The 72,089-nt window shown below is 31.2% G+C and overlaps 2 protein-coding genes across 2 annotated transcripts; one reads left to right on the forward strand and one right to left on the reverse strand.

Moving 5' to 3' along the window:
• Window positions 1-440: 440 nt before the first annotated feature.
• LOC134725055 (syntaxin-8-like) lies at window positions 441-10,368 on the reverse strand. The gene is made up of 9 exons (XM_063588554.1): window positions 10,296-10,368; window positions 6,703-6,802; window positions 6,170-6,264; window positions 5,524-5,625; window positions 4,971-5,095; window positions 3,252-3,344; window positions 2,367-2,468; window positions 1,535-1,614; window positions 441-594 (listed from the first exon to the last, which is right to left on the reverse strand). The coding sequence occupies exons 1-8, from the start codon at window positions 10,310-10,312 to the stop codon at window positions 1,541-1,543; spliced, it is 708 nt and encodes a 235-aa protein (XP_063444624.1). The 5' UTR covers window positions 10,313-10,368; the 3' UTR covers window positions 441-594; window positions 1,535-1,540.
• A 3,737-nt stretch (window positions 10,369-14,105) lies between these two features.
• On the forward strand, window positions 14,106-36,230 carry LOC134725056 (beta-1,3-N-acetylglucosaminyltransferase radical fringe-like). The gene is made up of 10 exons (XM_063588555.1): window positions 14,106-14,687; window positions 20,353-20,401; window positions 22,587-22,629; window positions 25,859-25,918; window positions 27,957-28,104; window positions 28,442-28,527; window positions 29,156-29,226; window positions 34,470-34,564; window positions 35,147-35,217; window positions 36,080-36,230. The coding sequence occupies exons 1-10, from the start codon at window positions 14,211-14,213 to the stop codon at window positions 36,144-36,146; spliced, it is 1,167 nt and encodes a 388-aa protein (XP_063444625.1). The 5' UTR covers window positions 14,106-14,210; the 3' UTR covers window positions 36,147-36,230.
• Window positions 36,231-72,089: the final 35,859 nt, after the last annotated feature.

Genomic DNA, 72,089 nt, shown 5'->3' on the forward strand with positions numbered 1-72,089 from the left:
GGTAAATAGTATGGTCTAATTATGGAAAGGATTGATTTTTCTTGCTGTGTAACCTTTTGCTTTTAGAATCTAAGAATCAGACTTGACCATGAAAACTTTACCATGAATTAAGATTAAGATCAGGTGTACCCTGTCTGATGAACATGAAGACCTTCCGAAAATATCCCTATATACCAGATATAGTTATTCTACTAATAATAGCGGAAAGAGGTCTCAGAAGCAAAGTGGTCTAAGAAGTCAAACTACTACATCAATAGCCTGCCTATACTGAGGTTGTGAGTTCAAATCAAGCACATGGCAGGTGCATATGACTCCAATTTATATTGGCTAAGATTGTCAGTTTTCCTACCAAAGACCAGTGATTTTCTCTGGGCACTCTGACTTCCTCAACTGATAAAGACTGACTGATTTGTTTCAATAAAATGAAATAATGAACCGAATTAAAATAATAAATTATATTACACATATGAATTATAAAACAATAATTATCACATTCATAATTTGGTCCTTTATATTGTAGTTTGTTTTTAATTGCACTATTATGGATAAAGCTCTGCATAGGTCTGTGATATTCCATCTAAATCTTTATGCAACCTAAAAAAAATTAATAAAAGGTTTAACAATATGGTACAAATTACATAGAGCTGTTGAGAATAAGGTGTGATATAAACTTAAACTTGTGTATATTTGAATGTATTTTTTCCTAGTTTTTTTAACAACATCTGCCTTCTTTTTTTTTATATATTCTAGCATCTGGTGTATCATTTGAAGTCTTTGTTTAATAATTAAGGTTGTTGTATTATTTATCTTACTCTCAAATTCCTTAATATTCATGCATCACAAAACAGAATATCTGAGATGTTTTAGAACCTATACAAATCAGAATATTTGTTTTGGTTAAAAAAATCTCTGTGCTTTGTATTTGAGTGCTGTAAAATGAGGTAAAATCTTTTTTTCGTGGATAATTTCCGCAAGTTTCTCACAATACCAACAAGAATTCAAAACTTTGAAGTCTGAAACATATTGCTTAACTTCTACAGTTAATATGTTCTACTGTGCAACATGGAAATAATTAAAAATATTTAAAACCGACATAATGTATCAAGTTTTGCTTTTGTTTAGTTTTCAGAGTCTCAAGAGGTTTTTGGTATTGTTTATTCCAAGGGCAAGTCTGCATTCATTTTAGTCTAATTTATTTTGAGCTGTTATATCATTTTTATATAATTACATTGTATGAATGTTTCATTACAATATGTTATTTTGATTGACTAACAGCAATCCGGGTAAATTAAAGAAATTGATAGAAATCGTGTTTTTATGAACCTAGCTAAAAAATATAATTAAAAGTATTGGATGCTTCTCTTTGTAATTTCATAGGGTTCTGAAAACTTAAACTGTGAACACATTTTTTGAATGAAGCACTTCCAAACTTTATAAAAAATATACTTTTGTCAATGCTTTTACACTGCAATGAAATTACATAAATAAGCATTCAATTCTTACATCAATATCTCCCTTTCCAGAATTTACTTACCACTCATCATTTATTACTGTATGGCACAGCAACAATTACTATTATAGCTATGAACAACAACACTATGGCCACCCAGTATCCTACAAAATATAATGAGGTGAATCAAAAGCCACTTCATATAAGTTTTAATACAAATGGGATTGTGTGACAATGTTAAAGTACAGACTGGAAACAGCCTATACTTTCATGAAGAAGTAGGTTCAGTAAGACCCCTTTTTGGCCCCAAAATATAGCAATTTTACAAAATTATTAAAATGTATACTTTTAGTTATTTGTTGGACAGTAGAATGCTTCTGCTACATAAATACAGGCTGTTCTTGCTAATACGATGTACATTTTTTGAGTACTAGCACCATTAAGTCATTCTAAATTACTGCAATCTTCACAATTCTAGCATTTTTATTGCCAAAGTGGCTGCATTCGTGTTCATCCAAACTATTTAAATGTAAGTTGTATTTGATGATAATACATAACATATATATAAAGGTTGAGGAAAGTGGCATTTTTCAGCATATTTGGTAGATTTTTAATGACTAAATTAGTTAAAATCTTTCACATTAATTAATTGAATCAAATTTAATAGACACTTTAAGTGTTTAAAAAGTAGTCAACATCTTTCTTCAGATGAACCTGAAATGTGAGGCCAAAATCGGTCCTTACCGGACCAACTCCTTTTGTTCGGCACTATGTAATGTTACAAATATCTTTCATAGCCAGAAAGTATAATCATCACTTCTGATTACAATTTACCTGAATTCATTAAAAACATGTTTCAACAAACTGATATCATAATCTAGGATTTGCGATGGAAATCATTCTTTTAACAACCTACCGCATGTATTTGACTTTCTATCTACAATTTTTATATGTCTTGTTTCTTTTATTAATCTTTCACCAGTTCTATCCATATGCTCTCCTATGTCATCAATTAATACTGAAAACAGAAAAAAACACTCAATTATTTCAACAAAGATAATAAAGAGTCATAATTTTTCTTTTAACAGTGACATGAATTTGGGCTTAATTTTCCTAAATGTCATATTATAAGACATTCACTGTCTAACTCCCTTTAAGTATGGTTCATACTATTAAAACAAAGTTTTTTTTGTAAATTGTGTAAAAGGCTTAAAAAATTTGGGACTTTCCTTTTTGAATTTTCTTGGAGTTAAGTATTTTTGTGATTTTACTTTTTTCTATCGAATATCTGCTATTAATTTTATATTCAAATATACATTTTGTACAACATGTACAAGCAATCTTTATTGTTCATGACATTAAGTACAAAGAGTACAAACTTGAATATGATCACCTATTACAAATTATAAATTTACTATTTATGCAACTAAATCTTTTCATTTTATCTATTAGTTTGTACCTCTATAACAAATGCACTTATCTCAGATTTTTTTTTTTTTATATACATGTACCTTAATCATTGTTAATATAACACAGTGTAATTAACTTGCATTTCAGAAAAATGTCAGGTGATTACAAAATTCCGTTATATGCCTCTTTTTAGGCTGTCAACCTCACTAAAACTTGTTATATTGTAAATATAAATTGATTTATCTCTACAATGGTGTATAACATGCCTACATATTTGTTGTCAGAATCATCTGTAGCAATCCTACCCAAGTATGTCAATCGTTATAATTTTGCTCTATAGCTATGATCTTCATTTTAACTATAAATAAGAGAAGATTAATATTATACTTACCGTTCTGACTATCTACTTCATCACCTATATCTATGGCCATTTGTTTCTGCCTAGTAATGACATGAGAAAGGGATTCTAGACCTTTGTCTTGTTCTGAAAATATCAAATAAAACTTTGTTACAACGCAATAGCAATAAGCAAAAATAGAGACAACTTTTGACATGCAAAGCATGTTAATTTCAAATGTCAACTTTAATTTCATAAAGCACTCTGTCGCTTTGATTTTAGCAAATCAGGATAAATCTGTGTACTGTGCCTTAAATTCTGTAAACCAAATTAGAGTCGTGGTGTAGTGGTTAGTGCATCGGACTATTTATACAAAGGTTCCTGGTTCGATTCCCGTTCGGGATGAAAATTTCAGGAACTCAATTTTCGGCTCTCCCTTGACACCATTTGCTAGTATGGTCTTAAGGAAACGATGATAGTCTGTCGGAAGGGGACGATAAATGGCTGACCCGTGTTAAGAGAGAGCCATATCTCTTGCACGTTAAAGACACCCTTGTAGATTTCGAAAAAGAGTAGGCTAATGCTGCAACAAGGCAGCACTCGCACCCGCAAAGTGGAAAGGGATTAATATAAGTTGCAAAACTTGTTTCCCAATCCACTATAAATAAATATGTTTAAACTAACTAAATTATTTTCTTTTTTATCAACCTTATTTCAAGTTTCACTCTTTCTAATCAACCTTGAGTTGATTTAATTAAACAATTTTAAAACTAACTTGATAAAGATAAATAAGAAAATATCCAAGGGCAAGTGTATGCCCACTGATTTATATGATTCTTATTTTTAACTCGTGAAAGTTGCAAAATTAGTTGGTCTTCAGTATACAATCTTCTTTTGTCAAATGTTTGTTGCATGTTACACTCAGGTTTGATAGTTCTCCCCTCAAAATGTTTAATTTTAGAATTTTCACTCAACATCCAAGCTTTAGCACGATATTTAATTTGCTTTTTCGGAAGGTAACAGTTTGCAGAAATGACATGTTACCTTAGGTAAAATATTTACAGAATCTGGGCAGGTAAGTCTTTGCCCTTTAAACCTAGGATCTTCTTCACTTGAGAGGAGCATGCTGCCATGAGGCTATTGAGACTGTTTGAAGAAAGATTATAGAATCAATCTATTGGAGCTATTCACCAGAATAACTGATGGATCTTTGAGACTGTCTGAAGATAGATTATAAAATCAATTTATTGGAGCTATTCACCAGAATAACTGATGGATCTTTGAGACTGTTTGAAGAAAGATAATAAAATCAATCTATTGGAGCTATTCACCAGAATAACTGATGGATCTTTGAGACTGTCTGAAGAAAGATTATAAAATCAATCGATTGGAGTTATTCACCAGAATTACTGATGGATCTTTGAGACTGTCTGAAGAAAGATTATAGAATCAATCTATTGGAGCTATTCACCAGAATAACTGATGGATCTTTGAGACTGTCTGAAGAAAGATTATAAAATCAATCGATTGGAGTTATTCACCAGAATTACTGATGGATCTTTGAGACTGTCTGAAGAAAGATTATAAAATCAATCGATTGGAGCTATTCACCAGAATAACTGATGGATCTTTGAGACTGTCTGAAGAAAGATTATAGAATCAATCTATTGGAGCTATTCACCAGAATTACTGATGGATCTTTGAGACTGTCTGAAGAAAGATTATAAAATCAATCGATTGGAGCTATTCACCAGAATTACTGATGGATCTTACGTTGAATAATTTGCTGCTGTTGTGTTCTGACTTCAGTATTGGATCTTCCCTGGAAGTCTTCAGGTTCATCTCTAACACCCCAAGGATCATTATTACCAAAGGTTTCTGTACCCATCAATGTATTTCTGTAATAAAAAAAATGCACTTAAAGGATAGAGTGACTCTGAAAAATGGATTCAGAGTACCATCAATCTTCATGATCTTAGGCATAAGTTTTTTTAGTGAAACTGACTCCAGGGCCTTGACAAAGTCTTCAAACTGATGTGAACTGGTATTAAATATTTTTGTAACTTTATACAAAATATCATTGGTCTAGAACAAAAAGTTTCTATCAAACTAACTTATGCAGAAATCTTAACATCTGAAATTGCTTATTATTGAATGTTGCAGGACCCACAGAAAACTGTCCCATTGTTGACTCATCCTCCCCTGGCCACGCCAAAAAAACACAACTTAGTTTAACTTTCTGCGACTTTCATCACAGACAGGACAAAATGTAGATAACTGTAAACAAACAATTTGATCTATATTGAGATGAAGTTAAGTTACTCACCTAGAATTACTACCTTCATTTTTAAAAGCTTCATTTATCTGTTTTTCTTTAGTTATTAAATTATCAATCAGCATCTGTCTACGTTCAACTTCTCTCTGTGTTCTAATAGGTAGTTAAGGCTTCTAATTTTACTGATAAATTGTAGATTATGCATCTGTAAGGAACAGATATACATAGGGGAGCGACATATTAAAGATGCTCTTTTTTTTTACCCCAACAACTAATTATTATATAAAATTATTTGTGATACTTATAAATTCTTACAAAATTTTAAGGTTAATGCAAATTTCACTTTCAGAGTGTGGCTTACCTACATGTTGTACCAGAATTTTTCTTTACAGTAAAACATCATAATTCTGTATGCAGGGTCTATTTTAACATATACATTTTAGTATAATTTTGAGATTTTTTTTTAATTCAAACAATAACAAAGTAACATTTCTAATTTTTCTGTCCAGTTCATGCATTTTTCTGTCCAGTTCATGCATTTGAAACTTCCCAATGAGCAGTGAAATAAAATAGTGTATTCTAAAAGAGTTTAAAATTGACAAACCATCTGAATTAATGAAAACACAAGAAACACTCACTCTGAACTTACTATAACTCGTAGACTGAAACACACTCACTAATATAAACCAAAGGATACATATGATATGATGATGATGCTCGTATCAAATTCTGTCTCAGCTTGTTGACTTCATTTGAGAATGTTTTTAATTTAACTCTAATTTGCGCTGATAGCTAAAAATAGAATAAAACTTGAACAAGCTGAAGCGTCAATTGTAGCTTCAAAATAATATCCATACAAATAATTACTACAAAATAACGTTTTTTCCAATGAAATTCCTGAGAAATTAATTAAATATTCATCTATTATGTTTATACATAAGCTCCATGACAGGTGCAAAATGTGGAGTGAGAACTGCCTTCTCTTCTTGAACACCTGAGTTCACCTCCAGTTTTTTAGTAGGATTAGTGTTACTCAATCTTAAGTTAACAATTTTGTGTTTTGTTGATTTGTCAGTCTTTTTGTTATTTTCTTTAACCATGGTCAATGTGATGGTGTTTCAATTTTTTTCTTTTAATTATGAGTTTTAATTGTCCCCTAGATTTCTTTCATCTTTTTTAAAACGCATTTATACTAAAGTAAACCTTAGCTTCATTACACTCATTGTTTACCTTTGTGTATGTAGAACTTGTGCGACCATTTTTATTTCTATCATTGATCAAAACCATTAGTTCCTGACCAACACTAGCACAGGCTTCATAGTCTTTTAACCTGAAACATCAATTACATCAGAAATATTCAAACATTATTTTTGATCATAATAAGAAAAAAAATATAGTATTAATAATTAATTTAATTTTGGATGTAACACGTCTTCTGATTGGCTGACAGTATTTTGTTATCAGCCCATAGACATAATTTAGTCATGTGACTGTGACGTCATCAATGTTTTCACATAGTTTTCTACGGTTTAAAACAGAATTTAGAATCAAATTATAAGAAATGACTGCAGGCAGCCCTGGGGAAACCAAAGTTTTTGGGTTCCGGGAAGTATGGTTGCAAAGCTGAAACTTAAAGGAATTGTAATATTTTTCTGTCTATTCGAAATAACATAAAAAATGTGGTGCACACTGTTAAATAACCCGCTACACGCGTTATCCAGTGTGCACCAATTTTTTATGTTATAAAGTATTTTCATGTGTAATTTATAAATGTAAACAAGAATGTTTCCATTGTGCACGGATGTCCCATCCCCACTATCATTTTCTGTGTTCAGTGGACTGTGAAAATAAGGTAAAATCTCTAATTTGGCATTAAATTAGAGAAATCCTATCATAAGGAACATTAGTCCAAATGATTATGACATCTTGAAAAGCTATTATGTTTTTTTCTTTGACGTCTTATAACACAGCAAAAATTTAAAATAGCCTTCCAATACAATTATTTGGACTAAAGGAACATGTGTACTATAGTACATTTGAAAGTTTCATGTATATCGTCTCCTATTGTGTTTTCGACCGTCTGACGTTTTCGACCTAATTCTACTTTCACTTCCCATATGCTGCGCATGCCCGCATGACGTCATATTCCGCTGCTATACTTAGTAACAATAGCAAATGATACCACGTGGGATGAACATTTTTCAAATAAAGTTATTATATTAAGGCCACACCAATTTAAATTCTTGTTCTACGGATTTTTGGACTCCAAAAATTGGGGCGAGCGAGCGATTTGAAAATTTTAATAAAAAAATATTTAATTTGTAAATTTTTGAGGCGAAGCTTAAAAAGTAAAGGCGAGCGATTATAATTTTTTTTTGTAAACATAAAATAGTAGGTTTTGACTATATTAAAACTTGATTTATCACTTGTACCTTGACATCTCTTTAATTTATGAAGTATTTTTTCCCTGTAATAATTGAATAATTAAATCTGGTCTAAGTATGTGTGACTGACAATGAGACAATTCTCCATCCAAGTCATAATCAGGTTCAGAACAACCCCTTAATGTTATGAATATCCCTTTTATGAGGGGTCAAAATAAGTTATAATATATATTTTTTGTAAAAACACTTTAAGTACAAAAGGGTTTATATTTTCCCAAAGAACTATAATATTTGGTATTAAATGGTCAAAACATGTCCAAGAATTTTGTAATATTCCTGGACTTTAACCATGTTAACACATTTACTTTAACAGTTTAATATTATTCAAAATAATTGGACCCATCCCTCTTTTAGAAAAATTGTTTAAAATATAATGCATTTCTCCTCTTTTTGAGTAAAAAATTCTAAGTTGTCAAAGGTTTTGTATAGTAGCACTGTTCAAATCCTTAGTATTTCCATTTTCTATTCTACAACAGTAAACATGGTAAAATGACCCCTTCAATGCCCTTGTCTGAGGGAGGGTTGGTCCCAACATGATAATAACAAACATAGGTCAAAGTACGGCCTTTTACACAGAGCTTTGATCAAGACCAACCAGCAAGCTATTATAAGGGACCACAACTTAGTATTGTACACAATTCAAACAGGATAACCAACGATCTTAATTATATTTCCAATCGGGGAAATACCAATGAACCACATCAACAAACTATAACTGTTGAACGACAGGTCCCTGAATCAACCAGGACAGGTGCACAAACCTGCAGCGGGTATGACCGTCACCATACATTATAATTGCTGTTGAAAGCAAATCCTTTTGAAGTTCTTTGTACTTTATTTTAACAACGAACATTTTCTTTATAGGGAATATAAGTTAGGGGGAAAGAAACCAACATTTTGTTCTCTACTGGTATTTCTATTTATATCGGAGCACTCCCGCTTGGAATAAATTGGTTTAATGCTGACACAAATATTCTTGCAGATATTTACAGTGTTGTGGGGTGCTGATAGGGTTTAAATCGTTATATAAAGGCTACAGTAGACTGTGATTTAAAAAAAACAAATGTTGAGATCTTTATATAATATTTACCAAAAAACGGTGCGGGAAATGGACATGATTTCATTTCCGGATGCGGGAAGCGGGAATATAAAAAAAATAAAAAAAATCTGTTTTGAAAAAAATAGGTGCGGGCGGGTCCGTCGAACAAGGAATCAAATTGGTGTGGGCTAAGTATTTACGTTTTTTTATTTGATATCACATTTTTGTACCCTTTTCATTAATACTAGTTTTACCTTCCAAAAGAATCAGTCTAAAATATATGAATTTTCTTAACTTATGGCTAAGGTCTTTTTGCATACAATGTTAACTTCAAGGTCATTAAGTCACATGACTGTCAGGTGGTTAGTTGTAATACTAAAAGTTAATTTGAATACGGAAATATGCATGCTCCTTACAGCTTTTTACCGAAAAAATAAAATATCAGTTAAATTTTATTTACAGAAAAAACAATGTCTGTGGAAATTTCAGACAAAAACCTCACTTCACAATGGATTAACCAAAGTATTTAACAAACAAAAAATAAATGTATACAAGACCATACAAGTCTTCCAAAGTGCCTAATTCTAAAATGTGTACAACTTGTCCAAAAAAGACATCGAAATAATATTTTATATCTTATAGTTGTATATTTAACCATTTAATTATTAAAGTCATAAGTTTGATCGCCTCTAACACTTTGATATAAACTTTGGTATCAAATTTAAAACCAATTCCGGATATGTATGACATGTCGTTTCCAACTTTTGACCCGTTTTTTAGATAGGTCGAAAACACAAGACGCTTGTTTTTGTCAGCAAAGGTGCCATCTATCGAATGAACTCAAATGAAAAAAAATTTAAAAAGATCGAAATATATTTCCGATACAATTATTTTATGCACAAGTATACTAGCGACTCTCAAAATATTAGGTATGTCTATGTTCAAACATATAACAGGGAATTTCGGAAAAATATGTTAGTAGGTCGAAAAATTATACAATACATGAGGATACTACATTACATTTGAAAGTTTCAAGTTGATTGAACTTCAACTTCATCAAAAACTTCTTCGACCAGAAACTTTAACATGAAGCGTGACAGACCAACAGACGAACGGACGCACAGACCAGAAAACATAATGCCCATAAAATGGAGCATAAAAAATTAAGTTGCAGGAGCTTTGTGACCCTCTCCCCCTTTTTTGTTCTAAAACACTGGTAATTTCTGACATGAAAGCAACTGAATGTGTATCTCGACAAATCATTTTATAATTGACGAGGGGAAAGGGTGTCATGACTTTAAATATAGCTTTTATATGCTATAATATCAAACATTACTAACCAAGTATCGCTTGCCATCTTGTGATCGGAAGTTTACAAAATTGACATAAGTTGAATAAAGGTCAGATTTTATCTACGTCACTGTTAGGAACATGTTAGTGGAAACTCAACCCTAAACACATAAAGACCAATACATGGTTAATTTGGTCACAGAACATATTTACAATAAATCGTATTATATAAATCCTTGAATAAATCAAAACAGTTTTTTTCTTTTTATTTGTAATATAAGTGTGGACACAAATCAGTGTGGATAGTATGTTTGGATGTTTGATATTGTTTTCATATAAAGAGGTCTAAAGTTTTCTCCTAAAGGGTTTTATGTTGAACTGTGGTGCACAGTGACAGCAAAAATGTACAAAATACTTAATGGCATTGCCTTTTATTCAATATTAAACTGAGCCTGTCATGGATACACTAATTTAAACTAGTGCGACCCATTAATATATTGTTATCTAGTAAGACAGTGCTTTTAAGTTTTAATATAAAATCTACATATTGACCAACATGCTTTGAGTGCTTCATGAATATAAATATGAACGTTCCTGTAATTTAATTTTGTGCATGTGCAACGTTTTACTGGGGGAAACCCGGTTTTCCTTTCAACATTTCAAAGTTACTTTGGAATAAAAAAAAATTGAAAATATTTATACTCGGATTTAGAAATGATCCGTTGATAAAACACAACTAGCTGAGTGTGTTCAAATCCTGGGGAGATTTACTTAAAGAAGATTGAAAATATTTCCGAATGATTCCGATAAAATATGTACCACAATTTTTATTTTGGATAGCAGCCAAATTTTAACTCAAATTACAGGAGAATTTCGAAAGGATGGTTTCAACTTTACTACCTTAAAATTGTAAGCGGTAATATAACAGTCAATATAATCAATGCAATCTTGACAGCTAGGAATTGCAAACCCTGGAATATTGAAACGTATGTACTGGCAGATATATACTATATGCAGGCACTGCTGATATGTTGATGCATAGAAATGTAAAGTTTACATGATATGGAAACAAAGCATTAAGGGATATAGGGGGGAATTGAGACAAATGCCTGTGTATGGAAACTAAAATCATCTCGTTTGTCTAAAATCTAAACCGACCCTCTGTCACTCTAAATTTCTTAATGTAAGCCAAGGATTCTAAACTAGGCACACTTTTTTTTATATTTGGTATTCTTTATGTTTGGTACGATGGTTGAGTTTTCAACACAGTCACCAAATTTTGAATTAAATTTGAGTGAGAAAAAAATCACACATATAAGCGGAAACGTCAACGTGAAATGTTAGTTTCAACTTTTTTTTAAATCTTCGTGAGAAACATCTGTATAAAGATATAGTCTGTACGTCTCGTATTAATATAGAAACAAGTCGGCATACAGAGGAGCTGGGTTGGTTCCAATGGGAATGCATATTGTTGGTTGAAAACCAAGTCCTCCAAACGTAATAAAATATGTTGTCAATCCAAGCTAATTGAAATATAGATCTGATTTCAGTGTCCTCTTATGACTGCGACGGAGCAACCGAGTTCCGCTGAATCTGAATTTTAATCAGATTGTCATACTATGTGGTCAGCTACGTTTACTGTACAAATTGGAGTAGGACATACATGTATTGTGTGAACACTAGGCCTGTATTTGTCTTGTTAATCTTGAATACGTCAAGATGTATTTTGGATATTTTTGACGTTTGTGTTGCAGTTTCATTGACGTATACCCACACCTCTTTTCAGTGCATGATATCCATTCACTGTCATGTAAATGAATGAACTAACGGAGGACGTATCGGCCAAGCTGTCGTACTAGCATGGTGATGTATAGTCATTTCGGCCAAACTGCTGTACCGGTCGTAGCAATTTCAGCCAAACTAACGTACCGTGAGTCCAAACTGCCGTACCGTGAGGCCAAAATGCCGTATCGGCCATAGTCGTTTCGCCCTAAATGCCGTACCGGCCAGTCGTTTCGGCCAAACTGTCGTACCAGCCATATAGTCATTTCGGCCAAACTGTCGTACCGTCCATAGTCGTTTCGACCAAACTGCCGTACCGACCATAGTCTTCAACTGTCAATTCGACCATACTTTGTTTCATCCATGGTTTGTATTATATCTATAATTGTTTTAGAATCAGAATTAATAATAAAAAAAATAAAATTGTATTAATTGATAGATTACGCATACTCTACAAATCCTTGTAAAAACGCTCAATTCATCAGACAATTTTTTATATTTTCACTCAGACATGAGGACAAATTACAAATTAAATGGAGTGGGGTGCTCATTTTCTCCATATCTTTCCATGTTTTCTACAATTTATGTTCCGGTCTACATGTTTTTGAAGTATACTGATATTTCTATATGAAGATAACTTCAAATGCAAAACATTCCTCAGCTTGAAAAGATGTTTGTTTGAAAATAATCATCTGTAAAGTAAGATTAAAGGGTGTTTGAAATTTCCTGATGTTTTGTCAATGGGGGATACATATTCGCCGTTTTTACATATCTATTTATGAAAACAAAATAACTGCAGCTTTATATAATATTTATCAAATAAATTTCATTATAGATGAACAGCAGACATTTCAAAGGTGTAAATCAAAGAAATTTAGGCCAATCAGTCAAACAATTACTAAAAAAAAATCTTTGAAAATCCTGTTTTTCATGTAGGAAATTGACCGAAAATCGTAGTACGTTTTTCGGCACTTTGCAGTAAGTGCCGTAATTTTGTTTAAGTTTAAAAAATAATCATATTTGTTATAAAATTATAATTTATCGGCATATTTCTTCCATTTCAGCCATCCTTTGAAGTTTTTATACCTCAAAATCATAAAATGGCGAAATCAGTTAAGGCCCTGTACCGAAGCACTGACTACAGAACTGATAATAATGTTATTTGTTCTATATAATATCACTATCCCAACCCGGAACTATATAGAATAATCAGGGGTGGGTCTAGAAATTTTCATAAGTGCATGTGGCCCATTGATTGGCTGCCTAAGAGGGAGCCACTCCCGCCACGCTTCAGTGACTCCCTATTTAATCAATCAAATTTTTATCTCAAAAATCCGCTTCTGATAATACTGCAAAATACACCCAGTCAAAAAAATTAACTGAATGTTGGTACTCCCTATAGATCTGCCGATTAAACCGCATTTTAAATGCATCAGATATTTTGTAAAATCTATGAATATAATAATCCTGATACATATGTTTCTTTTTTGTTAAAACAAATAAGATACTTAAAGTTGTTTTACATATCAAATATATGAAAAGGTGGGATACTGGATGTCTAAGCTTCACATCTATACCACATTATAAGGATTAAAATTTCAGTTTAGGACAGAGATTTTAGGTAAAAAAGTTACAATCTATTATACCTAGGATACTCAAATCCTTGATTATAACAGAGACATATAATACATATAATTGTATTATATGTCTCTGATTATACAAGGATCAATTGATTTTGAAAGTTATGTAAACTCAGATAAATCTACCTCTAGATGTTGACCAGTCAAATCTATGATCCATTTTTTTCATTCTAAGCTGAGACTTATAGATAAATGTAATCTTCCTCTGTTCAAGTCAGAGTCAAAGTCAGTTTGACCTCAACACACGAAACACATATTTTTCATCGAAATTCATTTTTTTAACAAAATTCAAATTTGAAGCTATTGATTAATATTAAAAAGGTATCACATCTTTTATCATTTATCATTTTTCATTTTCATTTTAAATTCTTTCCTTTTTTCATCTCTCTGACCTTGACACTTTAGTTCTACTGGATTTTCGAAATATTGTTTACCTTTTTACACATCGCTCATACGTTGACCTACTTTTTCATAGATCCAGGTAAAACAAAGTTTACAACCGTGGGAAAGTTTACTGAGCATGCGATTGTACAGGTTGCTTGCATGAATTGTAATGTGTCGGAATGCAGAAAGACACACGTAAACATCTGTGGAAAAGTAATGCGAATTTCTTTGCGAAGAATTTGCAAATTATTCCTTGTGATTGTCACATTTATTCTTGCACTTCTGTTAATTTCTATCACAAATACAGAACACATACAAACAAAGCAAATTGTGTTTACAAAGTTTGTTAAGAGAAGTTATAGAAGACAGTTATCGCTGCAGAAAGAACAACAGGTGGTTGACCATATAAAATTTCAAAGAAAAACAAATGGAGTTAATTCTGCTGCAGATGATGAAAACTTGGGAAAAGATGAAATTGTAAACAAAAATGGTAAAATAAGACAGAACCGTGTTAAAAATGTGATGAGGAAAACAGTTCAGTCTGACATATTTATTTCTGTTAAAACTACTAAATCAAACAGAAATTCGAGACTTGATTTGCTGATGGAAACATGGATTCCTTTAGCTAAGGATGAGGTGAGCATCTTGGTTTTCTGATGTATATACATTTTAGGTACTGGCTACGGTTACATGGAAATGTAACAATAATAAAACATCTTATTGTTACATTGGAGACTAAATGCCGGAATGCATGGTTGGGTAAGGACCTGTTTAATTACGAATGTAACAATAATTATTGAGGCTACGGTTACATTGCGTTATTGTTACATGAAAAACAGCAATGTACGATCGGACTATATATATAGTATATGTACTAAATAGTAAAAGTTTAAGACATTTATTTCATATGGACCATAATTTGGTATTCGGCCTTTGGTTTCTTTTAGTATCCTTTTTTATAAGTTCTAAAACTTTAACTTTATTCTGTGGGTTGTGTTGGTGTTAGAATAGTATTAATGGAACAATTGAGTTTTTCAAGAAAAAATTAATACATTTTGATTCACCGTTTACGTGACAGGAAACCAAACAGGAAACCAATCTTTATTTTGCACAATATATTTCAAAAGACATAAATGAACACCATTACTAGTGTTACTTGCTTCATGTTAATATTTAAAATCTATTTTCAATGTTAAATTAAAGTTTTTTTTAAACGCGACAGGAAACCATAAGAAACCGAAAGCACTTTTTTAAGTTTTATTTTATTGCAAAATCTGCTTAAAATAATCTGAACAGTATGCTTCTTCTTGAAATCCATCTTTAATGTAACAGTATTATTAAACTCCTAAATATGTGCTTGTTTTGAAAACAATTAGTACAATTTATTCAGAAATTTCCATTTTTTCTTCATTGATACAGGATACATGTACCATAATCGTTGTATCTTGATGTTTAAGCCAAAAAAATGTATTTATATTTGGTTTTGAAATTCCAGTTATATACAATTCATTCCAAATCATTGGCAATGTAAAATTCTTTAAATCCAGTAAAGAAAAAAACTTTTAACTTGGAATTAAAATCTTTAAAATAGGCACCATGTGATATTTGTGACCTGTACACCATCTACATGGTTTCCACATTTTAACCTACTTTAGTGGGCTAAAATCAATAAAGTACTTCCTTTCAAGTCATGCATGATAAAAGTTTACTTCTCCTTTGACAAGTTTATTGTGTTTCTGATAAGTGTTTGCAGAACATGAATAAAAAAATCATTAAAAATTGTGACAAAGATGCCAACTTTGTACATTCCAAGTGTAACGGTCATGACGGTATATTAACATGTATTTTTTATTAAATTATATTTAATCACCTAAAATATTCAGTAATATTTACTGCTGAAGTAAAATCAATCTAAAGAGCATTGGTACATTGATAAGAGACGTAATTTCGATTGAATTTTCCAAGGACTCTTTACATCGTTATCGGGAAACGAAGTGTGTTCTAACGTCTGTCAAATCTGAAATCGATTTTGTCAAGTTATTGGGCATTTATTTTCACACAGGATCGTATGTAACATTATGCACATAGGAAAAATAATAGACCCCTGGCGCAATCTCTTTGAAAATTGTATTTTCCTCTTTTAAACAAGACGAAACAAGTCTACAGATTATGTTTGCTAACATCCTGTTGGAAACAAAAACAATGTTTAGACCTAGAATTTCGTATATCGGGCCGTAATGGCGTGATCACATGTTAGTCACATGTTTCACATATGACCGGAAATAAATAGACAAACAATTTTTATTAAAAAAAAGGAAATAACTGGACTTCTGTTTCGTGTGAAATGTAACGCATAATGATAACGTCATTTTCTAACTTAATTATTACGAAGAACAGAACTAGAATGTAAATCCTCTCTGATTTACCTGTTTGAACATCTCGCGAGAGTTCATATTTGCATATTGTTATGAAGAATTCTATTACAACAAAGCAGATTACATCATCTAAAATTTGCGTTTCGAAATCCGACTCCAAAGTGACGCCACTGTTCTTACACCTGCTACAGAAATACTTATAATTTGCGGCATTTTCTTCTGACTATTCTTATTGGTCGATGTTCTTTATTATTTGAAAGCAAAAGTTACGAATTTGCCGGTAACGATTATCTATAAATCAGTCAGCGTTATGCACTTCGGAGGCGAAAAGTAACGCGAGAAACGACACAAAAATACCTGAATACGGTCGTATAATCTTTGAAATTTGTTAATTTCAATTTTTTTTCTAGGGAAGAGTAGCATACACTTGTATGTTGATAAAAATAAAGGCTTCTTTAGACGTAGTTACGACTTTTCTTACAGTAATACACATTTTTATCACTTTTCTATAGTTATAGGAAACGAGCCCAATAGCAAATTATGGTCCATATATAATACATGCATTTATTAAATACAATTTATTTACTGTATTTTTTTTATTTACAATGACATTTTCTACACATCCAGTAAGTGGTTTGTAAAGTTAAAACGTAACTCATGTTTTATTTTTTTCACCTTAAACAAAATTGGTTCGAATTGGTATAATGACAGTAAGAAGAGTTGTGCAGTTAAATACTTAAAAAAAGGAAACCATTGAACTATATTTTTCGCCTTTGACACTCATAAGCTTGAGTAGTATCTTTAAGAATATCAAAACCATTAAGTAAGTAAGTAAGTAAATTTTATTTAGAGTCGGCATATATACATTATAACAGAGAAAACATGAGCTCTGGTGAGCTCTTTAACTGACTATCACATAAAAAAATCATGCAGCATCATGCAAACACTACCAAATAAAACATGCAATATAATGAAAGCAAACTTCTATTTGATTTGTGAGCCTCCAGGGTCAAAGCTCATGTGGCAAGCGCCTCTATGTGCATTGAAACGGAGGAATCAGCAAATCACTTGAAGATCATAAAATATAACAGACTAAAAGCATACAAACAATAAATAAATAAAAATAAGCACTAGCATTTAATGGCAGATATATTAAAAAAAAATGCATAAAAAGCAGAGCAAACGGCCATTATAAAAAGAAAGAAAGAAATTTCAGCTTTCAGCATTAATACGTAAAACTATTCAAGTTATCCACCATTTGTTGAATAACAATATTTATTATTTATCAGTATTACAAGTCTTGTTTAGTACATATGAAAGAATTAAGCAATACAACTATAGAAGATTTAAGTTTAATGAATCTAGCATACATTGATGTTTTCATGTAACAATAACGTAATGTAACCGTAGCCTCAGCAATTATTGTTACATTCGTAATTAATCGGTTCCTCGCCTAACTTTTGTGTCCGGCAATTATTCTCCAATGTAACAATAATATTTTTATACCCCCGCTTTAAAAAAGGGGGGGTATACTGTTTTACCTCTGTCTGTCCGTCCGTCCGTCCATCCGTCCGTCCATCAGTCAGTCCGTCCCACAAAACTTTCGTCACATTTTTCTCAGGAACTACACATCCACCCTTTCTGTAATTTGGTATCAACATTTAAATATGTCAGCCATACCGTGTGATGTGTTTTCAGATTCATCACTTGACAACTTCCTGTTTACCGAACACTTGTATGAATTTACACATGATAGCCAAGTTGAAAATTTTCGTCACATTTTTCTCAGGAACTACAATACAAAGATTTCTGAAATTTGGTTTCAGGATTTATATAAGTCAGCTATACCGTATGATGTGTTTTCAGATTCATCACTCGACAACTTCCTGTTTACCGAACACTTGCATATTTTTACACTATTTATTTTGTCGCATTTTTCTCAGGAACTACAATACAAGGATTTCTGAAATTTGGTTTCAGGATTTATATAAGTCAGCTATACTGTGTGATGCGTTTTCAGATTCATAACTCGACAACTTCCTGTTTACCGAACACTTGCATATTTTGACACTATTTATATTATCCACTTGCGGCGGGGGTATTATCAGTGAGCAGTAGCTCGCAGTTTCACTTGTAATTATTGTTACATTTCCATGTAACCGTAGCCAGTGCCTACATTTCATGAATGCCAATTTTTTTTTGGGCCCGTTTTTTTACCATGACTGTACAAGTAAACCTTTGTAGTATTTTTGATATCCAGTAATTGTTTGTGCAAGGATCTGGAATTATTAGACAATGATTTCTATCAATTTGGGACAGAATTGATAGTCATGATAGTGGTGTCTTTTTTTCAGACGTTCAAATCAGAGTTCATGATCACAACCAAGGATCTAGAAATGTTGCACACATTGTAGTGTTTTTAGAATAAAAGTTTGGATCTTTTTTTTTTACACTAAATCCAACTTGCAATTTAGTCATGTAAATGATTTGTCTGTTGTAGATAAATAGTGAAATTTTAAAATCCTTGTTCATGGTTAGTAGTCACAACATTTAGGAAATGGTATTGTCAGATGGTTCACAGCATTTACATTGTAGTTCATGAAATTTCTTGCTGTTTTTATAAATGATGGACACAATGTTCATGTATACAGAATTTAAACATGCCATTTGATTTCTGATTTTGGGTCCAATTTTCAAGTTGATCCAAATTAGTGTAAAAAAAAACTGTTTGATGGGAATAACAAAAATTTAATTGAATAAGGGATTCTTAGGTATGCTGAATCTTATTATTCATTTAGATTTGAATTTTGGGCCCTTTTGTAAAGTATAAGTCTACATTCAGGTCAACATGGTCAAAGGGTTCAAAAGTAAACTTTGTTAGTGTTTGTTTTCATATGTATAAAACAAATAAACTCTTTCAATAGTTTTTTGTTACAATCTAACCATGATACATGATAAACTACAAATGTAGATGTTTCAAGTGAGGCCATAAAAAAGAATAGGTTTGTTTGCCCAAACCCTACCTACACATGTACAATATACCCAGAAAAATGCTGCTTACTGAAATTCTTTTATTGTCCTGATTTGAAGAATTTTTTTTTTAACCAGAGGGGCATTCAGAGTAATAAACACCTGATACATGTACATGTACTTCAATTTCTTTTTTTGAAGAAAAAATATGCCTACCTACAAAAAATGTACCTACATGTACCCATGGCCACTGTCTCAACATTTGGGTATACGTAGGGTTTGGGCAAACCAAAATATTTTTAATTGTGGCCTGTTACATGAATTAAAAAAACATGGTTATCAGAAGAAAAAAATGAAAAAAGATTTGATTTTTTTCTAAAAATGAAAACTATCCCAATGCCGTACATGTTGTATATATATCTGACATATTGTAAGTTTCTTACACTTAAACATGTTAAAGGTGTTAGTAGTCATGATATTTTCTCAAATTCTGTCAGTTGATAATTACATGTGCAAGATTTTATAAGTTAGTTTGATCATGATAATACATGTACCAATGACAACTCCAGCTTGATACACAATTTCGTAAAACAGAAATTCTGAATGACCTGATTGATGTAATTGCCTGGTACATTTTTTGTAATGTTCAAAATTTATCACAATGAATCAGAAAATGAAAGAAACAAAAATTCATGTACATGTATAACATGTATAAACAGAAAATAAAAAAAAATATAAATTTATACAGGAAATGGATAATGAAGTTCTTTCTTTATAAACATGATAAATGTAGTATAGGAAAGTTAAGAAATTTGTTAGCTCTAATTTTGAATTACATGTATAATTAATATATATTTGCTAGATGCCATGCAAAAATACATCGAGCTTTTATGACATGAAAGATTGTATTGTTTCAGTCTAGCACTTATAACAGTTCTGTGTATTTTCCTTTTCAGACCTATATATTTACAGATAACGATTCACACATTCCAGAAAACTTTCATGGTAAGTTTTTCCTTTCACAATGTATTTTCCTGCCTTATCTGACACCTAAGTATTGGAACATCCTGCTTTTTGTGACACAGTTTCATGGTCCCAAAATACATGCAATGACATGCAGGTAGGCCTATCCATGCAGAAAAAACCTACCGGTAAGTATTCCGACACCCTGCTTAATCCAACAATTTTATCGTCCTTCCCTACCCCTATATCACCCTGCTCTGTCGCTCAGTAATTCTCATATCAAGACTTCAAAACGAGACCAGGCATTATCAGCAACGTCACAATGTGTGAGGAGAAGTTATCAGCGACGTCACAACGAGAGAGGAAACGTTATCAAGCTTGCTTTCGTCAAGCGTAAACCTGTCTTAGGGAGAGGAAAAAAGACCATTAATAGAATGATAAACAGATAATCAGGTTTTCTACATATAGATATCTTGAAATATCACCCGCTCAACGCATGTGAAACTTTTTAGCTCGTTCGCTAAGCTCACTCGCCAAAAAGGTTCATATTGTGGCTCCCTGCTGATATTTTACAATATCAATGTGTAGAAAACCCGATAATCTCTACTTATCTGGTCCACCAGTGTGTCAGATAACACAGGTTACACTGTATGCATGTGTATATGTACATGTAGTTTGAGTTTAAAAAATACAACTGTGTTATATGTTTTTATTTACAAATTATTTTGTGATACAATTAAGCATGCTGATAAAGATGATAAACAGTTACATACCAAATGTAAGATTATCTTAGGCAAAAGGCTTTTTTCACTTAAATTTATCATGTTTGTAAAAACTTAGAAGTGTAAGGTTTATCAACTTCAAAGACTTTTAATTTATATTCTAATTGAAGGACATCTTAGAATTTGCTTTGCTTACAGTTTTAATTTTAAGAGAGATTTCCCACTGTAGAAGTCTTTTGGGGTCAATACGTTAGAGGTTTGATGTATCAACACTGTAAATGTCTGATATGATATGTCAGCACGTTCATGACGTTAGAGGTTTAATGATGATCATGAAAGAAGTTTAAATTCAATACATTTTTCCAGTCAGACAAGAATGCTGTCTCATCACTTTCATGCCTGTAATAGACCATACTAACTTTCTTTAAAGTACATCTTTGTCCTAAGGGGAGATAACCTCTTGTCTGATCATTTTGTTCCTCATCATTCAAATTGGATTAATGCCAGCTTCCCTTTAAATTTATGTCTGATTGTTATATAAACATGATAAAGCTAAAGGTACATGTGGATGTTTAAATCTACATACATGTACATGTACATGTACATGTACAAATGTACGTATACCATGTTATATGTATATTCCAGACTCCTAATCATAGTGATATATATCAATGAATCAATGATATTTCACTTCATGCACATGTATGTAAGCCCCCCTTGTATTGAGGGTAGTCCTACTTTTGTACAACAACCTAATAAAACCTATATATGCATGTGTTTAAATGTATGCTGAATTATAAACAGGTACATGTACATCCTTTTATTGAGTGTTGTATTTGAATAATCTTTCAGATACTAGTACCCCTTGTTTTCAATAATTTTAAATTGACCGTTCTTAAATTGTTAAGTCTTGATAGTACAACACATTTGACAGATCTGTCAGTCCAATATTGCACTTAAAAAAAGCTGTTTTAAAAAAAATTTCAAAACACTGATTGATGTAAATACAAGTATGTCTGTTATTATGCTTGTAGATGAATAAACAGATTCTTTTATCTATAAAGATAATGAAATTTTTTCTTTTATCATAAATGCAGTCATACAGTCATGATAGTAACTTAAATTCCAAATTATTCAAAATAAACCTGCTAAAGATCTGAGAATTTTGTTACACAACTGTTGATTGAGGAAAATTGTATTTTTGTGAGTACCGGTATTTGAATTGGGTGTTTTGTCAAAGTCTGCACACAAACCTATAGAAAATGTGTACCTTGTTTAACATTTTAATTTATGGTTCCCTTTTACCCATGAATGATATATCCACGGAATTTTGTATCCCTTGAATTATCATGATTATAATCATTTCAATGAATCCACAGTATACATTTTGTACTTCCATTGTCAATGAATGTACATGTATACATGGTATTTCAGTCCTTGAATTTAAAATAAAAATCATAAAAAAAAGATTAAATTGCATAAACTTTTTCTTTTCTTTTTTTAAGCTGATCATTTCATCAACACTTTTTGTGCAGATTCACATTACAGGTATGTACTTAGATTTAAATGTAAATAAATATGATCAGAGAAATGTAAACTACATTTATATATCAACATTATTTATGAAATTTGAGAACCCAATTTCATTGTATTGTCATTTCTTTTCTTACTTGGAAAGTAGTTGATATTATTATAGTAACAGTTGTCAAGTTGGTATACTATCAGAACAAAAGTCTGTAAATTTTGATCTGAATTTTAAAATTGTTCAATTAAAAATATGATGAATTAGATTTTTATCTGCATATTAGCTTTATCTTTCCTCAAGAGTTTATAAACATAGTAATGATTATGGGGTTATATGATGGATTACATGGTTCAAGTTGTGATTTTATACCATATAGAAGAAAAAAAGGTGTACTTCCTTTATATCATAATGTTTTTTCTCTCAATTTTACTTGTTTCCTTCAAAACTATATTTGTTCATTAAAAAAACATTAATTTTAATAACAAAAAAGGCGATTAGCAAGACCAAATGTTTTCATAAAGTCTTCATGACCAATATGAGTTATTGCCCTTAAATGATGATGATTTTTTACCCTTTTATTATTTTTTGTCAGACTTTTAGCCATGAATTTATCATGAAATTTCTTCATTTTAGTCTATCATGATGGATAGTGGCCATTTTTGCTAGGACACTTTTTCTGCTGTTCTAAAAAAAACTTAAAACATCATCGATATCAAAAGTTCTGCATGCTGTTTCATATAATGGAAAAAATAAGTGTCATCAAAATAGTTAGTATTTGTAGATGGAAACATGTTGTACTATTGTTGTAAGATCAGTCACACCTATTTGTCTGTGATTTACATCTTAATCCTTTATAATTTGTTTTTGGTATGATTCAATTTTAAGTTTTTCCTTTGAGCTATCATGATTTGGATATAATTGAAATAAAATGACTATTTCAAAAAGATTTATAAAGAGATTGAAAAATAATTCATGTAATTACAGGCTTTAAGCTACATTTTGGTAAATTATTTGATAGTGATAAATATTTGTCTTCAAACTGAAACAATAAACCAGTGATACAAAACTGCTTGTATATGCATTTTATTTATGTGTCATTGAATCCCAGCTGACCCACATATAACTCGTGCAATACGCATAGGATGATTCAGTAAAATTCACCCCTTTGGGTGTAGAGTAAATCACAATGACACAGATGGTTACTCATTTCTTGGTGATTTGAGATAACAACACTATGATATATAATTACCCATTCAATATATAGAGAGATATTTCAGTCCCTAGACCTGCTTTAGGAAAGTACATATAATTGCAACAAAGGTGTTCCTTTATTATGGAAGGCTATATAGATTTACCTGTAATCCTTTGGAATAAAGATAGATTTACATGTAATCCTGTGGCATAAAGATATATACCCATTAGTCACAACAATCAACCACCCAACCAGTGGCATTTAAATAAAAAATACGATAATATATTATAAGTTATACTGTAATGTGTAGAATTACTAGTATTTTTACTCTCAAGATTTTTGTGAAAAGAGCCACAGATTCCTTAAGTATTTTGTTAGATATATGGGATTTCTGTGAAGGTGATTATTTCAGCATCATTAAACAGGTTGGCTGATAAAATCATGGGGCAATGGTGGCCAAGCAGTCTGACTAGTCAAACTAATATACCACTAGCCTGTCAACTCTAAGTTTGTTAGGTCAAATCCTACATGTGGCAGGTACACTCCACTTCAATCTTGTCAGTGTTCCTTCCAAAAGTTAGTGGTCTTCCCTAGAACACCAACTTCCTTAAACAAAAAAAAATGACCTCAGTCACTTTAGGTGGTACCCAACACTTTTACTAAAATCAATTTGGCTCGTTTAATGTTCATAAATTTTTGGCCAAAAAAATATCTTAACCCTTTGACAAAAATATATAAAACTTTCAAAAAAACTGAACCAACTGTTTTATCAGAAAAATTATACTGATTATATAGCAGTTTGACAAACACTTATTTCTATCATCGAGAAGCTTAATATTCCCTAAACAACACAACGTAATTAAAACGTTTAGCTGATTTTTCAGAGTTATCTTTCTGTAGTGTTAGGTACCACCTTAATAGGATAACAGTGCCAAAAGTGGTGTTAAACACCTATGAATCAACTAATCGGATAAAATTATGTAACATTGATATTTTTCTTTGTAAATTGTATCTGCCTAGTATTTCTGAAGTCAAATGATGCGGAAGGAAGGAATATAACACATTTGCACTTACATTACCCTTAATTTTCACCTTCTAACATTTCTGAAATCTTGGGGTCATGTGAATTTTCGTTTACCTACAAATTTGCTGATATTTCATGCAAATGATGTATAGTTCCTTACTTTCTGATTATATCGTGTGACTAATTTGTGTAAAACGAGAAAGGACCCTGAGAAACTTACTATCACTGAACTTTGCATATCGCCTGTTATATATAATTAGAAACTTATCTTTTGTGGTTATCAAGTTACCTCCCTGTAAGAGGGTGTTTACAGAATAATGTAAAAATGTTTTCAGATGTTGTGCATTGTTTAATTTTATAGGAAATTCATATGTCATAAATATTGGGTTAAGCACAAAAACATATGAAAATAACCATCTACTTCTTAGTTTATTGTGAAAAAAGAGTATGAATTTTTTCACTTGTAAATCATTTTAATACAATAACATTTTCAAATAATGATAAAAACATTGATCTACAATGTACTTATTACATAGAAGGTTCACATGAATTGTTATAAAAACCGTCTTTTAAACATTATTGGTTTTTGTAAGCTAACTTTAACTACTTGATGTATCAGCAGGTGTCAAATAAAAGGCAGCCATGTATAATATTGTTAATAAGGGTGGGAAAAGGTAACCCACATGAAGATTGGTATTAAAATGTTTGTAAAATTACAGTAAAATACAATAATAAAGTTTCTTGTTAATTCTATAGAAGTCTTATAACTGGACTTAGGTTGTGACAAATAATGAAAAAATATCACCATGATCACTGTCTTTCGACTATTTCCATAATGAAAAGAGTGTTCAATGCTTGACACTAAAGAATTTTCCTGTCCTCATTAAAGTATTCTTAAGAAATAGGCCTTTTATTATATTTCAATAAAACTTGAGGTACATTTAACAATTGGACATGCTAAAGGTCTATGACTTATATAAATTTATTCATTGCGTATCTGTCCAATAACTCATGAATGTCTTTTTTCTTTTTTTAGACAAGGATTATGCTGTAAGATGGCTAGAGAATATGACCTCTTCATTGAAAGTAAAAAGAGGTATAATTAAAAAAGGAATAAATACAATGTTGGACATACAGTTGGTAAAATTAGTATGAATATCAGTGATAACTAGATTAACTTTGTCTTCGAATACAAATTAAAATTTATTTGTTTCCTCTCCATTGAATTAACCAGTAAGAACTGTAAATCATTTAATACAAGTTTGACTTTGCAGTGACAGTCCAAAGAAGTAAGTTCAATAAGGTCCTTAAATGGCCCCCTTTTTAGCGTAAATGTCAAATTCGGATTTGTTAACCAATATCACGATTTATTAAAGCTAATACATTGACTAGATAGGATATAAGCCATTTTGTTGAAAATTTTATGTTTCTGCGTTTCATTATGACGTCAGAAGTTGCACTCATATTGATTTTTTAAGAAAAAATCAATGCAAATGTGTAAATTTCCAAAGATTATTTGACAGGAAACATAGAGCGCATACGTCGACACCAAACAAAAATCTTTTAAAATAATGTTTGTGAAGACATTTAACATGTCTTATTTGAATATTAAGCTTGTCGACGCCTGCCCTCTATGTTTCCTGGTCCTTTATTTGGTTAAAATCAAGCTGATTTTGTCAAATTTCACCAAAATCCCTTATCTTGACCTTTTTGGGATGTAAAAACCAACGTGTTAGAATTACATTTTGACAAAAACAGCTCTGTTTAACGTTCTCATGTGTCTTTAAGGCAACTTAAAACTATTATTGTCTTGTAACCATGAACTTTATAATTGGGGCCAAATATGGCACTTACCGGACTAACTCCTTTCCCTCAACTTTATCTGGATAGTCTCTTTAATGTATGTATGAATTATCAATTTGCTCTCATCCTGATTATGCATGAAATATTTGCCACTTTACTAAAGAACCAAAAATAAAACAATCATATGCCCTTTGGTGCAAAAATGAAATTTTTTGTTATTAAAATTGAAATAACTTTTTTAACTCATCAGTGACCTGTATTCTTTATTATAATTTTCGAATCAGCTGTACTGAAACTAAACTATTGTAAAATTTGAGCAATTTCTGTAATTAAGTTCTTTTTTTATTTCGATATTACCTCTATTTCTCCTACTAATTCAATAGAAAAAAGGTATCGACTTTACAAAAGTGTATGCTTGTTAGCCTAAATGAACGGTGATTCCATTAAAAAAAAAAAAATCTTTTAAGTTTAACATTTATAAAAAAATATAGCGAAATCCTATTTTAAATAAAAAAAATGATTTAGACGCGCAAACCCCCTTATCCTGCTAAATATGCATAAAAAGGAAACCCCCTGAGGGATAACCAAAATGCACAGACAACTAACTCCTCTGAAGAAAAATTAAGATACTGATGTAATGTATGACTACCTTCTTCAACAAGTGACACATTTGAATGTTTTGTAACTGTATTTTTAGTAAAACCACTTTACGATATTGGTGCCATGACCAGGATCAATATTGTAAAGTGGTTTTACTAAAACTGCATATGTAATAAGAAAGACGCCAACTGTATGAATTTGTATTGATGACTAAAGTACAAGATAACGTCATAAGTACACGACGTTGGATATACAATAATGCCGCTTTATGTTGACGTTAAGGTTCACTTCTGTGCATGATTTCCAACAGTATTCTTCAACACAGAGCACATTGTGTAAAATGTGAAAAATTGTGTATTATATTTTATACACTGACACTTTGTGTAACTTTTATCAACAACACATGACACATTGTGTAACTTTTATCTACAACACATAACACATTGTGTAACTTTTATCTACAACACATGACACATTGTGTAACATTTATCTACAACACATGACACATTGTGTAATTTTTATCTACAGCAGGACACCTTGTGTGAAAAAGAATTAACAAAATTACTGAGCTTCATGGCAAATTCTAATAGGTGGGAGTCCATAAAAAATGACAAAATCAAAGTATGAATTAATGGAACAAGTGGAAAGATTTTCTACAACACAACAAATTTTGTAACTTTTATAAAAAAAAAACCATTGATATATTGACTTAGTTTACATATACTTTGCAGGTGGTTTTGTCATGTAGATGATGATAACTATGTGAATGTACCAGCTTTAGTTGGGTTCCTACAGCAGTATAACCACAGTGATAACTGGTATTTAGGCAGACCAAGTATTAGTCATCCAATGGAAGTGCTAGACAGAGCTAACCCAGGAGTAATTATACTGCCACTATTATATTCTTTTGGATTGCTTGGATTTAAAATTGAAATTTGAACTTGTATTGACCCAGGATGAATGTTGGTTGACTATAACCAAGAATGATATTGAAAATCACACATATTTTTAGACCTGAAAACTAGCCTTATGTTTAAGTAAATTGGATGTGAATAATTGAATCCGTGAAATCTAATAAAAATAAAATCAATATTTTGTTTATTAAATTGAAAAAGCTTTAAGCAATCAAACATTAAAAACAGACATATATGGAAGATTTATCATCATGTATAGTCTATATGTGTGGTAGATTATTTCTGTAACTTTTATATTACAGCAAAAGTTGGCATTTTGGTTTGCCACTGGAGGTGCTGGTTTCTGTATTAGCAGAGGTCTAGCTGATAACATGGTACCACATGCTGGGTAAGATATATATACCAGTGAGGATAATTTATATCCCTCACATTTTAGGACAATAAAGATAAAACAAAACTTTTCAGTGGGGAGGGATGAGATTCGTTATTTCATGAATCCTAGTCTTAGATAATTAGTAAGAATTATATGAAGTGCGAAAGACGTTTGGAAATCATTGTGACAGTAACCCAAACTTCTATTTATTGAAAACAAGCCTGGAGTACATTTGTCAATACAACCCTATAGCTACTTCAAAGGCAGGGAATACATTTTCCTTTTCAGAAGAACTGCAGGTTATAGCTTCCATGTATGTAGCACTAAGCTTCATATAGTTAAGTTAACAATTAAAACACATATATGACGAAGGTTTGCTCACATTTTATCGACAAAATCGAGTGTGGATAAAGTTAGTAAGCAATATTTCATTATTTGTAAAAAAAAAAAATTGAGCTGAAAAACTGTTTTATAACTCGTTTTTTTAATCATAAAAAATATTTACAAGTGCACTGATTCTATAATTTTATGTTGTAGCTTTTTTATCATTTGAACATTCATTATTAACATAAATCATATGACTAATTTTTCACCATAGAAATGTTTGTTCTTAGTATGTATAGTTTTAATTTTTTATTTTCAGGGGTGGAAGGATACAGACAACTGGAGATGCCATAAGGTTACCAGATGACTGTACTGTAGGATATATCATAAGTAGGTGTCTCATTAATCAGTACTTCTCATTTCTGTTCATATATCATGTATATTAAAAGTACGAAACAAAATAATAAAAAAAATGCCCTTACAGATATAAAATACAATGAAAAGGATGTGGGCCTGTTAAGCATATGAATGCACCATCAGTTGAATCTCCCCTTTTAACAAATTTTGTTTCCATGCTTTCCATGGCAATATGCAATCTTAATTCAGTTTATCTCATCCAAATTTTCTGAAACTCTTTATTCACAGTGCTAAGAACACAGAAAGGGTTAGATTTTTTATCGTGAGTCATTTACCATTCAAGAGAAATGCCCCCTTTTTAATACGAACATTGCAAAACTTGAAAATTTGCATTCATGTCCTCAGACATATTTTTTTATTGACATCGGATATATGATAACAAATCAATATGAAAAAGTAATAGTTTTATTAGTTTTTAAAGCAATTGCTTTCATGCCGTCGCGTATGGCCATCTTTGTGACCCAGATCAGAGACTCCGCCCAGATCAAGCCATAGTATTTTGTTAAACAGGCTCCTGGTCTGTCATTCTTAAACACCAATGTATGTTTTCTAATGCAATACATAGCTTGAAACTTTTGAAAAACGTTAGTGGATTTAAGAAGTTTCAGCATATGTTCTTGTAGATGTATTTTTGTATTTAGGGGGACAACCGTTTGACTATCAACAAACATAGACGTCCGAGTGAAAAAAATGCATTTTTATACCTGCGATTCCGTTTTCCGTTCGTACGATGTTTCAACAAAATATGGAATCATTTCAGTTGTTGATTTAGTATTGAAAATTTGACTGAATTATCTTTTATAATATACGGTTTTATATGTTTAATTGGTGTTTTTTTAAGAAAGAGGTCAGGTGCTCTTGTTCATTCATAAAATTGTCGTTCATTCATAAATTTATCGTAAAATCAAAATCACTACACAGGTTATCAGGTTATACGAAGTGTCAAATGATTACCTGTAATCTAAAAATAGACAAAGTTAACTGACCTATTTTGTTGATTTGTTTGCGCAAATAATTTAGAGGAACGAAACCCTTGTTAAAAACACATAACAATAAGTTTGTTTTCCTTTTTTGTCATAACTCCGTAAGATTTATCGATCACCTTACTAATGAAATGGACCCGTCCAAACGTGATAGATGCCAATTAAGTCCAGATGAAGAGATATTTACAATTTGGAATTTTCTAGTTTCATAGATTAAAAAAAAGTACATCCTTTTTGGATATCATATTCAAAACTGGGTATGCATGACAAATGATAAAACCATTATCCTCGTCTTTCCAATGGACGAGTCTACTACGTTTGTTGACCCTCGACGGTCCACCGTGTTTGCAATTTTATTTCACATGTTTTCGAAATATTGAAGATCATTTTCACAATGTTTCCTGAAAATTGGATAAATATCAAAGCAACTAAGAGCTGTTTGTTCTTGTTCGTTTAATGACGATTTAATGTCATGTTTGTCTGTGATGGCCCCTCTTTTCGGGATTGCACGAGAATTATAGAATTAGTTATCTTGTACCGCATGAGGATGACACATATCAACTGAGCAATAATGTTTGGGACTTAGTTTTTAAGAAATGATGACAAAGTAACATTATGAAAATATTTTTAGTCAGCTGAAATATATATTTATTTTTTACATGTTTATGTCTTGTATAATATTTTGTTTCTTTTCCTGTTTTTCAACATTTGCTTCTGGAAAGTTGAAATGTTTTTACTGAAGTGTTAAATTTAAATTAATATGAAAATTAAATCAATAAAGGAAATTATTGCCCAGTTACAAACACTACTAGGGGATAATCCATTATAATTTCTCTTGGAGTTATATGTTTCAGCACATGTATATTTGACCCCAACTTTAGCCTGGTAAACGTGTTGTCTCCTTGTGAAATATAAAACATATTAAAAATGACTTTCTGCTAAAGTCTTTAATTGATATAAAGTTAAAACCTTCTTAATTCTCACTAGACAACACTCCTGTCATGTTTAATTCTTAAATATATGTGGATGAAAAAAAAGTCCCCAAAACATAAACATGGCAGCAATTGCTTTTACAGCCTTTCAGGCTTTGATTAAATAATACTTTAAAAATTGAAATGCACTTGCTATCTTCAGACAATATCTCTGACATTTCTCAATTCCATCATTCAAATGCAAAATAACAGCATTTAGATTAAATCCAAATTCTAAAACAAGAATTTGGAATGTCTAATTGTGAGCATGACGACATGCACATGTATTTAATGCTGTTCTTCAGCTTATATTTCCTAATCTACCTTTTAAATGAAGGAGAATGCACACACACATCGACACTGGAAAATCAAACTTTAAATCACAAATTCATTCACAACTGAACCACACAAACAATGTTTGTAGACCTTGTAGAAGCTATGATGATCTGTTGGCTGCTTCACTAATTTTAATGTTATGAATTGTTTAAATATGATTTTGAATATAAATGTGTTATTGACTTTATTAGAACAGGAAAAGGAATAGTAAGTTCTGCTGACAGTGAAGTTGTTTGCTGTTGTTTATTATGTGTTTTATGTCTGTAAATTTAATGTTGGCTTTATTTTCAGTTTACTGCATGTTGTTCATTTGTTGTTTATTTTTTTAATAGTTTCAACTGAAATCTTGTTTATTATTATGCAGTGTCTCATATTTTGACTATTTACATGATTAAGTTACTGTGAATTCATTATTTTAAAAGTGGTACACCAATTTTTGTGGACAGGTTAACCTAAAGTTAAAGATATATTTTTTTTTATTAGGCTTGTATGCTAAATTTAGAAAAAAACGCAAAATGAATATTACCAAAAAAGCAAAGTTTTCCTCAATCAATGAAAATTGGTACATGTACCTACAAAAATAAATAATTCCGTAGTACCTAAGTGATTTGCTTTAATTTTTTTTTTTATCATTTACATGTCATTCATCATCAGGGGTCGAATTTAATCTTTTTTGTGTACTGACCAGGCAGACCAGTGAACCGTAAATCTACTGGTCCGGCACCAAATCTACTGGTCTTAAATAATGACATTCATTGGACAAACACTAATATAAATAATAACATCCCTGTACAGTGGAATTTGTTTCACAGGTATTTTATTTTTGTTAATAAACTGAGATTATGTTGCAATCAGTGATTTTTATCAACAATTTCTACTGGTCCGTCAGACCTCCAGCTTACAAAATCTACTGGTCTCTGACCACCATACCAGTGCTAATTTCGACCCCTGTTCATCATCCTAAAATAAAATATCATTGAACAGATAAGGAAGTGATCACTAGAATTAAAAAATAGGGAAATCATCACTAAAATTGAAAACTACTGCATATTTTCATGAAATTGTTTAATAAGATATATATAATGTGTGCAACAGGAGATTTTAATACCAGAATATGATGCTAGTCTACATATCTAGACGTCTAGCTAAGGGGTATATGATTTATATTATTGAAACTTCTTTTTTACTCTACAACTTGTTTTGAGAGGGTCCTTTCTTTTTTCACCTTACCAAGGAATTGGGATGACTTCACCTTTATTTTGGATCTTTTTGTCTTTCAACTTAAGTTGGACAGCTTTATTTTTATTATGTTTGGATTGATATTTTTTGTACATGATTGCATTTTGTTAACACACTAGTTGAAATCTATGGTACAGTTGGTGGTAGGATACTTTAAATAAGGGTACCAGTAGATTCTAATGCTCAACTCATTTCTAAGAATTGACCTCCTTATTAATCAGCTAATTGAAAATCATTTACACATCTTGTCCAATTTTCCAAAAAAGGAAATCCAAGAATACAGTATATTTCGACATCATCAAATTAATCTACTTTTTAAAGAATTTTACACTTATCTATAAAATTGAGAATGGAAATGGTGAATGTGTCAAAGAGACACCACAAGAAAAATAGGCTTGTAAAATGTTGAGAAAATCGTTTCTTTTTGCTGAACTGGATTTGTAACTGTCTAATTTAATGTATGTCCACATTTCTTTTTATTTACATTCCTTGTCTTAAAGAACAGTTTGATTCAATTTTCAGGCAAAATATATTTTAAATGTTAGTGGAAAGTTTCTTTGAACTTTTGTAAGATATTTACCTGCAATACCTTAATGTATGAAAAGTTCAACAGATTTCGAGAAGGAGCCTAAGATTGAAAGTTTAGAGATCTTCATTTCTTGTAAAGATTATATCTAATGGATTTAGACATGTTAGAACAGTCTTTTAATGTTGTTTGGGTATTATTTACATTTTCTTCAGTAGTAGATGTTGTTTTGTAAATTTTAAAGTTTTATTTTGGTTAACAGTTTAAAAATTGTTAGATTTATCAGTTTAAATAGTGGGAATAATTAGTTTTATTAGGTAAAGAAGTAACAATAGTATATACAGTGAAACCTGTTTAAGCCGAAGCTCTTTGGGACTTAAGATTTTAATCGTTTTTAGCCGATGTTCATTTTAATCAGGTTCACAATGCATACAATTTGATATGACGGTGCTTTAGAAAATGTTTGGTTTTTACAGGTTTTCGGTTTATGCAGAATTCGGTTTATTCAGGTTTTACTGTAGTTGAATGAAATAGTATGATGTAAAGAAGAAATAGAAAAATGATTTTAAAGTTTTTGATACATGCTTTTTCAGTTGGGTTTATTCTGTATGATTATGTGGATAGTTTTAACATACGTGGTGTTCTTACCATTTTTAATTAATAATTTTAACTGATTATCTTGTTTTCTTTGCTAAACTTCATTTTAACATGATCTAACAGTTCTGACATTTTTAAATTCTTTTTCTTTTTGAATTTTGAATTTTAACAACCATAACTTTAAATGCATATATTGAATGCATTTTTTCTTCAACAGATTACTGAAATTATATTAAGAACTAAAAGCAGGTATGAGTACTCATAACATGAACAAATTGATGTATTTCAATCGTTAATTTTTGCATAACTTCCAGTATTAAGAATTTTAACATGAGGCTAAAATGCAATATCTATGTTTCTTGCGTTTTTTTTTACATTTTTGATAATAATTACAGAATTTAGCTAAAACTATACTGTATTAGCTGTTGTAATCAAAATTGCCTTTTATGAATAGATTTGCTTAAGAGCAAGAGAATATTGATATCTAAGTATGGAGATTTCTGAAGCATTAAACCATGCAAAATTAATAAATAAAAAATATAAAAAAATCATCTTATTTTTCAGATCATCTATTGAAAGTGCCATTAACAAAAATTAAAGAATTTCATTCCCACTTAGAGGGATTACATAGGATTCCTCAGCATCAACTCTCTGATCAGGTATGTATACAAAACATAGAATTCCTCAGCATCAACTCTCTGATCAGGTATGTATACAAAACATAGAATTCCTCAGCATCAACTCTCTGATCAGGTATGTATACGAAAGTCATTGAATGCAAGACTTAGATGTTGCTTTTCTGGCAGCAGCATCATTGTCCATGGCAATGTCAACAATTGTTTAATTTGTTGCTCAAGTTAGTTAAATAGGAACTACATGTGATAGGTCAATGAAATTTTCTATGAAGTTGCATTATTATAAGTACATATAAATAACTATCAGTACATATAAGAAATTGTGGTATGAATGTCAATGAAAAAACTTTCCATCAAAGTCAAAATGTATAAAAAGTATTATTTGTCAAAGTACAGCCTTCAACAAGAAACCTTGGCTCACACCAAACAGCAAGCTATAAAAAGGCACAAATAGTAATAATAATATTTTATTTAAAATTGAAAGATCTCGACTCAATTAAAACTTTAAGTCCCAAGATTGTGTTCTGTTTGTATTTGTAAAAAAAATATTGCCATTATACAATGACAAATTATTTATGGTCATAACAACAGTGCTTTTTCTTTCAGCTGACTTTAAGTTATTTCAACAGTAATGTGATAGATGTTAAAGGGTACAGCCATGAAAAGGATCCAACAAGGTAAAAATAAATCAATTCCTATTATGATATTCAAATATGGTGACTGTGCCTTAAGGTAGTATCATAAAGTTTTATTGTTGTATACAAGTTATATAATTATCTCCCTTTGATTTTTTTTTTAGAAATTTTCAGTTTTATGAGATATATTGATACTTTGAATTCAGAAAAAGAGGTTTTGAATAATGTGATTGGGGGAGTAAAGGATATTGGGTTTTATTTAATTTGGATTTTCCAAATTACCTCCCTTGAAAAACATGAAGTGTTTTCAAAATTTCTTACAAAAAAGATAAAAAATACTTGTACAATTGTAATAACTAACATTTTAATATTTGCTACATATGTCTGTATGCAGCTTTTCCTGAAATTGCAATAATCAATGTTGCACTTTTGTCTGTTCGTTTAAAATTGCAATGATTTAGATTAATGTTTATTTTTGTTTATTTGTTTCAAATTGCAATAAAAATTGAATTCAGATTTTAGTATGACGTCCATTATCACTGTCCTAGTATACATATTTTTAGGGGCCAGCTGAAGGACACCTACAGGTGCGGGAACTCGCATCATTGAAGACCCATTTATGGCCTTCTGCTGTTTCTGCTCTTTGGTTGGGTTGTTGTCGCTTTGACACATTCCCCATTTCCTTTCTCAATTTTATTGTCAGTTGAAAAAGTATGATAATATGTATAGGTAATGGTAAATTTAGAATAAGGAAAAGCACAAGAGGATCTGTACATCTCATTTACTTGTTAAAAACTTTAATAATAATGAACATCAATAAAAGTACTGTTTCTGTAACATTTTGTAAATTCCAGCATATCTGAAGATTGTTGTCTTACGAACATACTTCTCATTTCTTTTTCAGATTTAGAACAGTTCACTGTCACCTGTATCCCTACCTGACTCAGTGTGTAGACATGCCGAGATGGTGACCAGTTTTACATAGTGTTCACCTATACCTACAGGCTTCAGATATACCTATAGTGCTGTTGCTGAAATGCTGCTGCAATATTTTGGAATATACTATATACAAGACTTTTTGTAAATGTGTCATGCAAATGCAGCAGAACGATTTCATTTGTTTTAGTGATGATCAACAAAAGCTGTAAACTTTTCGATATGTTTGCAAATGATAAATTTTATAATCTGTGATATTGGCATGAAATGGTTATAGTAGATTATATTTTTATAATTTGAATGATTGAAAATTATTGATCTTGATATCTATGCTTCAAAAGTGTAACAAGTTTTTTTTTAATCTTTTGTAATATAATTTTTGAAAACACGTTTTTTCAAGGGAGGTAATTTGGAAAATCAAAATGAAGTAAAATTCATTTGAAAACTATGCATAAAAAATGTGCAAGAACTAAGAATTAATTATAAATAAAGATAAAATATATTGAAAAGGATGTTATAAATATTATTTAACAAACAGCATTCACAGCGCCATAATTTTTACAGAGTTCTAAAAAAGTAAACAATGCATGAAAGTATAGTTGAATTAAATGATGTCAGTTTTAAATTTTGTGACAAAAAAAGTAAGATATTTATTTGTTATTTGATATCAACAATTAATGCTGCTGCAGACTGTTTTGAAAAATTTGATTATAGTAAAAAATAAGTTTGATAATGAAAAGTGTAAATTTAATGGAAAATTAAAATTGAAATACATTATTGTTGCAATACATTCCAGTTTGCTTTAAACGAAGTTAAAGGAAACATAGTTTGGAAGAAGAAAATATGTGATGATTTTTTTCAGATTTTATTGTTGTAAAACTGAGCTCTTACTTTATGTTTTGCAAAACTGCTGATACGGCAAATTAATGAGAAATAATAACTTCAGAATAAATGTTTAGTGCTAACATTGGAAGTGAAATTGATTGATAAATTGGTTGTGTTCTGATCTCAGTTAATTTCTATGTTAAATTTCATATCACATTCATGAAGAGTTGTGACTCAAGTTTATAAAGATACAAAACATGATCTTCATTGTCCATTATTTTATTTTTCATTATAATTTCCTTGACACAAAGTAGTTTATTAATTTTCTGAACTTTTTAATAACTAATAGTATACAATGTTTTGTATAATCTACAATGATCTACATATGGTTTGTTTTATTTCAATTCTTTATTTGTCAAAATACAATTAAGAAATCAAATCGTCTTCCTTTCCCCTGATTTTGCTTATGCAATATCATGTAAAAAGAGATGACCCATATGATAACATTACAAAGAAATAACTAAATCTTTTTATACAATATTAAAATAATTTAAAGTTTGTCTAAAAGTCAATTTAGAAACAAGATTCTCGTACTGAATCTCAGCCAGATCTCACCTTAGGGCTATTACCTTAGTTTGAGAATGTTGCTGAGAGAAACCCTCTCATTTAAAAACATTAATAATCTATAATTACCATACTCATGGCAGTGGTAAAATCTGTATTTAAGTTTCACATGAGATTATTTCTTATTTGATGTGTTAACATCAGAGAGATTGACTACTGTAAATTCAGAAATTATTGCGAGTTGTTTTTTATTGTGAATAATGCGACATAGTTGTAAACGCAATAATTAAAACTCGCATTTTGTAATATTTTATCTGAATTAGGCAGGACTTTTCTCAAAATCGTAAAAATTAAAATCTCATTTAAGTTTAAAATGACAAAATTGCAATAATAAATGCACGCAATAATTTCTGAATTTACATTATCAAGGAAACAGAACCCTTCTTAAATGACTTGATGGTGTGTGAATATATTGTCCAACTTGTTAATCACTTGTTTGTATTTTGTTCATGTTTTTGGTATATTTCTAATTATAGACAAACTTATTTTAACGTTTTTCTTAGAATTTAAGGTTAGTGTCTTTTTTTGGTAATTTTAATTGCTAGAATATTATATTATTTGTACTGTAACATAGAATTTAAGATTATAAAGTAAGTATTATTGTTTTTATCTGTCTATGTGTTATATAAAAAACCTGTAGTAAATATTGTGTATAAAGGGTGATTATTTACAAATTATAATTAGGACAGAATTTTTGTACAGGTTATAGGTTACAGTATTTTGTCAATTTCTTTCTTAACTAAAATGAATATAATATGCACATTGTCTTTGATTAAGTGTATCATTGTCATATGAACATGACCGCATAAAATATTTGTCTCTGAATATAAAGCAACCAACAGTCAATCAATGACTTCATGTCTCAGTCTTATATGTAAAAAATATACAAAATGTTTATTAGGACACCAAAAGATATTTGGTTGACTTAAAACTTTGAATTACCAAACCAATATCAATAGAATCTAACCAAATCTGATTTCCTCATTTTGAGCTTTATGCAAATGGGAATTTTGAGATTACAAGTAAGAAATTAGATTGTCAAACCTCATCATTTATAATGGAACATCAACTTGTACCAACTGATGAAAGAGGATGTGTGTATAAAAAAATGACAGCTTGTATAAAAATTCTGTACATAATTATAACTGGTACATAACATGTACGGTACACAAACAATTGTAGAGTAAAGTATTGAATCAATCATGAAGTTTTGTCTCATATTTCTGTAGATTTTTATTTTTGTTTATGTTAGTATTTTACAAATGTTTAGATAAAGTCTGGCAATATAATATAGATTATCCCCTTTATTATAAGGTTTATGTAAAAAATATTCCAACAAGTGGAAAAGTAAAAACAGTATTCAGAGATAGCTTTAAATGTAATCACAGGTTTCAAATAAGGCAGTTGCTATTTGTCCGGCTAGCCGGACGAATAATACCAGAACTATTTGTCCGGCCAATACAATGCGCATGTCATTACAATATTTGTGTGTGCGTGTAATAGTATCTTCAGCAGCACCAGGGGGTAGCACATGTTTGTAATCTTTAGTGTTAGGGCCTAATCTTGTTATTGGTAATTGAAATTGTTGTTTTCTTCATACAAGTATATATATAGTCCAATGTGGATAACGAATAATTAAAAAAAAAAATCATATATATCCCATATTTTTTGTTCATGTTATATACTGAGAAGAGAAATATTTTGTAAAACAAACTTGGGTAGTGATTGACTCGTGCATTTTATGTTAACCATGTTTACGTAAAGGATTTTGCCTTGCTCGACCTCTTGACATAAAGTTATCCATATTTTTAGTGAAAGGTGAGTGACCCCACTTTTTATAATCCTATTTCTAACATCCCCTGGCTTCAAGTTTGTAGCCTCAATCACCCCCCCCCCCCCCCCCTATATACCACTTCGATGGCTACTTGCAAGATTCATTTTTTGAATATAACTGAGCTAGATTTCATTCAGTTAGACATGCAATGGTAAAGGCCTTTCTCAGCTTCTCTTGCTTTGAGCATCTTTTTCACCATTTACACAGCTGTAGCGAGTCGAATAATTTTGTAAAACAATGGTTCTCCGATCAATTATGTTTTATTTCCCATTTTCGTTGTGATTTTAATTTTTTAGAGTCCCCTTTATAAGATTATATCATTCTTGGAAGTTAATAATATCGTGTTCCATTGTCAAATTCCGAAAACTTTATCACAAATATTGATATCGCCGTCTTCTGCCATGATCTTAAAATTGAAAATCAGTGATCAGATTACACGCGCCCCTTTGGTGCAACTGAAGATAATATTACACGCACTTCCGAACGCACATTATATGACATGCGCATTACAATGGCCGGACAAATAGCCCTGACACTATTCGTCCGGCTAGCCGGACAAATAGCCACTCCGTTCAAATAAAAAGCAAACTCTAATGACCTTTTAATGATAAACATGGAAACCTGTATAAAATACCCTTCACTGCCTAAAAATAGTTACAATTATTAAGATATTAATTTTTGAAACAGGGAACCTAAGGATTTATATATCAATATAGAGAAATATAAATAGGATTATTTGTTTTTTTTTTATCAACTAAATTCTATAATTAAATGTTTATTTAATGATCATTCAAATTCCGTTTTATAATCAGTCACCATTTAGCTAGCTTATCACAAATACCCAGTATTGTACTGTCTTAACTGTCTTGCTTGTGAACTATTCAGTATTTTAGCAAAATCTTAATGCATTTTGTAGAATTGTAATTCACTCATCAATATTGATAGATTTTAAGATTTGTCAAAAGAACTGAAAATATATAGAGTCTTTGTCAATCAAGATAAATGATTCCCATTTCAGTTATAATATGTCTCGTCAAATTCTGTCTCTTTGTTTCTATCTTGCAATTTATCCCAATGTCAACCAATATGTTTCAGTATTTTTCATGTAAGAATTTTCACCTAGGAATAATCATCAATAGACGATACAGCTACACTGAATGCTGAACATGAGACAGCTTTGATTTCTCCATTTTAAAATTTATTCAAATGCATTCTGGGTAATATTTTTTTAAATTCTACCCCCTAAACGCTGTGATTGGCAAAACAGTATCCCAAACAATTGAAATTCAGCCAAACATGTGACTTTATTTTCATTTTGGGGTTCACACAATGAAATTACCCATAATTTAATTGATTCTGCAATTATAAAACTAGGCAGAAAAAAGGAAGAAAAGGGTCCCTTGTTCATTTCTGTTTTCCTTGTAGTTGCTGATGAGGTAAGAGGCAAATATTAGTTTATGTTTAACACTAGATTTGTTATAACTTGATTGTTCTTGTGGTTCTTACTGGAACATGCTTGTAGTATAAATTCACTGAATTATAATGCAATTATTTTTTCTCAGTTTTTCAGTCTACTTTTTGACACACATATTTAAGATTTTTTGTATTTTTAAATAGTATATATAACTACTGTTACAGTGATTAACATTCGGGTAATTGTATAGTGGAATGTCAGTAATTTATTGTAAGTTGAAATAATAAATGAATTTTGATTTGCAGAACTATTTTGTTAAAAACTTATCAAAATTGTTGTGCATGATGATTAGTTAGAATATAACAAATTACTGATGTTTCACGTTATTAGATTGTCATATAGATGCCATAAAGGTTGTGCACAAATATATATTAGATCTGTATATATGTATCTGTTGTTTCAGTTCAGTGCCATGGAAAAAGAAATGTTTCAAATAATTTGAAATTTTAATAATGTTTGTAGGACAAAACAGTGAAAGTGCTTTTTCATGTTGATTCCAATTTTTAGGTTTCTTGAAAGTATCATTTATAGTCTGAAGTTTTAGTTTTTGTGGTTTTTTTTTGAAAATATCTTTAGTACCTGTTTACATTAATTATGATTTAAGTAAATAGTATTTTTTTTAATGATTTTTTGAAATCAAAATGGAACAAATCAGTAGGAAATATTGTTTCATATAGTTTTAAATTAAATTGTTTTTCATTTTGAGAAAGAGATCCACAAAAAAGATTAAAAAAAAAATCTCTTTCAGACCTATATTTAGTGGGGAAAAAGGGGTACCTCCCAATCCCTAACACATATTATTCTTGAACAATCCTCTAAATTATTTACAAAATGTAAATAACAGCTTTGCATTGTAAAGGTGTACAAAAGTCGTTGAAATAGTTTGAAATTTTTAAGATATTAGATTTATATGCATCATTAGATTTTTATGTAATTGTTAAACAAGAAGTTTCAGTTGTATACAATTTTTATTTCAATAAAGGGACCAATATATATGACCACAGATATTTGTAAATGTTTGTATTTTTTGTAAAATTGTTATTTTTATCTGTTGATAAATAGATTCATTATATTTTGCTATTTAGCATCACAATAAAATATTTTATGAATTATTGACTTGTTATATTGCCTCCAGTTACGTAATCCAGTAATAACCCTCGTTGGTCAGTTGGTTGTTTTGAAAAGGTTTTGAAGGTATTTATTTAGCTTTAACAACATAAAGGAAATATATGGAAAGTCCTTTCATTAAAAGAGGGGTGAAAGATACCAGAGGGACAGCCAAACTCATAAATTGAAAATAGACTGACAATGCAATGGCTAAAAAAGAAAAAGACAGACAAACAATAGTTTACAATATACAACATGGAAGCATAAATACTAAGCAACACGAACCCTACCAAAAACTGAGGGTGATCATTGGTATTTAAGCTGCAACAGATAGAAAACAACCTAATGCAAATAAAAATCAATGCATCTGTTCAATTATTGAAGGAATGACTGTAATATATTTTCTGTCTGAAGAAATAACATAAATTATTATAAGTACTACTATAGATAAGTAGCATTATAAAGAATATTTTCTTCGTGAGTATTTCAGGAAAGTTTGAACGACTAACACAATGAAGGCCTTACACATGTACTCTTGATTTAAGAGCAATACTAGTTGTTAGACGGCGGTAAAAAAAATCAATTTGTGAGGGCTTCAATGAAAATTAGACTAGTTATAATTGTGATACCCTCTTTAAATAAAGAATTTATTATTATATATTCGGCACCGTGGAGCAAACATGTTTTAGATTGATACTTCTGTATGTAAGGAAAATTTTCGGATATGCTATTTAGGTAATGCTGAAAATATGGAATATAAAATTAAATTGATGTTTTTTTATTATTCCGACTTGGATAATCGAATCTGTCAAATTGACATGAGACAATCAAACCATTTCTTAAAGTTTTGTTATAATATGGCACGTTTTTTTTTCCATCAGCCTGGTCTTTTATAAATTATAATATCGTTGTGCCATTTTCAGGTATGGATGAAGATAACGCGATCTTTGAACGCAACTTGAGCGGGTTTATCCTTTCTGTATTGCATGCTGCTTGTAGCGAAACTGAATCAGATGCAGTGTCCGTTCAACAAACAATAGAGACTGACACAGCGAGTGAAGAGGAGAGGGTTGCTTTCTTTCGAGATTTCAGAACCAAAGAATTTGAGAGACTTAATGCAACAATGAAGTTGAAAAAGCAGAAATTCAGGATGTCCAAGCCAAACCAAAAACAGAGGAGATTATACAAAATCAGGTCGAAACAGAGACACTAGATACGGAAGAAACAGCTGATGAGGAGGACCGTGTAGCCTTCTTCCAATCGGTTAGGGATGCAGAGCGAAAAAAACTTGTTGAAGCATTTGAGAGAGAAAAAATGTGGAAAGAAGAAAGAGAGGAGAGACGAGAGAAAAAAAAGACAGGAACAGATCAGGAAAATGTTTGAAGAATTTCACAAACCAGCAGTTAGCCCATTATCGACCTCATATGAACCAGGTTCATCAAAAGAGCAGTACCATCTGGTATTTAAAAATATACTATAATTTTGCATCCTTTTAAAAAAATATAAATAGATAACGAAAACAATATATCAGTATATATTGGTACGGAGTCCTAATTTTTAATCATAATTATATAATTGTTCCACTCGTTCGCATTCAGGCGAGTCGTTGTTTGTTTTGGTAATGTTATTTTTTGGAGATTTTATAATAAATACAAAATGTATGTAAATTGTTAAAAAGTTCATTCATGACTAGGTGTATTCACTTGATTTTTAGAATGTTTGTTTCGATTTTGTAAAAAAGAAAATGACTAGTGAATTCCACAATGTACTAGTAAATGTTAATTAAATAATTGGTTTGTATATTTTCAAGTATCCAAGCAGCAGTAATACTGAGTACAATATAATGCTAAAATCCTCTGTCTCAAAACTCCATGAGAGAGTGAAAGCTTTCACCGAAGAACAAAAGAAAACTTGAACAATCACATGCCACAAAACTGAAATAGTGAGTTTTATAACAAGTTATTTGTGAAATAGTGAGTTTTAGAACAAGTTATTTGTGAAATAGTGAGTTTTATAACAAGTTATTTGTGAAATAGTGAGTTTTATATAACAAGTTATTTGTGAAATAGTGAATATTAGAACAAGTTATTTGTGAAATAGTGACTTTTATAACAAGTTATTTGTGAAATAGTGAGTTTTATAACAAGTTCTTTGTGAAATAGTGAGTTTTAGAACAAGTTATTTGTGAAATAGTGAGTTTTATAACAAGTTCTTTGTGAAATAGTGAGTTTTAGAACAAGTTATTTGTGAAATAGTGAGTTTTATAACAAGTTTTTTTGTGAAATAGTAATATTGAAAGTAAAGACGTGTACTAGGAAACAAAAAACAATAACAGAGGCTTTATCTTCTATTTTTTCATTTGGCGAAAAAATAAGTTAATCTTAATTCTTAATGCAACTGATATCGTATATATGAGTTATTTATAAAGAAAGAAACATGTTGAAAAATTAGGAGAAATATAGGAAAGCAAACTCTAAAAAACGAGCCTATTATATTGCTTTGAAATCTACCGTAATCTATCATTGTTTTTTTTTTTTTTATCTATAAATGGGAAGGAAAGGTCCTTTATGCGATAATTGAGCTTATGCCCCCACTCCTTTTAACGTACCCGTAGATAGTTAGTAAAATCAATATAAAGATGATATGGACGAAAATAAGGTATTCCGGAGATCAAAAACCCATCAGTTTTACTTACTCTATTTGGATCTACAAAGGGTCAGCAGCAAAGCATTTTAAAAACTGTTAATTATGTTTTAAACACGTGACTCAAATACAAAGGTTGAAATAATTAAACTAAATACATTTAATTCAATAGGTCATCTCAGCATAAGAACATGTAGTGATGCAGCAATACTTAAGACCGGCAGAATCAATGACGTAAAGAGAACAGGCTCCGCTAGGAGTTTTGTGAACAGGATTTTCAAGGTAAATATATGATATCAGAGAACTTGTTTGATGAAATTTACTAGCTTTAATGTTCTCTTTTTTAAAAGAAGCTTAAAACACAAATTTGACTGCGAAAAAAAATCCATGTTTAGAAAAAAAGCACCACAAAATGGTAACTTGTTTGTGAAAATTAGAAGGAGAGAGCTAGAGAAGTGAAATCTATATATTTGCAGAGGGATACTTTAAAAATATTTCTTTTAAAGAAAAGAATGGAGATATTCATTCAAACATATATATAGAGACTCTGACATGTTAATTTCTGGCACTAAATTACATGTCTCGGCACACCAAAATCCGATACTGGTTCTACCACATATAATACAGACTAGTTCACAAGATACACAGAAAAACAAACGTTTAGTAGAAGCTAACATTCTGACTTATGGTTCTGGTTATATGATATTGCTTGATAGCATTTTTATTGTCATATATCGGTATCTCATTTGATTGCCGTTTACGATGTATATCCCGTATCTCATTTTACTGCTGTATATATCCCGTGTCTCAGATAAATACAGGTACTATTAACTGTATAATACTCCTATCCCTTTTCCTTTCGTTACCTTAGCATTGACAATTTAAAATTTTCTAAAATTAAAACACAATTGATATTTTGTTTTGATGAAGAAATAGTATTCAAATTGATTTTTTTTATTTTCAGAGGAGCAAATCGACGACAGCTGATATAAGCACTTAGCCTGTAGACCCAGGAGAACTAAAGCTAGATTTGTCCTTGGTGGACGATAACAAAGACAAAGATGAAGGTAAGACAGCTGATATAAACACTAAGCCTGTAGACTCAGAGGAACTAAAGCTAGATTTGTCCTTGGTGGACGATAACAAAGACAAAGATGAAGGTAAGACAGCTGATATAAACACTAAGCCTGTAGACTCAGAGGAACTTAAGCTAGATTTGTCCTTGGTGGACGATAACAAAGACAAAGATGAAGGTAAGACAGCTGATATAAACACTAAGCCTGTAGACCCAGAAGAACTAAAGCTAGATTTGTCCTTGGTGGACGATAACAAAGACAAAGATGAAGGTAAGACAGCTGATATAAACACTAAGCCTGTAGACTCAGAGGAACTTAAGCTAGATTTGTCCTTGTTGGACGATAACAAAGAGAAAGATGAAGGTAAGACAGCTGACATAAACACTAAGCCTGTAGACCCAGAAGAACTTAAGCTAGATTTGTCCTTGTTGGACGATAACAAAGACAAAGATGAAGGTAAGACAGCTGATATGAACACTAAGCCTGTAGACTCAGAGGAACTTAAGCTAGATTTGTCCTTGTTGGACGATTACAAAGAGATAGAAGAAGGTAAGACAGATGATATAAACACTAAGCCTGTAGACCCAGAAGAACTTAAGCTAGATTTGTCCTTGTTGGACGATAACAAAGAGATAGAAGAAGGTAACAACCTAATTAATACTACACACATTTCACTTACGTAACAACTCTTCAACAATATTTATCTTCTCGTGTGTTGTTGTCGAACAATACCATGATGTATATTGGTATTTGAACAATTTGAACAAGAAACCTTTTGCACATATACAAATACTGACAAAAACATTCTATTTTTTTATTTTTAAAGATATTCTAAATTCTAAATTCACTGCTTTTTGTGTTGATTTTTTTTGTTATTTTAAAAGCGTATCTGGTGAAGTCTATTCTTCAAAAGTTTTGTGCATGCACAGCTAACGGAATGTCACTGCCTCATGGTGCTCTCCATCCAAAAGAAACTTTTAAGTTTATAAATTATGCGTTGTAATAAAATCATAGTTGCAACTCTTTTTATTAAAATAATGATGATGTCCATTTTTTTGGATTTGATTACCTGAAAATTTTCATTTTGACTGTCAAACTTTTGGTCTTAAGCGTATCATTGATCGCTCTTTCAGAACCATTTGTCATGTGGTCTAGGATTGACCAATAATTTTGTATTTCAAATACAACATAACTTAATGTTATAACTTATTCTTATCACTTTTGATTTAGACCAACCAGATACAGCAAAAACATCAAAGAGTGAATGGTACACACTCAGTGATATTGAAGAAACACCCAGACCAAGACTAAAACATTTTTTTTACTCCGCTAAAAGAAACACATAGGACAACAATATCAAAGTCCACAAGTCATGAAGTCGCTGAATCAATGAACCAATATCTACTGCATGAACCAACCAAATTAGATCCAACTGAAATACCAGTTCACACTGGTTCTACTGGTAGATTTCAGCGTTTTAGGAAATGGTTCAAACGACTTTGCTGCTGTTGCTGTAGGCCGAATACCGAAGACCGGGATACAGTTTGTTATTGATTTTTTTGTTCACTTATTTATTTGTTTAGTATTTTTTTGTTCACTTATAGTTAATTTATTATTATTTATATTATTAAAATTTTGTTTTATTTTCACCCGTTGTTGTTTTATAGTGTTTATGCATACCTATAGAAACCGTGACATATATATGTATAGAAATTCAAAATATTGGATAACTGGAAGCCAGGAGGAAGTAGGAAACAGATAAAAAAAAATGTCCTTATTTAACGAATAAAAAACAAATATTTATTTGAACTACATACACCTGCTAAAAATATGATACATTTATCATACTAGTATATATTTGCGTTAATTCGGTCAAATCTACACATTAACATGCGTTAAATGTTTCGCCTACCAGTAACGGATGCAGTCATGATTCAGTGATTCCTTCAATAAGCAACAAGGTTTTCACGGAAAAGAGGGGAACCAAGCTTTTTTTGTTGAAAAGTTAAAAGGGCCAAATAAACTACAAAGTTGAAGAGCATTGATGACCAAAAATTCCTAAAGTCTTGCCAAATAGATTTAGGGTGGTCTATTCATGAGGTACTGAGAAGCCTTAGTTTTCAAATCTTATAACTTATAATTACGATATAAAAGATAATTCATGTCAAATCAGAAGTGCTAACTACTAGGCTGGTGATACCATTGGGGAAGAAAATCTCGTACAGCAGTGGCATCGACCCAGTGCCTGGTTGTTAATAAACTCGTCCGATAGTTATCAAGATTGACATTTTGTATTTGCGCCAGACGCGCTTTCGTCTACAAAAGACACATCAGTGGCGCTCAAATAAAAAAGGTAAAAAAAAGAATTACGAAGTTGAAGAGCATTGAGAATGACATATTCCTAAAAGTTTTGTCAAATGCAGCTAAATAAGCTCACCATAGATCCCATGCAGGATTGAAATTTCATGTTTGCGTCATAAGGTGATCTTTTCCAGAGGCAGAAAAGCCTTAGTATTTCAAAAGTTCAAATTTTTGTAAACAGTTATTTTATAATTATGGCCATATCCGTGACAATTCAAGGTCAGGTGAATCCTATCTAACGGACAAATTCACAAAGGACAATTATTCTATACAAAACTGTTTCAATCACTTATTACTTATAGCATCTGAGAAACAGACTTGAACACAAAAAAGCTATAAAAAATCCCAATAACCGTGAATATTATGTTCCAATCAAATGATTTCAGCCAGACGGAAAACTTGATAATGTTTTTTACAGTAATATAATAACATGAGCGGTATCAATTTTTCTGCATCAGAAGCGTAGGTCGACAATAAATTGTTTGTTGCACGATCTTTTGATGTACCCGTAAAAACATTTAACAAGCCGGTTATCCCATCTAAATTTAACAGTGATGTTGTATATAGAGCCCATATTTTAAATACGACCAATGTAAACTCATAGATCCTTTAGATAAACTAGTTCTAAAATGTCATCAATTCAACAATGTATTTTGTTTTAATCGGTACAAATACACGGGTGTCATTCGGTTTATCGAGAGAAATGAGCGTGAAAGAATATCTAACGGCGGTCAAGTATTGAGCGACGATCGTAAAAGTTCTGGTAACGGATCGTGAAAAACATTTAATCGAGAAGACATATGAAAGGTCAATACATATTCTAATTTAATTAATTATACAGACAAATTTACGACAAAATAAAACTGTCTGTCAAAATGGTTCAACATTATGATCAGTATGTGAGAATATCCAGTTTTAAAAGTACATAGTTATTACAAAACAGCAAAAGGCAGATTGCTTCTCGACATTTCAATGACATAAAAAATGTAAACAAATATGATATATAGCGCCATGGTATTTCGTGTATGGTGTACATGTCTGTTTGCATGTTTCATATATGACCATGATGACGTCAATTGTATTTGATATATTGAATGATAGTAAGATGTCTATGTCTGGCTGTCGGTCAGGTTTCATATACTTTTGACCTTATGTTTCGAATTAATTGACCAATTATAACTTTTATATTTGTCAGTCTCTAAGGCACTGTAAGGATCGGAACACATTTATTTGGTCTACGGGATATTTGTAGAGATCTGTACGTCATGGTTCATCTGACCTTGCACTCTTTGACAATTATAATTAAAAAAAAAAGATGTGGTATGAATGCCAAAGAGACAACTATCCACAAGAGACCAAAGTGACACAGACATTATTAGGTCACCGTACGGCCTTCAACAATGAGCAACGCCCATACCGCATAGTCAGCTATAAAAGGCCCCCATAGTGACAGTGTAAACAGTTCAAACGAGAAAACTTACGGCCTTATTTGCATAAATAAAATGAGCGAAAACCAAATATGTAACACATAAACAAACAACAACCACTGAATTACAGGCTCCTGACTTTGGACAGGCACATACATTAATAATGTGGCGGGGTTAGACATGTTAGCGGGATCCCAACCCTCCCCCTAACCTGAGACAGTGGTATAACTGTACAACATGAGAACGAACTATAAAAATCAATTGAAAAGGCTTAACTCATCAGATGGACAAAAATACATTAAGCGCATTTGACACTTCTAGTAAAACCCTTGATATTATAGACGTTCCATAAAATTAACTATCATAAGTAAAGCAGACGAGACATTACAGCATTTGCTTTCTTGTATTCTATAGTCTGTAGTATACAGTTAAATCAATCCACATCTGCGTTGTATATACAGAACTTAAGAAAGTACGTACTGTTGCACAAAATGTTGGTTATCGTTCAATCTCAAATTACTCATGAAAGATGCTGTTTTGCTGTAATTTTTTGTTTGATTGATATCATTTTGGTTTAAACGTTGCATACCCATAGTATTGGATAACTAGTGTCAGTCTTCCTGAATTGCACTTGACCGATTCTCAGAGCTGAATCTTTTAAACTTATTTAGAGATGTTTTAGTTGTTTTTTTTTTTAACTTTCGAGGTAGAGTGTTGAATAAAAAAAATTAGCTTTTAATGTTCATCCTATCAAAATAGTTACAGGCTTCAAACAGTTGCAGGTTTATCAAATGTTAAAGAAATACTGATTTCTGATTACTAGTAATAAGTCTGGTCACGCATAATCTTTCACGATCAAAATAATGCGTTGCCTGATCTTTCACGATCAAGTTTGATGAATATTCAACAAATTCAAGGTTTTCATATACAAATTAATGCTTTTAAGAGAAGACCATACCTTAATTTTACTGTACTATCAGATACTCCAAAGATTTAAATTTCAAATATATCACGATGAACTGAAACATGACCATTATAGTAACAAAAAGCGTGTTATTTGTAATTAATTTCATAGACATGCATTGCGCCTTTTGTGTTTTTTTTCATAGAGTACTGCATATTTTCTATTTCTTATTTCACAGTTATGTTGAGGAAGTTAAACCATTTTGACAGACATATTTTTTTGTTCGGATTTGTTCCGCGTTTTGACAATTAGGCGATTTTTTCAAAGATTATGACCTAGAATTTTCATTAAATGTCTTTCACGATCCGTTACCAGAGCTTTCACGATCGTCGCTCAATACTTGACCGCCGTTAGATATTCTTTCACGCTCATTTCTCTCGATAAACCGAATGACACCCGTGAAATACTGATTGTGTTATCAATCAAACCAAACATAACTTATATATCAAAGCTACAAACATCAATTATCATATATATTCTGTCGATTCTTATATGTTTGCTTTGCAAAAGATCATGCATGTTGTTGTTTTTTCTCTGACTATTTATGACGAATTTACATTAAATGTTATAAAGGGGTAATATATTCAGATCCAATCATCTCATCACACATCCAGTAAGTATGTTTCGGCATATTGACCTTTTTCATTTGCAGAAGTAAGATCTTTCGAAGGCCGTACGGTGTCCTATAGTAACATACTTCCGTGTCATTTGGTCCCTGGTGGAGAGTTCAATCATTGGCAGTTATGCCATCTCTTCTTATTTTTTTTAAAATATATGAGAAGCAGCAAATAAATTTGTACATCAGATTTCTTTAACGACAATTTGTCAATGATTAAATAGGAACACTTTTGTCCATTATGGAGGTCTGCGGAGTTCAAAAAGTGGGGTTTTCCTTTCTGTTTTCTGTAGATATTTCGACTCTTAATCTTCTGATTTGTTGAATTAATAACTTGTATATTATATTTTAGTCTCATTTATAACGATAAAGTCATAATGATAAACTTTTGGGGTGTTCGGCGGTGTGCGATGGTGTTCGGTGGTGAAAAGAGCTACCGTTATATTTCATTCTTAACTGCTTGTATCGTGCACTTTTGTTTACAGATTTTAAAATCTGTATGCAACCTATATTTTGCTTTCAATGTTATTTTTCAAATGCTTTTTAAAATACACTAAACATTCGTTCAGGAACAGAGCTTTCCATTGTTGTAAGAAGCAACACCAGTATAACGTAACTATGGAAAGATAGTTTGATTTATTTTACAAAGTCTGTTACACAAAATATGTTGACATCTGATCATAGGAAGTACAATCAGATAATATATGCCACCATGCAAGATAATCGTTACTTTGGCTGGTTGATATATGCCCTATGTAAATGTTGATATTAACACTTTAAATTTAATTTACTAGAAGGAGCACCTACTACAGATTCTTTCAAGTTGACAAACTTTCGCATCGACTTCAAATTATGTCGTATCATAGGTTCACAGGCACTTGTTTTTAAGAGACATGTGCTGTTCATAGGTTGCATACATACTGATCTAAATCTAAACAGAGGGACGAAAGATACCAGAGTATTGTCCAAATGGGACTATAATGATGCAAAAGCGTTTTTGTCTACCTTATTTTGACAAAATGGAACTAAACAAAAAAATTGCAAATTGTAACTAAACAAATACTGCTTTGCAGTAGCTACTGTACTAAGAACACCACATATAGTGGCAATGTAGTATAAGTATTATATAAATAACACATTTGCTGATTTTTGTTTTGTAAATTTTTATTTGGTTGAAAATTATTGAAACATTTAAAAGCCATATATAAAGATCGTGCCATGAAAATACATGTGAATTATCATCTGGTGTATTATATTTTTACATTGTAATTACACTCATACCACCAGACATTAAAAGATGCTATAACACATTAAAACAAAGACAAACACATTATTAAAAATAAACAATGAGTGGCCTTGGAATACTGCATTTGTTCAAATCTGTCTCTGAGCACAATCATAAATATAGTTACCATCAATAGCAAATCATTACTCAATCTGATCCAACTTTAAACTACGAGCACACACGTCGCGCTGAAGGGATATTAGTAAAACGAGATTCACCAGCAGAAGGTTTCCGATAATGGTAAAAAAAGAAAAATCACAAAAAATAGTAAACTCGACCTCGAGGAGAATTCTAAATAGTTATCAAAGGTACCAGGATCATAATTTAGTACGTCAGAAGCGCTTTTCGTCTACATTAGACTCATCAGTGACGCTCATATCAAAATATTTCTAAATGTAAAGTCCCTAATTTTATGGCAAAATCAAACGCTCAAACACATCACACAAATGTATTACAACTGTCATATTCCTGATTGGTACAGGAATTTTCTAATAAAAGAAGAGTGATTGAAGAAAGTATTTCATTTCGACTGCCATCGATGGAACAAATGTCCAGTCACATTCCCGATAGGGCTATCGGACAAAAGGTAATCTAAAATAAACCTTATCATAAAACATATCAAAGGTCAAAAAGGTTCAAACCAAGAGTCAGAGGACAGAACGAACAGGCCAAAATGTCACTAGTCCAATATAAAGTCCCAAAATTTATAGCACCAACAGTAACATGACAAACAGTCACAATCAATAAGTTTACAATTGTTTGAATATTTATTAAATACGAGAAGGTTTTTTTTTTTTTTTAAAGCTTAATAAATGTTCATCGGCATTGTGTTAACAAAGATGTTTAATAAATAAGTCAAAATACATGTGAATTGTTCTTTAAACTATGGTGGTTTATTCCTGTAAGTGTTTTCCAGAAAAATCATACTCAAATCGGAATTGCGACTCCCTGTTTGTACTGTTTTATCTGATTTCTTTTGTCCCGTGCATTTCTGTGATTCAGTCGACATTTCAGCGACTCTCAATTTCTGAGATATAGTCATCGTTCACAAAGTAGCAAAAGCATGCAATGGATTTGTACTGTTCATGTACTATGAAACTCAATTTATTAAAAATTTCATGTTTTTACAATCTTTTTAAATATCAAGTGAAAAACAATTACAATACAATATATTTTATAAATAGTATAGTTTTCTTTACAAACAGGGAAATCGGGGAACAAGTGAATGAAGTAGTTCATTACTAGAAAAATAAAACTAGCCTGTTGACGATGAGATTCGAATCCCGCACCTGGAAGGAGCGTTCGACTTGAATCTTAATTACATTGTAACTAGAATGGCCAGTTTTCCTGTCAAAGTTGGTGCTTTCCATTTAATTGCAAGCTTTCGAAATTATAATACCAATATAAAAAACTGACTTTCACGGCAATAGAAAATGCAGTTGTAGACCAGCAATCAATTTCTAAAATCTTCATAATAATAAATACAATAATGAATACATAATAATGAATATATGGAAAACAAAAATACATAAAACATAGATTACAAAGCACTATCTTAAAAAAATCAAACAAGCATTTAAAAATTTATAAAGATACTTAAAAAAAAAGAAAAAAGAAAGAAAATGAAAATGAAAAATGCATGTACCCTAAAATATACAAAACTAATGCACTCAATTAAAAGTATATACAATCTACATGAGATCATTAAAAGCAGTCCGAATTAAATGAGTCTTGAGTTCTTTTAAAGACATCTACAGAATTTACACTCCGTAAAGGCGATGACAAATTGTTCCTGAGTGTAGGTGCAGCCTTGTCTCATCATAGCATTTCATTCGAACGTCATTTGTAGGATGTAGGAGCATACTTTTTTCCTACCTGAGGGATCTACTGGGCTTGTATGGCGTAATTTAATTTTCAAGGTAACTAGGAGCCTTGCCATGCTGTGCTTTGTACACATATAAAAGAAATTTATATTGGCAACGGTAATGTATGGGTACCCAGTGTAATGATATTAAAACAGGCGTAATTGAGTCAACGTTTAGATTGAATAACTACAACGTTAGCAATGGATAATTCAACGACGCAACATTATATAAAAAGAATAAACAATATCACAGAACTCGTTAAGATTTTACAGCTAGGAAGTAGCAAGTCATATACACATTTTAAATACACAAAGTTTAATCTTTAAAAACATACAACATTTACACATCACTGATAATTGAAACATATATAAACGAGTTAAACAAATGTACCACTAATAGTCTATAAAGCTCTGGATGACAATTTCAAAATTCAAAAATATATACAATTTTAAAGATTGCCTGGTAAATACACACAAATTATGTAAATAAAAAATATACACTAGTACCTTGTAAAATATCAAATCAAATCACAATAATTATAATTAAAAATCACACTCGGTTTTTTTTGTAGGTAATGCACACTGTGACTTTTGTGCTTTGTCACAACTTTAAGATTCAAGAAATGTTGGGAGACTTGAAGGTGGGGATTCGCCTAAATGTAAATTATATCAAACATGATAAAAGAACAACGACGCAAAATACATAAATGTGACCAGAATGATGTCTGTACATACGTGTTATATTTCATTTGGGCGAGTAGTTTTGACTCTATAAATTTATTCTTTTATTCCCGTTAGACCATGTTGACGAAATATCCCATGCTCCAATATTATGTTTCAAGTTTCATCTCTTAGACTGTAGACTAAAACAACATCACAAAAGAGAAGCATTAAAATGATCATTAAAGGTACTGCTATACTATAATGCAGACACATTTACAAGTCTTCCTGTTAGATCTCCGAGTATTTATTGAACTCCTTTCAAAATGAGACTGAAAAAGAATAAACTAAATTAGACAATGTTTCATTTAAAGGGAAAAACATTTCAACAGTCCAAATAAACAACATATACTATATAAATATAGTACTTGAAGTATTCGGTAGTGATGATGATACTGAAGATTCTGTGGTTGGGATAATTTTATAACCAAAATTAATTATTGATTGAGTGTTGTTTGGTTAACACCAAGTTATGAATATGCCATACAAATTCAGCTCGAAAACAAACTATGATATACTTTTTTGAACAAAGATTTGTAAAGTTTCGCAAATCGAAAGTGTGTGCCGATATCTTCTTTTATAACATGTGTCTTTATTAACATGATGCATAAGGAATAGCAACGCGTTAAATCATAATAGAAATAGATATACCATTGGTAAAAGATCAGTAATTGTTTTATTGTATATCTTCGTTAACATGGTTAACTATTTCCACTTTCAGATTCTTGAGTTGCTATTGTCTAAATATATCTACACGTGTTCTATTCATATGATGATATATCAAGTTTTTTTTAATGAGACTTAATTGAAGAAAACTGTTGTCTTTAACTAAGACTTGTTTGAATTGAAGAATAAATCATCAAATAAAGCTATCACTTTTCAATGTACAACTTACCGTCTGTTCTGACAAAATATCAGCTCTAGATACCAGATTCTCTAAATTACCAGGCCCGTTGTTTTTTATCCTTTTTACCTCTATCCCCAGCTCAGGCAATTGATTTTCTACAGTTTCTAACAACGTTTCCTGTCAAGATGAAATTGATAAATCAATTGTTTTTACTATACTTATTTATTTGTCCTAGTATAGTTGGGGTTTTCCACCAATTTTAATGATTAAGCTATATGAATGACCGACAGAAGATTAAGTAGTAAGTATCAGACTGTGAGTATCACCAGATATATGAAACCATGGAATTTTCCACATAACTGAAAGATGTATCAAATTGACATATGTAGAGTGAAATTAAGAAAAAAAGGTTAGCGCTATAGGAACAGGTTTAATCCACCATTTTCTACATTTGAAAATGTCTGTACCAAGTCAGGAATATGACAGTTCTTGTCCATTCGTGTTTGATGCGTTTTGTTATTTGATTTTGCCATGTGATAAAGGATTTTCCGAATTGATTTTCCTCCAAGTTCAATATTTTTGTGATTTTACTTTTTGATGAGCTTATCCCAAAACTCCTGTCTATGGATATACTGGTCTTAAGGTAGCACCACAGTCTAACAGTGATTTTTTAAAGATAATATTAAATTACATAATTTGGAAGTAAGTATTATTCTGCGCAATTTGTTAAAATCCAAAGATCATTATTATATCACAACAGGGAGTAAATTCATAATGAATCATGTAAATAAAAACACATGGTAAATAATCTAAATATATAGGCTAATATGTCAATCTGTTGATGCCAGTGTCCAGCTGTTAATCATCGGCCAAAAGATAAATAAGTCCAGACTTAACTAATCGATCAGATCGGTAATCGAACACTTATCGATCAGATCGGTAATCGAACACTTATCTTCATATGTGATCAGTACTCGATTGATGACTTGAAGTCATCGATCAGTAATCGATCAAACTCTCTGGGGAGTTTGATCGATTAGTGATCGATTATATTACTGATAAATTTAAGACCGATTACTGATGGATTAGTGATTGATTAATGACAGATAAGTGATTTTATTATTATTGAGAAAACAATGCTATTCCAGAAACAAGCCTTATAAAAGACATCAGTTGTGAAATATAAGTTCCATAGAAATATTTTCACCATTGCCAAAATTTTCTAAGAAGATACTGGATGTTTTAGCCATGATTTTGTCAATATGTCTGGAAATTTGAGTGTAAAGGTTAGAACCAATACCTATGGAAGACATCATGAAATATGTAATAAAGCTTGAAATAGTCACCATGGTGACCAGCTCATCCCTATCACTCAATTTATTCAACAACACTTCCTGCTAAAGTTTACTCAGGAATGCAATAATCATTCCATAAAATTTCTAGACCTTGAAATCCTCAAAGACGAACACATGAAAATACTGGTGAAATGAAATGCTATCAGAAAAATTCCAACATCTTCATAAAAACCCAAACCAACCCATTTGGAACTTTAAATCCTATATTAAAGGCAAAGGAATTTTGCAATATTCATTTACATAGAAACACAAACTAGAAAGAAAACTCTTTATTGAAAGACTTTTTTATTAACAGAAATTGGTAAAAACAATCTTATTTCATGACAGAAAAAATAAAATTAAGAGAAAGAAAAACGTTTAGAATAGATGTTATTTATCATTCATTACATATTCTCATCCTCAAGGAGAAGAACTTCAAAAAGTATTCAGGAAATACTGGCATCTTATTAAAACAGATTATACAATAGGTGCTACATTGTGTATCACATCCCATTAAAACCTATCCATAGTATTCAAAAGAAATAGAACATTGGTGAATTAATAAAATGACCTATAAAGTTGTTTGTATGAAGGTCAGAATTCCTTCAAAATATTTCACTGTGCAGAACTAATTAATGGCCACCATCAGGTAAACCTCACATGTAAACTGATATTCTTATAAGACAAAATTCTACCAAAAAATCTCAATTCAAATTACCAAATTTTACCAAATTATGAAAAAATCAATAAATTAAAACAGTAATAAAAACAAGAATGTGTCCACAGTTCACGGATGCCCCACTCGCACTATCATTTTCTATGTTTACTGGACCTTGATATTGGAATAAATTCTGTAATTTGGCATTAAAATTAGAATCATCTTATCAAAGGGAACATGTAAACTAAGTTTCAAGTTGATTGGACTTCAACTTCATCAAAAACTACCTTGACCAAAAACTTTAACCTGAAGTGTAACAGACGGACGAACGAACAGACGGACGGACAGACGGAGGGACGAATGAACGGACGAACGGACACACAGACCAGAAAACATAATGCCCCTCTACTATCGTAGGTGGGCAAAAAAAATGACAAACAGAAGGGATGGTCTCTGCTGAAAGTTTAATCAACACATTTCGAGAAAAAACTCTGAACATTGCTACACAGTATCAATGAAAGACCAGAAAAGGTGGATATAAAGGCCTTGTTTATTTAAAAACAAATATGTAACACATAAACAAACAACAATCACTGAATTTCAGGCTCCTTACTTGTGATAGACACACTCAGCATGCACATACTCAATTCTTTTAAAAAAAATCTTTAATTTCTTTTTCATATTCGTTTTACTTATCTTTAGTAATAAATGCTCTCATGTGAAAATAAAACACTAACCACAAAAACTCTACTATTGCCTTGTATTAAGACTATTTTAAAATTTTAGAAAAAAGAGGGGATCTTCTGCATGACAAGACGTCATAATTATTAGGACTAATTTACACGGGAAAACCTACAAAAATGTATTTTTTAATCAGTAATATGTTAGGAATAAGCTTTTAGATACGCTTCTCTTGGTTACGACTGCATATTGTATAAACATGTATTACTGAGTAAATCCTTGAATTCCAGAAAGTTTTGGCAATGGTGAAAAATTTCAATGGAATTTTTATTTCACAACTGATGTCTTCCGTAATGCCCGCGTCACACTGTCCCGATTTTTACGCCGATGTCATCACGATTAGGGAAATTTTCAAAATCGGGACTGATCGTATCCAGATCGGGCTATTCGTAATGCAATCCTTAACCATCGTAGAACCATCGGCAACTTTTTCTAGACTTCGGGGACAACTTCGGGAAGGGTTCTAAATTTTTTAACATGTTAAAAAATCGCCGAAGGTGCGTCCGATGTTGAGGGTTCGTATTGAGTTCGTATCACCATCCTCACCATCGTAATGTCACCGGGAATATTGTCTTTAGAATAAGCAAAAAAAAAATTGAGCAACCACTTCTGTGTATTATGCTATTTCAAGGAGAAAAAACAAGTCCATCTGCATGACCTTGACCTTTGGCCTTGAACGTAAAAAATGTCAGATCATTACAAGGAGGAACTATATACCAAATGTGGTTAAAATCTTTTGAAGCATATTGGTTTGAGAGTGTCAACAAGGGTGGTATTGCCTTGTTTTACGACTGCCACTGTGACCTTGACCTTTCAACTTTAACAAGTAATACCATACCAAGTTTTAATCATTTTGGTTCTAGATTGTCCATAACAATTTTATCTACACGCAACTTACATGTAGTATGCGAGGGTATGTTAAACTAAGTTTTATAAGAATAAGACAAAAAGATCGATTTCCCGCCATGCATGGCAGACTTGTACAGAAACGATATGTTGTCGAAATTCTGTTCGTATCATAAAAAAGTTCAAAACAGGTAGAACGCATTTTTAAATCGTTTGTATACTTATCGTAAGCTGTACACGACGTCTTTTATACATCGTGTGGCCATCGTGCCATCATCGTAATCAATCGTGTAGCCTTCGTAATCCATCGTGTAGCCTTCGTGATCCATCGTGTAGAGTTTAAATAACCGTCTTCGGTTAACCTTCGTATGTCCATCTTTTGCTATCGTATGTGATTTCGGCACCATCGTATAGACTTCGTTATTCATCGTACTTGCTTCGGTAACTTTTTGGTATTTTAACGAGCTCGGGACCAACTTCGTACGAACTTACAATTTTCGCATTCGGGTGTCCATCGTATATAAAAATCGGGACAGTGTGACACGGGCATAAGAGGATGGCTTATTTCTGGAACAGCATTGGTTTCTCAATAATCATACAATCACTTAGCTGTCATTAATCAATCACTAATTCATCAGTAATCGGTCTAAAATCGATCAGTAATCTAATCGATCACTAATCGATCAAACTCCTGAGAGAGTTTGATCGATTACTGATCAAATATGATCGATTAGTGTTCGATCACCGATCTGATCGATTAGTTAAGTCTGGATAAGTGTGGTCTTTATATCTCATTGTATCATATTTATTGCAACAAATTTAATTTATAAAACTTTGAAGTAAACAGATAATTTGGAAGTTATTGAAAGGAGAAAATCTAAGAGGAAAATCTAACCAAAATGAACAAAACTATACACATATATATATAAGGATAAGAGTGTGAAAGTATTTTGGATAGCTTCTGACAAACTTTTGATTTTAAGAATATGTCTTCCGTGAGAAGCGTGAGGCACTTTAAACAATTCTTAGTTTATGTAAAATTTTTCAATTCCATAAAACTCAAAAATCATGTGGAACAGTCTATTTTCAGGAAAGGGATGGTCTTGATCTTTTTTGGAACATATCTTTTATTGCATAATTTTAATGTTCTAGCTTAAATTTCACAGTATATTTCTGTTTAAAACACTATGAAAATCATTCTTTATAGTCACTATAGTGTTGTAAAATGTTGATAACATGCAGCAGGTCATTCCTGTTATTCACTTGTATAAGACTGCCTGAATAGAGGCGGAGCTTTGTCTATATTTAATAACTACATCACAGATGTGGGTCAAATCTGTGACGTCAAACTCCCGCCAAATGCCAAGTTAGTGTTGGTCAGTGCGCATATTATTCAAAATTTACAGTCTAACAGCATCAAAGACACAAAGTGTGTGGTTTTATTGATAAAATAATGGTGTCAGACCACGCCTGGGGTGTTCTTAGTAGAAATTTTGCATTAATGATGCATTTACAGAGGTTTTAAGGGGGTTTCTCAGAACAATCTTTCATGTGAATTGTTAGCAAAAAATGAAAATGGAAACTTCATGGGTAGGTACCCCTTTTGGTTTGACTTTGATATATGTGATTAAAGGGAGTATTTTCTACAATACTGTGTCTTAGTTTTTGGATAATTTGTTTCTAAATGAATTTATAGGTGTCCAAAGATGGAAGGTGAAGTGAGGTTTGGCACCCAGCAGTTAAATCAATATATCTTCGTACTGGAGACATATATAAAAAATCTGAGGCACTGTTTTGTTTATAGTGTATGGTTGATTAAATTGATGAAAACAAGTTTTTACGACCATTTGACCTGATTGTGTCATTTTCATTCAAGTTGGAAGACCACTTTTTTAGCAATTAAGGAGCTATAATTTGAGATTAATCATACCAACAATAAATGTATCTACAGAGTAAGAAGAATTAATATTTCAGTTTTATAATGAATTAAAGATTTTAAAAATCCATTGAGTAGTTTTTGATAAATCAATCTTTAAAGACTGTTGGTTGGAGTCAGAAAATTCTGACTGTAGTGCTACCTTTAGTCTTTTAGATTTATATGTTTGAGCCTTCATGATGAAGATTAGTTATGCTAAACGTTTTATTCATTGATGACCATTCTTTGAGATTATTATTTTGTCTATGGCTAAATGCGAAGGTCAGCTATTTTTATTTCATTTTCGCGGATCCTTTATAAGACACGTAAGTTTATACTGTTATGTCGTCTGCCTCCGTACATTCGTTAGTGTACCGTCATTGACGGGTAGAACATTTCTCTACTTAGAGTATTTAAAATATTTTTCAAATATAATTATTGTACCTCGTTTCTAATTTTACCAGGAAACAACTCATTTAAAAAAAAACACGCGCGTCATTCTTGCTTGATTTTATACATTGTAACTTATTTATATTCAACATTTTGTTTTCAATTGGTCATCAACTGAACCCTCATATAGTAATAGCAATGAATAACCAATGTGCAAAGAGTGTTACACTTTCTTAAATGAATGCTAACTTTTACCAGATTTCTCTTGTCGTCTTATTTGAAGTACGAAGCTACGTCCCTCTGAATCATCGCCACTAAAATTCGGAAGCCTAGTTAAGGAAGTGGTGTACAACCTGCAATCTTATAGAACGATACTGAAGGGGTTCGTTTGGTGGAGTTTTGTTACTTTTGTAGACGCAACGCTCGTCTGTCGCAAATATAAAATTAAAATCTTGGTATCTATGACGAGTTAAGTTCTATAAATATGATCTCCTGATACCCTATTTTTACAAAATTGATTTCATTTCCATTTTCCTTTGACGTTTTTTTAAAAGACATTTAAAGTTCTCAATTGTTTTCGCTTTTCTTTAACGGCAACTCATAAGTTTATTTCCTTTCCAATTCGTTTAAAACCTCCAAATCACGGGGTTTGTAAATTTATAAAAAAAAATCAATTACTCTCTACGCAGTGCACAAATTTTGCCAAACCAAATACGGCGAATCGCCCTTTTTGGATCCGTGTTCTTATTTGTTCTTTATAATCCATGTGTTAGGACATGCTAAGTTTACTGTGTAAGTATACCATTTAAAATGCAAGAGTATGATTTAAAGTTTAAACAGACCATTTTCGTTTTCACGACCTTCTGAAAGTGATACAAATGTCATTATAATAACGAAACTATAAAAATTCCTTAAAATAAAAAAAATACTATTGATATACAATACGCGTATGCTTGGACCATATGAGTATATTCTCGTTTGATTACTACCAAGCCTGGCCATGTAAGTATTATAAATTCAAACTTCCATAACAGACACAGCTCGTTCGTTCAACCAAAATCGGCACAATTTATCAACTATTGAAACCAGACAAGTATGTTAGGACCATAAGTAAAAACGCATATGGTCATGACCAAACGCGTACTATAAAAATTCTCATATGGTCTGGAACATGTTTCCTAAATTAGTTGTGTCCGAAATAAACTACAATGAAGAACATATGTACAAGTACATAATGAAATATTAATTTTGTTTACTTACCATTATATATTAGTTGTGTTAATATATTTCTCTACCAGAAGTGGTTCTCCTTAAACCTAATTTGGTTCTCCAAGTTTAATCAGTAATGGATCCAGAATAAAAAGTGGTAACCTGTGAATAAGGAGTGATGAAACCTGTAATACTAACGTTTGCTCGATTTCTCAACAATTTGAGACATTCGAACTTGTTAACATACAAATTTTTCCCGCTATCACTTTCCTTACTAGGAAAAATGAAATCATATTTTAACACCGATTTTCTATTTCGTACTGGTATAAAAGTCTAAAAATTTGTAGGTGCTAGGTGAAGGCGGAATCAGGGATATCACTTGACAGTTCAGTTCTTGACGGGAGGTCAGTCTAATTTCCGTTTTTGTGTTAGAGTCGATTACTCCGTTCCATGTTAATTCTTTGGAGAGGATACCTATGATGATATTCCCTCAGAGGATACCCTCTGACCTTCATCTAATCAAATAATTTATCTGGAGGGTAATTAACATAATGTGATACTAATTACGTATGCATTTATTATGAACAAATATAATTATATGCTGAAAACTGTTTGTAAGTTATCCCTTGATTTATTAAATTTCTCTGTCTTTTAATAGATATACCGTAAAACCCATCTATCTATTCAAGAATCCGGAAGATGTAGTTACTTTATCCTCTTTGCACGACAAATATATGTCGTTGTTCCAGCAGATTTAGTCTTCATATGTAAACGATTATTTTGAATGTCTCACAAAAGAGTTAACAGCAAAACTGGAAACCATGCATTTTCTTTAACATCATTTTGAGTTATAAAGGATCAGTCCTTCTTTTATTTGTATCAACATTAAAGATGTTACAGAAATTGATCAAAATATACCGTTATTATACTAAATACCAAAATTTCACGAAATTAAACATTCGATTTTACTACGTTTCACGCTATTTTTTCTTATGGTCTGTTAAATAGTTGACTTCACCATCTCATTACAGAAAGATTTAAAAAATGGTTATCGTAGATATATTGTCTTGCTTTTGGTTTCAATATTTCTTGTGTTGTGAAGAACCACATTGATTCCATCAGAAAATATTTTGTAGATGACATTATCAAAATGCTGGAATTTGATATATATTTGTTGAGTTTTGAGGATTGATATTTCAACAGACAATCGGTATTTCAATGGAAACTAATTGTGCTCACTGACCGATTGGTTTTTTGTATACGTAAGAAACATAATTCATTCAGAACCTTCTACAAGACAAAGAGGAAAAGCACTTTCCGGATATTTTAAATTTCATTTTCGTATTGATGATGTCCAATCACTTTATAATTGATATTTCAGTCATTACTTTAATTCACCGCATATACACTATTGAACTTGAAACTAAAGATACTTCTGATTACAAGAAGGACTACTTTATATATTATACCTTGACATTTTCGTCAATATTTACGCAGATGGACGACTACACACTAATATCTTTGACAAACGGGACAATTTCAACTGCCCAATTATCAACTTTACCAAGATTGAAAGGAAACTGCCATTTGTGATTGTATATAATCTTTAATGTAACTATCTTTAGATCCATCAGATGCAAAACAACCACGAGTTTTTTTTAAGTAATCTCTCTAAAAAAAAAATTTGCTGCACTAGATGCAGCAACACTTCATTTAGAATGTAAACCAAATTTACTCTGATCTAACTCTAAAGATTCAAAATCGATCGTGCCCTTGTATATGAAACTGGAGAATTTTTGCTGCAATTCTGATTCAAGCTCAATATTAGCCGACTGTTTATATTTTAACAACAACTTAACGGGACAAAGATTTCCTACCGTTTTAGAAATAATAACTGGACTACCTCGCCTGTAAATATTGGTTTTACTTTTTACAATAGACATAGAACTGTGCGCAGGCAAACTTGATCATGCATTATATACCTATATGGAGTTATTTTCTTTCAGAACGACATGTCATTCTTTTTCAGAATCAACCCGGACCATACCATATTTCAATGATATATGCTCCAAGGCATAAAATAATGACCTGTGTGAGGTCATTTTTTCCTTGATAAACATGCAATCTATGATTTACTTCAACACTTTATTCGTCTAATAGTTTTTTGTTTCCGATATGGAAATTTATTTCTTAAAGTTCAATCGATGAATGGTGTAAAAGAAACCGTCATTGTAGTCCCGCATTTTAATTTTAGAGACAAATAACGAAGTTTTGTTAATTTATCTCTACAATAAAAAAAAACATTTTCATATTAGATGTCAGATGAATTTAAATGTAAACTTTTTTCATAAAATAAATCCAGATTTAACATATTCGGGTGTAAGATTTTGATTGACTCAAACTGAATAGGTTGTTTGGTTTTTGGTTGCTTGCTTAACGTCCAGTAGCTAATATTTCATGCATGTTCAGAACGACACACACTGAATAGGAAATCATACTGTGACCTACATGTATTTATATTCGTCTTCGTGTCAGTTCTTAACTTTTTAAAATTTATTTATACTTGATCAACTTATAAGATAATCTTATGGTAGCAATACACAGTTAGAAGTTTAGTTTCGCATTATGGCCCCTGTGAATTTTTTAAATATGAAAGTTTTTGTACAATAAAATAGATTTTTAGATAATTGAAACATAATATAGTCTTCTTAGTGGGTTTGTATGAACATTTAGATTGATTTTAACATGTTTTATAGGCCATTTCTATGATTGACAGTCCGTACTTTCCTATCCGTACCGTTCATAGGTCCATAAATTGTTGTAGTGTTTATCAACAAAGATTTTTTCGCTCGATCTTTTCAATTCAATTTTATGGAGAAACGAGCAGGAAAGCATATGATTTTTTTGGACCATTTGATAGATATAAACCTATGGATTCAGGAAAGGTATCACTGTAATTAATTGATATTTTCCGTTAGACCTAATTTTGGAGACTTTTGTGATATGCTCACCCCCCTTTTTTGCTATATTTTGTATCTAAGAAATGCAGATTGTTGCCATGGTTACAGTCAAAAGGAATTATATTTCACCCTAATGACCATTAGAAATCAAATCTATGGAAGATTTTCTTTCTACAAGTATATACATGCATTACACACATATAAAGCCTTCTTTGTTAGACAGGAGGGGAAAGAGGGTGTTAAAAAATTATAAGTGTCAATTTTAAGTTTTTTTCCTAACTGTGTATTGCTACGTTATGGCATTTAACAAAGCAAATAATTGCTTTTTTTTTAGACGAACATACCACAAAATTATTGATATTCATGTTATAGATACAGTTCTAAGGGAGAAACAACCTTTAGTATGACAATATATGTTAGTAAGGTTGTTTATTGTCCTTAGCAACAAATAAAGACATTTTTACACAAAAGACTTGGTTCCATATAAATTGATACTTTATTGGCTACCCCTTGGAAAAGAAGATTGCGCGATATGTAAAAACCTTAGAAGGGAACGCTTTATATTTTTTCATGCGACTAAATCAAATTTATTATTTTAGCAAGTATAAAGTCACAATTTAGCATGAATTAAGGCTAAATTTTTTCCCGCTGTTATAAATAAATTCAGTATATACTAAATTTTAACCAAGGCTTTGGTATGGTAATACACAACAAAATTGACATTCTGGAGCTTTAAAATAGCTTTAACTTGTAAAAGTTGTCTACTGTTAAGTTTCATTTAAGTTTTTAAACACGAAAAGACAGGGTTAGAAGGTATAGTTTTAGAAAATTGACTAAAAAAGTAGAAAATGCACTTTGACATGGCATGTTTCATTAAATCACTTTTTTGTTGCATTTCAGTGTCAACAGCTAACCTTCATAAAATACTAATTTCTGAACCGATTTTCAAAACTAGCAGGCGAAAATGCTCGTTTTAACTAGTAGAAAACAGAAATCCATTTGAAGTGGAATTGGAAAAAAATAAATGATAATCCTTAAGGTAGCAATACACAGTTAGAAGTTTAGTTTCGCATTATGGCCCCTGTGAATATTTTAAATATGAAAGTTTTTGTACAATAAAATTGATTTTTAGATAATTGAAACATAATATAGTCTTCTTAGTGGGTTTATATGAACATTTAGATTGATTTTAACATGTTTTATAGGCCATTTCTATGATTGACAGTCCGTACTTTCCTATCCGTACCGTTCATAGGTCCATAAATTATTGTAGTGTTTATCAACAAAGATTTTTCGCTCGATCTTTTCAATTCAATTTTATAGAAAAACGAGCAGGAAAGCATATGATTTTTTTTGGACCACTTGATAGATATAAACCTATGGATTCAGGAAAGATATCACTGTAATTCATTGAAATTTGCCTTTAGACCAAATTTTGGAGACTTTTGTGACATGCTCACCCCCCTTTTTTGCTATATTTTGTATCTAAGAAATGCAGATTGTTGCCATGGTTACAGCCAAAAGGGATTATATTTCACCCTTATGACCATTAGAAATCAAAAGATGGACATACGAAGGTTAACCGAAGACGGGTATTTAAGCTTCATATCTCAGCCGAAGCCTACATGATTGATCACGAAGGCTAACGATGGATAACGACGATGGTGCGATGACCATACGATGTCTAAAAGACGTCGTATACAGCTTACGATGCATTTAAATTATATGCTTTAAAAGATTTGGTATATTGATCCTCCTTGTTATGATCTGACATTTTTACGTTCAAGACCACAAAGGTCAAAGTAATGCAGATGGACTTGTTTTTTCTCCTTGAAATAGCATAATACACAGGAAATTAATGCTCATTTTTTTACCTGCTGGTTCTAAAGACAATATTAACGGTATTTCCAGTTGCTGAATGTTTTGGTTGATTTCTAAAAACAATAGTTTATGTATCAAATATGCATACTCAATTTACCATTTTCTGCATGTGTCATATACAAATATAGTGTCCATATTTGTCCCCAATAGTTTACATACGAGTGGATGCTACGGTCGGCATTGCCTTGTTTGAACTATAAAATCTGTGCACTAGTCTGAATAATCACCCATAATTATGCCCATGTTTACTGATCTATCGTAAAGGTAAGGAAATGGGATTGATCCTTTTTATTCAAAAAGAGCTCTTTCAATGTGAATATCATAATAATATAGACAAAAGAAAGGATGTGGGGAAATCAACAAATGCGGCAAAAGATGACATATAGAAAACAAATTGGTTATGAAGTAAACATTCCTGTGACAATTCAGACGATACATAAAAAACAGAATGAAGAAAATGTTGGTTTCCCTATATACGTGTACCTGCAGTGTTGGTGTACGAGGTGCGTTTATGATTTTCTTATGTTACTTGATAAGAAAAATTGACCAAAAATAATATTTTACTTGTAAAAGTAAATCCTGAGTCTGTAACAGCTGCTCTTCTTGTTCCATTTGAATTAAAAGAAGCAACGCTGTCGCCTTTCTTGTTCTCATATAATCATTTGATACACAGCTACTTTTGCATACGTACTATTTCTGTACTTAAAATCTGTAGTACTGGAAATTTACTGTAATATTTAGTACTATTTCTTTACTTAAATAATTATTGTACTATTTAGGTACTTGTATTTTCAAGTACTTGATGTGTACTCAAAATATTGGTACAAAAATGATACCAAAAATAATCACAGTATTCCATGTTTGAACATCATACACTGCTACTTTTGCATATGTACTTTTTCTGTACAAAAAATCTGTAGTACTGGAAATTTACTTTCAAAATATAGTGCCTTTTTGTTACTTTAAATTTATTGTAATTTTTAGGTACCTGTGTTTTACAGTACTTGATTTGTACTTAAAATTTAAGTACATATCAAGCACTTCAAAATAAAGGTACAAAATGAGTACCTAATATTTGAGGTACATATTTAGTACTACACAATTAAAGTACAAATTGAGTACTTAAAATTTGAAGTACAAATCAAGTACTGTAAAAAACAGGTACCTAAATATTACAATAAATTTAAAGTAATAAAAAAGTACTATATTTTAAAAGTAATTTTCCAGTACTACAGATTTTTTTGTACAGAAAAAGTACCTATGCAAAATTAGCGGTGTAGTAGAAAATATTGCATACCACAATAGAAAATAGTTGTATATGTAAATATATTCTTCGATATCATAGACAAAAATATAGGAAAAACCTATCTTTTCTGTCTATTGGTGTTCCGTCATTTGCCGGATGTAAGATACCATCGAGTCCAAACAAATGTTGCTGGTGTGGTTTGGACACAGTGTATATGCACAAGGTGCTAAGGTCATACCTCTATATGATAAAGGATCTCTAGGATCCGTAATTGAACATTTAGGTATAGAAGTAATAATACCTTTATTCCACATATTTGGATCCTTGCCATATTTAAAACAAATATTAAACAATTTAATTAAAGTCAAAATAACTGCATAATTTAATTTTTGCATAATTCTGCCTGAATACAATCTACACCTGGGCCTTTCCCAATTTTGGCTCCTATTGCTACCTTATAAACGTCATCAAAAGATATATAATCATCCAAATCATTACAAACAATATCTTTTTTGACAATAAAATTTTCAACATCAAAATTCTTATTGTTATCTGGATCGGAATTCAAAAAACCATGAAAACTGTCTTTCCATTTTTGCAAAACATCGTACATTTTATTTGTAACGGATCCGTTACTTCGCAACACCTCATTTGAAATTTTCGATTGTCTTTCATTACCAATTCCAATATTGCCTATTTTACGCCAAAATTGTCTTGGATCATTGTTGTTTAAATTTTCTAGTTCCTCTTAACAATTGTGCATCATAAGAAAGAAAAAAACTATAGATTAATTTAGGTGTGAAGGCCTACGCCAGCTGGGTAGAAAATGGTTCTACACAAATAACAAATCCATCAACTTTTTTGTTTGCAGCTTTTTACCTTTAACTTTTTTCTACGGGGAGACGGATTAATTTAAGGGAAACCTTGTTTCCGAATCCTTTTGTAATATATTATTACTGTATTTATATGTGTATATCATGTACATGATTTTTTTTTAAAATAAAATATGTTTAAAGTAAATAACAAATCCACGCGTGTACTAGAAAATTCACAATTATGCCAAAAACACACATACATAAATTAAACATTATCCAAACCATCCAGGTAAAAATGAACCTTTAAAAACCATGAAAACATTCTACAAATATTTAGCTATGCCAACATTATTAAATATGGTTTCTATGAATTAAGAAATTTTTGAGTCTACAACGGAACCACAATTAAACTATAAAGAAATGAGTTTTGAACACAAATACAATGAAACTAGAGTACGACTTACCAGTTCTAAAGAAATAGTGTCCAAGCTCGAGAAAAAACGTCCCAAGCAAAAACTGAACGGAAAACCCTAGTTACATAGTATCTAAAAATGGAAAAAGGTGATTTACGATGCCTCAAAAACGTTGCAAAAAGAAGTGATTACCTGTGCATTAAGATAGAGGGAATCCTATACTTACTTTCACTCCATTGTTAAAACAATTTGAAGAGCAATCGTAGTTCTACCCGCAAATCTTTACCGGTTACATTTCACTTACTATGGAAAAAATCATATGTTGACACTGATTTAATTTTTCGTTTATATATCCTCCCCAAGGGTGACTGGGGTATAGAAATATGGTCACTTGGTCTTCTCCCGACCGGCAGTAAAACGCTTGCCAAAGTGGGGCGTCCGTTTGGCTGTGCGGGATGTATCAAGTTCGCAGTCACGTCCGGTCAGAAGGGGGACGTTAAATCCGATGCCTCATGTAGAAAGAGTGCCACGCTCTTTGCACGTTAAGAACCCTTGCAACAACTCTTTGAGGGGTCCGTAGGTGGCCTGTTGCAAGGCAAAATTTCTGTCCCTATCCAATATACCCTCCTTTTCCGGTGGCAGTCCAAATTTCTCCGACCTACATCCCAGATTGCCTCTATTGTATCAACCTACCTATTGTATTTATTGTGAACTTGTTCTCGTCCTGAATATGCATGAAATATTTGCCACTGGACGTTAAGCAACCAACAATCAATCAATCAATCAATCGTTTATATATCTAGTATAAATGGGTACTGTTTTATGCACTAGTCAAAGGGGTGATTAAGCTTCCATTACTCGTTCTGTTCCTCCGTCCATCTTATATGCGTGTTCGCACTGTAAGTTAAGTTAACTTCCTCATTTAATTTTATGAAATGTCTACGTACACAATGATGAGAACCACAATTCAAAGACAGTGTTCTTATTTTGGGAAAAGGTCACTTACTATGCTAAGGTTATGCTCTGTGATACTCCATGCAACACTCAGACTCATCCTTCAGTATTCAATGACTTAATATTCAATTTAATCAATTTTTTGGGGGGGAAAATACTCATAATTACGTATGTGTTATTTATAGCTAAGTATCCGTTGCATAATGTGGAATAATTTCTATAATCATATATGTAAATTCCCTGTCTGTTAAAAGATATACGGGTAAACTATATATAAATGTGCATCTAAAACATATTTATGCATTGTGTAACATATTTATGCATTGTGTAGATAAATTAAAGACAGTTTAGTTATTTACTCTTCTTGAATTTCATTATATATGTTATGTTTAATCAATATTAAAAGCGTGTTTTAACTTGTCATTGTTGTATGAAATAATTGTAATAGTGACACTATAATATGTTATAACATTTTGTTAGGGTAATCGCTTTTTGCTTTACCACTTTTCTTTTCATCTATATCTATCATAATGGATTTTTTGCAGTGTTTTAAGAAATAATTTTATTTTGTATCCATGTATTATTTGTAAAACATTAAATGATTATAAAGGGCGCTTTTTCGGTATATGATAAAGTTAATACTCATGTAGACTTTAGCAGCTTACACTTTTAATTGCTTCAAATACGCAAATGAGAGATCTGGAAATCTTACCCACGTAGAACAACATGTTTCCGAAAATATAGCAATGTTTTTTTGTCAAGAACAGAGTGTAACATTCAAGGGTAGAAAATTAATCTTATATTAACTAATTAAGCTGCCTTTTAAACATGAACTGTAAACAAAGTATATTGTCAAATAAGTTACAAGACAAAACATTACATAAAATTTGTTTTATTTATTATTTCATAATAGAACTAAAAACTAAAATAGATAAACAATTACGTAACG

The sequence above is a fragment of the Mytilus trossulus genome, chromosome 7 (assembly GCF_036588685.1).
Source record: "Mytilus trossulus isolate FHL-02 chromosome 7, PNRI_Mtr1.1.1.hap1, whole genome shotgun sequence".
NCBI lineage: Eukaryota > Metazoa > Mollusca > Bivalvia > Mytilida > Mytilidae > Mytilus > Mytilus trossulus.

Coding starts and splice junctions, on each gene's coding strand:
- LOC134725055 (XM_063588554.1), bottom strand. Junction 3,345..4,970: donor ACAGCAGCAAATTATTCAAC/GTAAGATCCATC, acceptor TGATATTTTCAG/AACAAGACAAAGGTCTAGAA. Junction 1,615..2,366: donor TAGAAAGTCAAATACATGCG/GTAGGTTGTTAA, acceptor TATATTTTGTAG/GATACTGGGTGGCCATAGTG.
- LOC134725056 (XM_063588555.1), top strand. CDS start 14,211: ATGAATTGTAATGTGTCGGAATGCAGAAAGACACACGTAAACATCTGT. Junction 28,528..29,155: donor AACATGGTACCACATGCTGG/GTAAGATATATA, acceptor TTTTATTTTCAG/GGGTGGAAGGATACAGACAA. Junction 35,218..36,079: donor CATGAAAAGGATCCAACAAG/GTAAAAATAAAT, acceptor TTTCTTTTTCAG/ATTTAGAACAGTTCACTGTC.